Raw genomic sequence first — 72,089 nt, forward strand, 5'->3', positions numbered from 1 at the left:
AAAACTACTTATGCACTTGGACACTTTATTAGCAAAGTAATTTTTACATCTATCCCCAAAATGGATCACAGAATGAGTCAATATTTTTCATTTGATTTATAAAAAGTATTTTAAAAATAGTGCACCACAACAAGGCAACTTCTGATTATTTTTTGGGAATGTTGCTTTTGGTTGCTGGTGGTATCATCCACTAAAATTAATTTATTAAACACTTATATTACAGTGTTTCCCACAGCAGTGGGAATGATAGCACTCTCCAGACTTGTTATAGCAATATCAAAAAACACATTTAATGAACAGAAAAAGGAAAAATGCATCTCACAGTTCCAAGATGTGTATGAGGTTTCACCGACGTTTCGGTCCAAAACCAGGACCTTTTTCAAGGCACAGCAACACAGTCACAGCATCAGTGGAGTCATATATGTGACTGCACTGATGCTGTGACTGTGTTGCTGTGCCTTGAAAAAGGTCCTGGTTTTAGACCGAAACGTCGGTGAAACCTCATTCACATCTTGGAATTGTGAGATGCATTTTTTCTTTTTCTGTTCATTAAACGTATTTTTGATATTGCTATAACACGTCTGGAGAGTGCTATCATTCCCACTGCTGTGGGAAACACTGTAATATATATATATATATATATATATGTTGCAGACGGTCCGGCACTCCAATAACATGTACAGTGGTCCCTGGTGCCCTCACTTTCCAAATGGCAGATAGGATCAAAACAATGTGCGGCACTCAGGATTGCAGAAGTAAATGATCACCACCAACTGTCCATCAACGTTTCAATTTTACTTGAAAATTGTCATCAGGATCCTGATGACAATTTTCAAGTAAAATTGAAACGTTGATGGACAGTTGGTGGCGATCATTTACTTCTGCAATCCTGAGTGCCGCACATTGTTTTGATCCTATATATATATATATATATATATAGAAATGTATGGAGCCCAGCAGCGGCGGCACTCAAGGGTCTGGTTTCAGTCAATAAAGTGCATAAATAAAGTGCGTTTAATTAATCACTTACATTCCAACGTTTCGGGGCTACAACGCCCCTTTTTCAAGGGCGTTGTAGCCCCGAAACGTTGGAATGTAAGTGATGAATTAAACGCACTTTATTTATGCACTTTATAGACTGAAACCAGACCCTTGAGTACCGCCGCTGCTGGGCTCCATACATTTAAAGGATTATTCCGGATGGCACCAGGGCAACATATTCACATTGGAGTGAGTGCCGATTCAATTGTGTATGTATATATATATATATATATATATATAAATTATTTCAAAATGTAGAAATTAGATAAAGAAGATAAAGACTTATGATTTAAAATACTTTTGCACTGTATTCTGTTATTGACTTTAAGGCAAAATTGCTTAGATAGATAGATAGATAGATAGATAGATAGATAGATAGATAGATAGATAGATAGATAGAGTATAAGGTATTATAAGCATTGAAATTTAACAAATAAGAACAGGAAACTTATTGGAATATAAAAAAATACCTGTCCAAATCTATCTTACCTTTTCCCTTTTTTTCTTGCTGTGAATCCATAATCCTATATCTCATGTAGAACTGGTTTATATATATTCAGCATTATGTACCATCTTGTGACAATTATCAATTTGCTAGAATTCAGAGATATTGAAATATTTTACATTGTGCTTAATATCAGCATAGAGTTTAGTGCAAACAATCTGTGTAATCTGCCTCTTCACACATCATGGTGAGTCCCACAGAGATCCTCTCTCTACATAGCAAATATTCCTCTGTCAGTCATAATCTTATCTTTTATGAAATGGTTTATAAACTCCTGATACTTTTATAATCACACGTTTAAATATGATAGCAGTAAGCCTTTTGTATAAGGGAGTCTATATGTAATGTACATGGCCATACAATAGGTGTAGATAAAATGTTTTGCTCAACCTTAAAAGAAGCATCAATGAGAGAAATAATGTAAGAAAATGTTATACAAAATTATCCTCAATACCAGAACCATCACAGATATAGATCAGGTACTTTGCATTGTATATTATAATGTAGTAGATGGATCATAACTCACCTGCAGATTGCCATAAAGAGAGAACACAGGGAAGGAAAGACTCTTATTTATACAGTGTGGAACCATAATGAATGTGTAATTAATTAAGATGTTAAAATGTAGTAGGAAAGTTAGTAAATTGCATCACCCATACATTTTGCCTTTGGGGATTAGTTACAAAGTTTTTAGAAATAAACAAGCAAAACATTTCTTTTATCTCTACTTCTTAACTTTAATTTACATTTTAGTTTTATTATACAGTGACATTGTGACATTAATTGTAAGTGTCAAAGTACTGCAACATATTTACACAATTCAAACTGTACAGTATGTCCCATATTATGTGTGTTTATATAATTGTGTCATTTTTGACAATATTTATGATAACATCAAGTTTAAAAAATAGATTCATAAGTATGTTTAAAATATTTACTACTAATCTGTATCAGAATATATTTATGAGCAAGGGTTACAATTTTAAGGGTTGTCCACTGTTTATGAGTGCTTTGTATAGATCCAACCCAGGTAAGGGTTGGAGTTTTGGGCATGAGTTGCTTGTTTATAATAGTGATTTACTGAATGGGAGATATCTTACATCTTTGGAAGATCCCAGTCTCCCACCCACTTATTGTTATTGTCAGCTTTATTGTTTTGCAGGAACTAATGATAACAGGACTGTTTTGTTGAAGGTCTTGAGGTACTTTCCCTGCCAAACCCTCCCTTGGTTTTATTCTGATTCTACCCTATTGGACTTAGTGACAAAAGTTGTCCAAGTGGACCTTTTTCTGTGTCATTGGCAGGGAAGTGGAGATGTTGGAATTGGGTTAGCAGCTGTCCTCCTTCTAAGCCTTGAAATGGTGGTGATCGGTTGGTAGTTCACCCCATCTAAGACTTGAGTTGTTGGTGATGGTCTGACAGCTAGCCCCTATCTAAGACTTCAGTTGGTAATGGGCTGTCAGTTAGTCCCCATATAAATCTTGAGTAGTTGGTGATGGCCTGACATTTGCCCCATTTACACATTTTATTGGATGATTTGGTAAAATGGCATGAGATCATGTGTGTAGGCCCATTCTTTCTTTACCACCATACTTTTTTATTATTTCAATAAATATTTATTTAAATAAAGCTGACCCTTTTGCCTGTAAATATGTTTACATGTCTTCACTGTAGATACAGTATGTTTTACCTCAATTCACCTGGTTTAGGAGATATCAGAGTATAGAAAGTCTAATACTGTATGTTTTAATACTTCGGGAAAGTTTTAAATTTTAAAGTGCCGATCAGTGGGGATGTAAGCTTATTTGAAAGGTTATACAGCATTTAATTCTGACCTTTTGTTTTGTTGGTAATTACCTGGACCGATTCTACCAATGGAACCTAAGGATGCACTTATTAAGTTCTGACATTACATGATTACTCCGTCTTGGCATATCTATAATTTACAAGAAGGCAATAAATGCAGCTGATTTGTACAGAAGTCACCATATTTAGATGGGAATCTTCAGTTCTTACTATAAAAGACTCAACGTGTGACCATCTTTATGCAGATTCATGTACTTACTGTAATAATGGTTGCATTTGCACAGAAATACAGTATCGGATGTCACACAACATCATCAGCGCAATGTTCGGAGTCTGAGATCACCTGAGGTGCAGAATGATGGGCAATCTTTTTTTAAAGGGGATATCACTTTCAAGCCAAAACCATGCCTTGTAAGTGAGTGTCCCTTTAAAAAACATCCAAGATTGGCTGGCATCCTGCACCTCTGGTGATCTGGGACTCCATTTCATCCCACTGCATATGTGACTCATGGAAGCAGTATTGTAGATTTACAATAGACAAATGTTTATTTATATTACTCTGTATTTTGTCTTTATTTAACTGTTATTATTCTTGGACTTTCTATGCAAGAATCATGAAAGAGAAGGAGTCCAGGAATCACAGAGAGACATGGAAGAGTATCTTGAAGATGAAACGAAATGAGATAATTAACTTTAGTTTAATATTCAATTGGTCTAATGCAACTTGATTGAAGTGAGATAATTCACAGTAGTTTATGTACAATTGGACAATAGAGAAGACTTAGTGATGTGGTGATGATATTTGTAATCCAAATGATATGATGCTACTTAGTCGCAGTAAGGAAATTTACTGCAGATGTGCGACTTGGTTGCGATGTAGTTATCACGGCTGAAGTACCCCTCAACACTCTGAGCGTGAAGGAATGGTAACTGCCGGGGAGTGGCGGTTTAGAGGGTAATACCGCAGTAGATAGAGCAATAGTACTGGAAGTAGAGGCAACATGACAAGGCACTCAATACGATTGCACCGGATACACAGCAAGATTCTCCAGACAAAGCATGACCCAGCAATTTCACACTAGGCATATATATAACCATTACTTTGGAGCTGGTCAGATGAGCTTATAAATGAGAGTCCACCAATCAAACAGTATCAAGCAGGAAGAGTTTCCGATTGAAACATCTAGAAGCAGTTGTAATGCTGCACGAGTTTCCTGACAGCCTGGAAGATTCCCAACAACCCCTGCGGCAGTCTGCTGGCAACCAGAGATGCAGTTGCCCTGGTGTCCTGTTTGCCAAGGAACAATAGCCGATTGCCATCCGGAAACTAGCATCTCCTGGCAACCACACGGAGCGAGCCAAAGTGGCTTATGAAAATAATCTTATTAGGAAAACAATTCATACTGTAGTTTCAGTTTATGGGTCTGAATTGTACACTATTACAGTAATACTTATTGCTGACATTTTTTAATAGCTGTTACTTACAGTTTATGGGCCAATCTTAGAATTCTAAATATGCACATAGATGAAAATGCACTGGTTTAAGCATGAGGGCTTCTCAGTTGTTTAAAAATTGATGTGGCATTGGCATAATGATGAAGATGTGACTACTGTATGTCAGTAAATACTGTTGCCAACACGTCTGCATCCATCTTTAAATTAGGCCTAATTTCTTCTTTTATGACAATGGGCCTAATTCACATCTGATGGCAGCAGCAAATTTGTTAGCAAATGGGCAAAACCATGAGCACTGCAGGGGGGGGGCAGATATAACATGTGCAGAGAGAGTTAGATTTGGGTGGCTTATATTGTTTCTGTGCAGGGTAAATACTGGCTGATTTATTTTTACACTGCAGTTTAGATTTCAGTTTGAACACACCCCTCCAAACGTTTTTCTTGTTGCATCCTAGAAGAATTACTCCATCCCTAACTGTTTTTTTCCGGGAGCAGTGTGGTGAGAAGGTTTTTCTCCTTAAAACTTTCCATATATGCATTGGGGTTTAAAGTGGAACAATCCAACTTTTCAGCCAGATCAGGAAACATTATAATTTTTTACATTTTTGTGTATTTGTAAAGATTCCTAATTGGATCTCTTTTTGTGGAAAAAAAGCAATTGTGAAGAAACAGAAATGTCCTGTATTTAGATAAGCACAAACAGAACAAAAATGGACAAAGCATTTACAAACATGTCTTCCTCTAAGCTGAGAGGTTCAGACTACTATGGAACATGAAAGTTCACTATGGAGATGCAGCATGAAAAGCTGAGGAAAGTGATACAGAAGACAATTCAAATCCTGATGAAGTGGATAGGGACATGAGTACAATAGGACAAGCTGTAAAGCAGCATGTGCATTCCATAATTTAGGGGAAAGTGCCTGCACATGAAATGTGGAATCAAGGGGCTCATGAAAAGAATGAATATGAGGCAAACTTTTTATTCCGGATATTGCAACCTTCTTACATTATATTATTTACAAATTTACAAATAATTAAAATAAAAAATGAACAACATTTTCAACCCTTCAAATTTTAAACACTTTCTTTTCCCTTTGACATATAATTTGGTTCTGCCTGTACCTTTAGTTTATAACTTTAGTCCTAACAAATTCCTTAAGGATACTCTTCCAAACCTAACCTCCTCATCCGCTACCATACTCCCCCCTCTCCTGTTCTTGAGCCCATGCATACATCTAACACATCCCTTTTCATTCTTTATTCCCCACCACCTCCACTCACTCTCCTCTCATACCAACCACACACTCACCTTTCACACCATTCACTCTACTTTCACCCTAGACAAATCCAACATTAACATGAGAAGCGAATAACAACTTAGGTAGCCCTTTCAGTTTATGCAACCATTTACAAAAAATAAACCTAACCTGAAAATCAATTCAGCTAAAAAGTGAGATAGTTAGAATCAGAATCAGCTTTATTGGCCAGGTGTACTTGCTTATACTAGGAATTTGTCTTCAGTTTGCTATACAACAGCCAAGTACTGTAGGTAACAGATAAGCAGGTGGGGGAGAAGGGGGGACCAATGAAAAGTCACACAGATAGGTATACTGTAAGGACACAAGTTAGTTACATGTACATCTAGTCAGTCAATGTTCAGGAGTACAGCAGGCGGACTGCTTGGGAAATAAACTTTTGAGGCTTCTGGTGGACCTGGCGTGGATGGCCCTGTAATGCCTGCCTGAAGGAAGCAAGTTAAACATGCTGTGGCCGGGGTGTAGCTGGTATTTTAATATCTTCATTGCCCGCTTTTTAGCTCTGGACAGGTTCAAGTCCTGGACTGAGGGAAGGTCGGCCCCAATGATCTTCTCTGTGGTTCTGACCACCTTTTGGAGCCTGCATCTGTCCTTTGCGCTGGCAGAGCTGTACCATACGAGTATCGAGGAGCACAGTACCAACTCCACAATCGCGGAGTAGAAGAGGAGCAGAAGCTTCTGTGGGATTTTGAACTTCCTTAGTTGCCTGAGGAAGAATAACCTCTGCTGAGCTTTCCCAACAGTGGTGTCAGCGTTGGACCCCCATTTAAGGTCCCGGGAGATTATGGTCCCTAGAAACTTGAAGGAGTCTACTAGCGATACCACACTGTCAGCAATCGTTAGCGGGGGTGCACTAGATGACTTCTTCCTGAAGTCCACTATCATCTTGACAGTTTTGAGGGGGTTGAGCTCAAGGTTGTTGTGGATGCACCACTGGGCCAACCGGTCTACTTCCCGTCTTTAGGCCGATTCGTCCCCGTCCTTGATGAGGTGGTGTCATCTGCGAATTTGATGATCTTTACTGATTGCGCCTCTGAGGTACATTCATTTGTGTACAGGGAGAAGAGCAGGGGTGAGAGGACACAGCCCTGAGGGGCCCCTGTACTAATGGACCGCGCTTGAGAGGTGAATTCCCCCGCTTTCACCACCTGTGTCCTATCTGTCAGGAAGTCTACTATCCAGGAACAGGTAGCTTCTGGGACCCCTAGGTGAAGTAATTTGGGGCGGAGGATGCTGGGGACGAGTTACGCACACCAGTGCTAACAGGAGTATACCGGTGTATGAACAGAGAGGGATGTGAAGCAAACGAACTCACAGACAGAATAACACAACATACACAGGAGGTGATGGAATAACTAATAAACACAAAGTGAACGGGGAAGCCCAAAGGCTCAGGAATTGGGTGTCTCCCTAGTGTCAGGAATGCTCAGATGGAATAGAGCGGACAATGAAGCGAGATGTGGTGATTTAACATGTGGAGCACCCGAAATGATGTTGCTAAGAGCAACAGAAAAAACCCCAAAGGGTTACCAACGGGTGTGGGAATAAACTCCTTGGTCAGAGATAGAAATATAGACACAAGAAGAGTATCCACAATCCTAACCCCCACTTGCAGGGCACAGGTTCAGCTTACTGCCACTAAACTGACACCTGGACGCCCTGCACAGTGAGGGAGGATTAAGCAAGCAGGTCTGAGAGTACAGCCGCAAACCTGCTGGGTTCACAGAATAGCAAAAGAACCCCAGCAGGTTAAACAACTGACTCCAGTCTTACTGCTAGGTCCGGATTGGCAGAATGAAGTACCGAATCCCAAGGCCTATTCGCAGTAAGCACCAAGTAAATACAAAGTCACACAATAGTAGCTAACTATCTGGAACTGACTAACAAACAAAGATTCAGCAGCATTTGCCTAGCCTGAGAGGATGGTTTATATAGCAGGTGCTGTCCATTCCCCACTCAGACCTCACAGACTGTGAGCACAAAACCAGCGCCGGATTCCCTGCCGTGCACAGAGCCTGTAACCACTACCCAGTAAAAACCCGGACCGGAGTATCAGCTGCGCTCAGGTTACTTCGCTAACACTTGCCTCCCGGTTGCCATGGCGACGTGGCAGCACAGAACAGGAGATCCTAACAGGACGATTGTGTTGAAGGTCGAGCTGAAATCGACAAACAGGACCCTCGAGTAGGTACTGGGAATATCTAGGTGCTATAGAATGTAGTGCAGGCCCAGGTTGACTGCATCTTCGACACATCGATTCTATCAATAGGTGAACTGCAGGGGGTCCAGTTGGGGGCCAGTCACAGATTTCAGGTGATTCAAAACCAGACACTGGAACTTTTTCATGACCACAGACGTCAGTGCTATCGGCCTGTAGTTGTTCAGGTTCGTGACAGAGGGTTTCTTTTTGGACCGGGATGATAGTAGACCTTTTGAGGCAGGAAGGTACTTTCTGTAGCTCCAGCGATTTGTTGAAGATCTTGGTGAATATGGGGGCGAGCTGACCCGCACTTTCTCTTAGGGCAGATGGTGACACTGCGTCAGGACCTGGAGCTTTCCTGGGTTTGGCCCTTTTGAACAATGCCTCCACCTCTTCTTGGGCGACTTGCAGTGCCTGGGTTTGGCTGTCGGTGTTTGGGGCATCGTAGAGGTGATTGTTTGGGTTGCAGGGGACTTCTTTTGCGAACCTGCAATAAAAGTGGTTCAGTTCATCTGCTAGGTCTTGGTGCATGGTGGTGAACTTCGATGTTTTCCTATAGTTGGTTATGGTTTGCATTCCTTTCCATACAGATACAGGGTCATTGGTGGAGAGATCGTTTGTCAGCTTGTCCGAGAACCGCTTTTTTGCTAGCCTGATTGCTTTAGTCAGAGAGTTCCTAGTACGGTTGTATAGTGCTCTGTCACTGCTGCTTTAGGCCTCCTCTTTGGCTCGACGAAGTTACCTGAGCTGGCCATTGAACCAGAGCTTGTTGTTGTTGTAAATGCGGTAAGTCTTGGTAGGTACACACATGTCCTCACAGTAGCTGATGTAGGATGTGACAGTGTCTGTCAGGTCATTCAGGTCAGTTGCCGAGGCTTCGAAGACCCCCCCATTCCGTGCAGTCAAAGCAGGCCTGGAGCTTCATCTTGGCCTCATTGGTCAATTTCTTAACAGTCTTGAGGACAGACTTAACTGCTCTCAGCTTCTGTGTATAGGTAGGGAGTAGGTGGATGAGGTAGTGGCCAGATAGGCCGAGTGCAGCACGCGGGATAGACCGGAAGGCAGACTTGAGGGTAGTGTAGCAGTGATCAAGGGTGCACCCTTCTCTAGTGGGACACGTGACTTGTTGTTTGTACTTAGGTAGCTCCTTGCTCAGGTTAGTTCTGTTGAAGTCACCCAGTATTATAAGCAGAGAGTCTGGGTGTTTTTGTTCTATGTCGGATATGCATACGGCCAGGTGGTGCAGGGCTTCGTTCGCGCAGGCGAGGGGGGGGGTTTAAAATCCCACAAGGACAAATGAGGCAAATTCCCGGGGGGGGGATACAAGGGGTTGCAGTTGATACTCAGCATCTCCAGGTGAGGGCTACATGATTTGCCTATGATCGTGACATTGGTGCACCATCCGTCGTTGATGTAGAAGCAGATGCCACCAAAATTCGTTTTTCCTGAGAGAACCTTGGAGTGATCGGCCCTGAAGAGACTGAAGCCCTGCAGAGACAGCAGGTTGTCCGCAATATGGTCGTCCAGCCACGTCTCCCTAAAGCAGAGGAAGGATGACCTTGTAATGCCTGATCTTGCTCTGCCCAGAAGGAGGGACAATTCGTCTAACTTGTTTGCCAGTGAGCGCACATTCAAAAGCAGGATCGCGGAAGTGCAGACCGGTGCCCCTCACCATCGCCTCCTCACTAGGGCACCTGTGAGACAGCCTCTCCTCTGAGCCCAGGCCCTTCTACTAGGGCCGACATGAGGGCCTCTGTCATTCTCTTTCCAGGGCCGGCAATCCACCCGCCAGTTGCCACCCGGGCTGCAGGGGGGCGCGGCCGCTCAGTCATCCACTTCAGTGTCCACGACGTCTGCATCCTTGCCACACAGGGCAGAAAGGGCAGCGAGGGCTGCAAGGGCCGCTGGTTCGCCCGCTGACAGGCCCGAACGTGTGGTAAGCACCTCGGGAGCGCTCCAACTTAGGAGGGCTTCCCTGCTGTATTTTGTCACTGGTGGGGTAGACAAGGGCAGGGGAAAACAAGGGGAAACAAGTATTTTGGCTGAGATGCATAGCTCCGAGGCAGCCATCTGCAGCGCCATCTTAGATTGTAATCGCTATAATCGTTGTTGCTGTAACCTATTGCTGCTCCTTAATACAATGGGTATATTTGAAGGGTGATACTGTAAATAAAATAACTGCTTTTTCTTTTGCTGATTTAGTCAAAAGCAGGCTTGTGGAAAGGTGTTAGAATTCAAATCCTGTTGTGTAGGTGTGAAGATCTCAGTGTGAGAGGCCTTTGAAGTAGATTTCTTGTGGGGGTAGTGATAACATGTGTCCTGTGGAATGGCTCCTGCAATTTGAAGTGATAGTAAAGCCATACCAGTACTTTGAAGGACTAGAGATCTTCGGCAACCCGCTAAGAGGGCTTCAGCTGACGCCACAAAAGAGACCAGCTGTTGACGTTCAATCTCTCTTCCTCCACTTCCATCATCCATTTCACCTCGTGTAGTATTAACCTCTCCATCTCTTCACAGGGAAGGACTTTATTCCTCAATGAAACCTGACACCATGCATTCCATAAGTGATACCTAAATGCTAAACTTATCATAAAAATTGTGCATAAATCAAAATCCTCATACCTTTTGAGTGCCCCATATGCCTATCCCTGGTAATCCAAACCAGAGTACATGACACTCTATTGTAAATATCTATATTAAAGGGACACTAAAGCAAGAAGTGGTCCATACTCTCCTCCTGACCTTGGACCTCCTCCCATGGGCAATCACAATCATCGGGTCTTCTACACTTCAGGTTCCCCCTAATGTAAAGCTTCCCTTGGAATGAGAGCCAGGCGATGTCCCTAAATTTTAACAGTATCCTCTGAGAATTTAACAGAGAAATCCCTTCTGAACACACAGTACCTGGGCAATCCTTCAGGGCCAATGGGACATGGAAGTGAGTTTGCAAGACCCTCTTCCCCAACTCCTTCCTACTGAGATCTCTTAACTCCCCCACTTCCAAGCCCCATCGCCCAATCACTCTCAAACACTGACTCACGTAGATCGGGAGGTAGCCTCTCCTGGGCCGAAAACTTTACAAATGACCTCCTCATTACACATGCTGTGAGAAAGGGGGATACCCATTCCCAAAAACCATTTGCCCACGAGGGGGGTCTCTGAAAGCAGACCCCCAAAATTCATTTTTAAAAAAGCTGCTATAAAAAACACCACAAGGTTGACCATATCCAGTCCCCCCTCAGTCCTCGGTTTGTATGCAATGCCTCTTTTGACCATGTTCATTTTGTTTCCCCACAACAGCAGGAAAAACAAAGAGAAAATTTTAGACCACATGGTTGTGGCAAAAAACATACAAAACTGACATATAAAAACAATGGGATCAAATAGGTTTTGCACAAGTCAACCCTTTCCCTCAGAGAGAATTTCCATCATTTCCAGCTCTTTACTTTCCGGGTCGCCTCTTCCAGTTTCTGTTCCCAATTTGTTTTGGCATAATTGCCTTGATCAAATCTTACACCTAGAATCTTAATTTGCTGACTGTCCACGGGGAGGCTGACCGGAAGGTTAAATGCTTTACTTTCCTCCCCCATCCAGAAAAGTCACACTTGTCCTTATTTATCATGGAGCCCGAGGCTCCAGAGCATTCGCCTATCAGTTGGTCCACATCACAAGCCTCCGTCAGCATAGGCAGTTACCCTTAGTGGCTCACCCTGGCCCAGCTGCTCCCCTCCCACCATGGTGTTCTCAATCCTCTAAATGAAAGGATCGATTGTGAACACGTAAAGAAGAGGGCTCAGGGGGCAACCCTGATGGACTCCAGAGTTTACCACAAAGGTAGGCCCTACCTAACCATTAACAAGCAGGAAGCTCTCTGCCTTGCTATATAATATACGTAGCCAATTTACTAACTTAACCGGAATGCCATACCTTTCCAGCAAAGTCCGTAGGTACTCATGGTTGACTCAATCACAGGCCTTGGACTGATCCAATGCCAGTAAGTATTTCCCCCACTTCTCAACCTTGCACTGCTCAATGGCCTCCCGGACACCAAGGACAGCACTAAATGTGCTTCGACCATTCACCGTACAATGCTGAAAAGTAGAAAGCAATTGCCCAGAAAATTCCATCAGCCTATTGAATATGATTTTTGCCAACACCTTTCTGTCTGTATTGAGAAGTGCTATGGGGCGCCAGTTCGGACCGGGTCCTTACCTTTAGAAAGCAAGATAAGTGCAGAAAGTCTCATGGAGGGAGGGAGTTCACCCTCTGTCAGACCACTGTTAAAAACCTCCACAAGACGGCGTGCCAGGATGTATGAAAATTCTTTGTAAAACTCGGCCATTAAGCCATCTGGCCCATGTGTCTTTTTTGGTGTTAATCCTCCAATTGCTTCTCTGACCTCCTCCACAGATATCTGACTCACTAAACAATCAATTGAGGCATCCGGTTCCACAAGACCTGGTATCCTCCCAAGAAATTCCTGCATCTTTTCTCTGCTAAGTGCCTTCTCGGACAGGAGATCAGTGTAATAGGTTCTGATGACTTCCAGGATGCCCTTTCTCTCCTCCTGTACGACACCCTTTCCATCAATCAGCCCTCTGATTTCCTTTATCTCAATCCTTCGCCTACAATTCTGGTAGGGATCCGGGGAGTAGTACATGCCATAATCCCTTTCCCGAATAAAAGAAGAAAGACGACTATACTGCAACTGCCGCATCCGAGATTTCACCCGGGAGATTTCCCCATCATCTCCTCTTTCAGAGATCAAGAAATCTAATTTCCACCTCAAAGCACAGTAGGCACTTTTCTTTATAAAGTTTTTCTTTGCTACCAGCCATTTAAAAAAACTCCAGGTCCTCTCTTTGACCTCCTCCCACCACTCCAATCTACTCCATCCTGCCTCCAACAGTGATTCCTGTGCTTGGAAGTATTCCCTAAAGGATTGTCTTACCCTCTCTTCCTTTAGGAGCTCTGAGTTCAGCCTCCATAGGCCCCTCCCTTTTGAAATGGACTGTGAGGCATTCAATGAAAAAGTCAAGAACCCGTGATCCAAAAATTCCACCAACCTTACCTGTGAAGGCAAAGTCTTAGAAGTTTCTTTAATGAAAAACCTATCTATTCTAGACCTACTCAGACCACAAAAGTAAGTGTAACCCATGAGGTCTGGATGATGCCGAATATGGACATCAACCAACCCAGCCTGTCTAACCATTGAAACTAAATAGTTTCAGACGTGGGCAGCAATGGAAGAGAAAGAGGCAGGGTTGGTCATCCGCCCAAAAATCCGAAATATCAGAGAGCCTAATTGTTAATCTTTCCAGTTATGAACTGAGTCAAACTGGAAAGGATGTTTTGGTATGGGACCTTTCTTTTATACCCATGTGTCGACAGGATTCATTGCAGTGGAAGGCATATACATTGGACCAATAGGACTGCCTTCTGTCATGATGGAAGGCATATAAATACCACTTGCATCGACAGCCTAAATTGAAGTAACATTTTGCCAAAAGCACTAGGTCCTTGACTGAGGATAAGGAGATTCCTCCTAAGCTTAAGAAGATCATGCCTCACTCCACGTTTGAACCTCAGATACACAATGCGTCTATACAAACATTTATGCGTCTTTTGAATAATGATGCTGACCAGTTTTTATCTACAATGCCAGTCTGTAGGAGTAATTTGTTTAGGTTAGAAAGAGAAGCTTTTGAGAAATTATCATCATATTCTGAGCTTGTATTTAGGCCTGCAGATAAGGGTGGCGTCCTGGTGATACAGAACCTTGGTGATTACAAAACTGAGATAGTAAGGCAATTATAAGATTCTAATATGTATAGTATTCTTTCAGTGGACCCTACTGTACGATTTAAAAATGAGCTTTGTAGGAAATTAGATGTGGCTGTTAGTTCTGGTGCTATATCTAGTACAATACGTGATGCATTGATAACTAAACACACGATAATGCCTGTAGTGTACATAACACCTAAGATTCAAAAAAGTTTAGTGAATCCGCCAGGCAGGCCCATAATTTCTGCTACTAACTCATTGTTTCAGCCCATAGCACTTTATTTGGATTCCTTGCTCCAGCCTTGTATCCAAATCCACCCACGTTTTTGTTAGATACCATTACGTTGTTGTGCAGACTTGAGGCATTGCCAAGATTTGAATGTGATGTGACCCTCTGTAGTATTGATGTCCAGAGCCTGTACACAGTCATACCACATGGACTAGGACTTAGTGTCGTACCTCAGTACCTAGATGGACACCCAGATTTCAAGGGCCCTAATCTACATTTCTGTTTGGAGTTATTACAGATGATCTTGAATAAGAATTTCTTTTTAAATGATGGGCAAGTCTATATGCAACGTATCGGTTGTGTGATGGGGTCATCTGTGGCCCCATCGTACTCCAACATCTTTATGTTTCAGGTTGAACAGTCCATATTTTTTGATGATCCTAGCATAGCAGAAGACATATTACTATACTGTTGTTATATTGACGACCTCCTTGTCTTTTGGAAAGGTACCCAACAATGGTTGGGGCAAATCATTAATGATCATAATGACTGTAAGCATCCAGTCAAACTTACTTATTCCATGAGCAAGGTGGCCATCAACTATTTGGATGTGCAACTAACTTTAGTCCATGGTTCTGTACAGATGTCATTATTCAGTAAACCTACAGACCGTAATAACCTGCTACACTTTGACAGTTTCCATCCAGCTGCCCTCAAATTGGGATTTCTCTATTCTCAATTTATTAGAAGAAGGAGAATTACTTCAGATCCGGATGTACTGTAGCTGAGTTCCAGATGAATGAGATGAAAGAGAGGTTTCAGGTACGAGGATACCCTTTACATGTGCTTGAGCAAGCGAAATACTAGGCTATGTCAGTAGATCGAGCACAGTTGTTACATGGAACACCTAAGAGTAAAGTCCAGTCTTCTATGATTCCTTGGGTAGGACATTTTAGTCCGGCTAGTCCTGGCATTAATAATAATGATGGCACATTGTGCAATTAGACAAGGAATTAAATTTGAGTCAGACTAGGTTACTGTTGGGCTACACTAGGCAGAAAAACCTCTGGGACTATCTGGTTAAACCAGATATTACCAGAAATGTGTCTTTGCTTAGCAATATTGTACCTAAGGCTTGTGTTAGGTGCACTTGTACCACCTGTCAGTATCTTATTAGTGGCAATACATTTCAACATCTGCTGACAAGACGCATTTTTCACATTAACTTTACCCTTAATTGTAGCTCACAGTACTATTGATGTGCCCCGGTGGGTTGTCATATATTGGGAAAACGGAACGAATGTTCAAGGAGTGTATGGCAGCCAATAGCTCGGCAACAAAATCAGCGATTAGTAAGGGTTCCGGTGACCAGCCGGTGGCTAGACATTTCAGCTAGGCGCGACATCCATTGGTATAATTACAATATCGGATGATCGACCACGTGCCGGCAACATTGCATGGTGGCGATCGTGGGCATAAGTTGCTCCAACTTGAAACTAGGTGGATCCACTGCTTGGGTACTCTACAGTCCAAGGGTCTCAATGAACAGCTAGGTTTGAGCAGTTTTATTTAATCTAGGAGTTGTACTGCACTAGTGTTTCTGACTCAGTGTCAGCACTGTTTGGTTTTAGTGAGTATTTACATAATCTGTAGTTACTTATGGTAGCGCTGAGGGTTGGACCTATGGTTTAAACAATATAGGGTCATCAACATGCAATAATGATACTGTTTTTTAACCCTAACTTGCTTGATAATACATTGTATTGTTTCTATGTAGGTTGCCAGGGTTACGGACACAGGGGGATGACATCAGGTATATGGATGTCATGGGTATGTGCCTATGGAGTCGGGCGGGTGATCCGATTTCCGGGAAGCACAGGTGCATGGAGATTGACTGGTTAAACAGGTGAGTGTGTTTAATGTTTTTTGTGACCTGATGAAAATGCTAGAGTAAACTGCATTGAAACATTGTCTCTCAATTGATCAAGTATCATCTCTGATTTTCCGCTTGGAGTGCCGCACCTTCCATTGTGTACGCTACCTTTTCCGTCTAGGCACTCGCTGCAGTTTATACATATATTGTGGAGAACCGGACTCTTTGATGTTTATATATATATATATATATATATATATATATATATGTCTGTCCATTCAGGGGTCTGCCCCAGTGCTAAAAAATAAAACTAATAGTTTATATATATAATATATATTTTTTTTTTTTTTTTTTCCAAACTGATTTCTATTATGTTTTGCAGAAGAAAAACAACAGACAGTATGTAATGTACTGGTAATCAATGCAGGTCATGCAGAATGAAAAGAGATTACATAATAAGTGGGATAAATAAATTCAGACCAAATAGTAAAATACATAAAATCTGTCAGAATGTGGGAAATTAAAATGGGGGGGGGGGGGGGTACTATCAGTATTCGAGAGAGCGGGTAAACACTAGACAAGGGGGAGGGGAGAAGGCAGAGGGAGAGTAAGTGGGGGTATAAGCACTTCTATAATGACTTAATAGAATAACAGTAGCAGTGATGATGAAATCAATACATAAACTCTAACAGTGCACTGGAAGCCTTACAATAATATCACATTGAAATACAATCAAACATAGTGATTATGAGGAAAGAATGAAAGTATGAATTATGGAAAAGTTGAAAAGAAAAGGATAGAGGAGGAGAGAAGAGAAGTAAAATAAAGGAAGGAGAAGAGATATAAATTATATATACTGTAAGTCACTTGACCATCCTCCAAGAGGAATTTTCAAAGGCCAAGGTTATCTGATATTGAGAAGCGTGATCCAACATAGACATACAGTATAAGGGCTCCATTTTTTTATAGAAACTGGCAAGGCTGGAGTAACCAGTGAGAACGGTTAATCTATGGTCAAAATATAAGTATTGTAACATAACCTTTAAGACTTCGGACAAAGAAGGGGCAGTCCTGGCAATCCAATGATTCAAGAATGCCTTTTTTGAAATAGTGAAAAGCATAGTTAGCATGGGGGAAAACAATTTAACACCTTTAACATTTTCCCATACAGAAAAATGTATACATAAGCATGCCAAGGGGTCAGGTCGAAGAGAAACAGATAAATGCTTATTGATAAACAGAAAAAGTTTGTTCCAAAAACACCTAATCTTGGTACAATTCCAGAAACAGTGGTAGAACGTGGCTCTAGCCCCTCTACATTTGGGGCATCTATCGGAAACTGTAGGGTTGATAAATGCTTGGATACAAGGAGATAGATAAGCTCTGCGAATAGATTTGATGTGAACTTCTGGCAGGTAAGCTGAGCTCAAAGTAGTCATGGTGTGATGGTAATGCCGTAATAGGGAGTCATAGGAAACAATACCATAGATATCCAATTGCCATGAGGCAACTCATTTATGTAGACAGGGATTAGAGGGTAAATTCACTATAAGAATATACATTTGTTTCATTTTATAGGGGTGGGATTCCCAGTTTTTAAGGACCTTTGCTAGAGGTGAGAAGGGATTAGGGAGATAGGATTCAAGTTTAAGCAAGGATAAATAGTGTCTAGTTTGGAGGAAAACAAAGAAGTGGGAGAAAGGAAGGAAATACCTGTCTCTCAGCGTAGCAAACTGGGTAATATGGCCTCCCGGATCAAAGACCTGGGTTATAACCCCCTCTCCCACCACTGCAGGAACACAGCATTATGAAGAGAAGGAGTGAAAGACGGGTTCCCCCATAAAGATACATATGGGGAAGCAGTGTGATCACTCCTTAATTTTTTATGTAATTTGAACCAGCTTAAGTAAGTATCCCGAAACAGAGGGTGTTCAAGGATAGAGGGAGGGATAGAAGACTAGAGATGAGCGGGTTCGGTTTCTCTGAATCCGAACCCGCACGAACTTCATGTTTTTTTCACGGGTCCGAGCAGACTCGGATCCTCCCGCCTTGCTCGGTTAACCCGAGCGCGCCCGAACGTCATCATGACGCTGTCGGATTCTCGCGAGACTCGGATTCTATATAAGGAGCCGCGCGTCGCCGCCATTTTCACACGTGCATTGAGATTGATAGGGAGAGGACGTGGCTGGCGTCCTCTCCATTTAGATTAGGGTTGAGAGAGAGAGAGAGAGAGATTGACCTGAGGCTGTGATACTGTAGAAGAGAGTGCAGAGTTTAGTGACTGACGACCACAGTGACCACCAGACAGTGCAGTTGTTTGTTTTATTTAATATATCCGTTCTCTGCCTGAAAAAAACGATACACACAGTGACTCAGTCACATACCATATCTGTGTGCACTGCTCAGCCCAGTGTGCTGCATCAATGTATATATATATCTGACTGTGCTCAGCTCACACAGCTTATAATTGTGGGGGAGACTGGGGAGCACTGCAGTGCCAGTTATAGGTTATAGCAGGAGCCAGGAGTACATAATATTATATTAAAATTAAACAGTGCACACTTTTGCTGCAGGAGTGCCACTGCCAGTGTGACTAGTGACCAGTGACCTGACCACCAGTATATATATAATTAGTAGTATACTATCTCTTTATCAACCAGTCTATATTAGCAGCAGACACAGTACAGTGCGGTAGTTCACGGCTGTGGCTACCTCTGTGTCGGCACTCGGCAGCCCGTCCATAATTGTATATACCACCTAACCGTGGTTTTTTTTTCTTTCTTTATAGTCATACTAGTTACGAGTATACTATCTCTTTATCAACCAGTCTATATTAGCAGCAGACACAGTACAGTGCGGTAGTTCACGGCTGTGGCTACCTCTGTGTCGGCACTCGGCAGCCCGTCCATAATTGTATATACCACCTAACCGTGGTTTTTTTTTCTTTCTTTATACATACATACTAGTTACGAGTATACTATCTCTTTATCAACCAGTCTATATATTAGCAGCAGACACAGTACAGTGCGGTAGTTCACGGCTGTGGCTACCTCTGTGTCGGCACTCGGCAGCCCGTCCATAATTGTATATACCACCTAACCGTGGTTTTTTTTTCTTTCTTTATACATACATACTAGTTACGAGTATACTATCTCTTTATCAACCAGTCTATATATTAGCAGCAGACACAGTACAGTGCGGTAGTTCACGGCTGTGGCTACCTCTGTGTCGGCACTCGGCAGCCCGTCCATAATTGTATATACCACCTAACCGTGGTTTTTTTTTCTTTCTTTATACATACATACTAGTTACGAGTATACTATCTCTTTATCAACCAGTCTATATATTAGCAGCAGACACAGTACAGTGCGGTAGTTCACGGCTGTGGCTACCTCTGTGTCGGCACTCGGCAGCCCGTCCATAATTGTATATACCACCTAACCGTGGTTTTTTTTTCTTTCTTTATACATACATACTAGTTACGAGTATACTATCTCTTTATCAACCAGTCTATATTAGCAGCAGACACAGTACAGTGCGGTAGTTCACGGCTGTGGCTACCTCTGTGTCGGCACTCGGCAGCCCGTCCATAATTGTATATACCACCTAACCGTGGTTTTTTTTTTTTCTTTATACATACATACTAGTTACGAGTATACTATCTCTTTATCAACCAGTCTATATTAGCAGCAGACACAGTACAGTGCGGTAGTTCACGGCTGTGGCTACCTCTGTGTCGGCACTCGGCAGCCCGTCCATAATTGTATATACCACCTAACCGTGGTTTTTTTTTCTTTCTTTATACATACATACTAGTTACGAGTATACTATCTCTTTATCAACCAGTCTATATATTAGCAGCAGACACAGTACAGTGCGGTAGTTCACGGCTGTGGCTACCTCTGTGTCGGCACTCGGCAGCCCGTCCATAATTGTATATACCACCTAACCGTGGTTTTTTTTTCTTTCTTTATACATACATACTAGTTACGAGTATACTATCTCTTTATCAACCAGTCTATATATTAGCAGCAGACACAGTACAGTGCGGTAGTTCACGGCTGTGGCTACCTCTGTGTCGGCACTCGGCAGCCCGTCCATAATTGTATATACCACCTAACCGTGGTTTTTTTTTCTTTCTTTATAGTCATACTAGTTACGAGTATACTATCTCTTTATCAACCAGTCTATATTAGCAGCAGACACAGTACAGTGCGGTAGTTCACGGCTGTGGCTACCTCTGTGTCGGCACTCGGCAGCCCGTCCATAATTGTATATACCACCTAACCGTGTTTTTTTTTTCTTTCTTTATACATACATACTAGTTACGAGTATACTATCTCTTTATCAACCAGTCTATATATTAGCAGCAGACACAGTACAGTGCGGTAGTTCACGGCTGTGGCTACCTCTGTGTCGGCACTCGGCAGCCCGTCCATAATTGTATACTAGTATCCAATCCATCCATCTCCATTGTTTACCTGAGGTGCCTTTTAGTTGTGCCTATTAAAATATGGAGAACAAAAATGTTGAGGTTCCAAAATTAGGGAAAGATCAAGATCCACTTCCACCTCGAGCTGAAGCTGCTGCCACTAGTCATGGCCGAGACGATGAAATGCCAGCAACGTCGTCTGCCAAGGCCGATGCCCAATGTCATAGTACAGAGCATGTCAAATCCAAAACACCAAATATCAGTAAAAAAAGGACTCCAAAACCTAAAATAAAATTGTCGGAGGAGAAGCGTAAACTTGCCAATATGCCATTTACCACACGGAGTGGCAAGGAACGGCTGAGGCCCTGGCCTATGTTCATGGCTAGTGGTTCAGCTTCACATGAGGATGGAAGCACTCAGCCTCTCGCTAGAAAAATGAAAAGACTAAAGCTGGCAAAAGCAGTAGCACCGCAAAGAACTGTGCGTTCTTCGAAATCCCAAATCCACAAGGAGAGTCCGACTCCAATTGTGTCGGTTGCGATGCCTGACCTTCCCAACACTGGACGTGAAGAGCATGCGCCTTCCACCATTTGCACGCCCCCTGCAAGTGATGGAAGGAGCACCCGCAGTCCAGTTCCTGATAGTCAGATTGAAGATGTCAGTGTTGAAGTACACCAGGATGAGGAGGATATGGGTGTTGCTGGCGCTGGGGAGGAAATTGACCAGGAGGATTCTGATGGTGAGGTGGTTTGTTTAAGTCAGGCACCCGGGGAGACACCTGTTGTCCGTGGTAGGAATATGGCCGTTGACATGCCTGGTGAAAATACCAAAAAAATCAGCTCTTCGGTGTGGAAGTATTTCACCAGAAATGCGGACAACAGGTGTCAAGCCGTGTGTTCCCTTTGTCAAGCTGTAATAAGTAGGGGTAAGGACGTTAACCACCTCGGAACATCCTCCCTTATACGTCACCTGCAGCGCATTCATAATAAGTCAGTGACAAGTTCAAAAACTTGGGCTGACAGCGGAAGCAGTCCACTGACCAGTAAATCCCTTCCTCTTGTAACCAAGCTCACGCAAACCACCCCACCAACTCCCTCAGTGTCAATTTCCTCCTTCCCCAGGAATGCCAATAGTCCTGCAGGCCATGTCACTGGCAATTCTGACGATTCCTCTCCTGCCTGGGATTCCTCCGATGCATCCTTGCGAGTAACGCCTACTGCTGCTGGCGCTGCTGTTGTTGCTGCTGGGAGTCGATGGTCATCCCAGAGGGGAAGTCGTAAGACCACTTTTACTACTTCCACCAAGCAATTGACTGTCCAACAGTCCTTTGCGAGGAAGATGAAATATCACAGCAGTCATCCTACTGCAAAGCGGATAACTGAGGCCTTGACATCCTGGGTGGTGAGAAACGTGGTTCCGGTATCCATCATTACTGCAGAGCCAACTAGAGACTTGTTGGAGGTACTGTGTCCCCGGTACCAAATACCATCTAGGTTCCATTTCTCTAGGCAGGCGATACCGAAAATGTACACAGACCTCAGAAAAAGAGTCACCAGTGTCCTAAAAAATGCAGCTGTACCCAATGTCCACTTAACCACGGACATGTGGACAAGTGGAGCAGGGCAGGGTCAGGACTATATGACTGTGACAGCCCACTGGGTAGATGTATGGACTCCCGCCGCAAGAACAGCAGCGGCGGCACCAGTAGCAGCATCTCGCAAACGCCAACTCTTTCCTAGGCAGGCTACGCTTTGTATCACCGGTTTCCAGAATACGCACACAGCTGAAAACCTCTTACGGCAACTGAGGAAGATCATCGCGGAATGGCTTACCCCAATTGGACTCTCCTGTGGATTTGTGGCATCGGACAACGCCAGCAATATTGTGTGTGCATTAAATCTGGGCCAATTCCAGCACGTCCCATGTTTTGCACATACCTTGAATTTGGTGGTGCAGAATTTTTTAAAAAACGACAGGGGCGTGCAAGAGATGCTGTCGGTGGCCAGAAGAATTGCGGGACACTTTCGGCGTACAGGCACCACGTACAGAAAACTGGAGCACCACCAAAAACTACTGAACCTGCCCTGCCATCATCTGAAGCAAGAAGTGGTAACGAGGTGGAATTCAACCCTGTATATGCTTCAGAGGTTGGAGGAGCAGCAAAAGGCCATTCAAGCCTATACAATTGAGCACGATATAGGAGGTGGGATGCACCTGTCTCAAGCGCAGTGGAGAATGATTTCAACGTTGTGCAAGGTTCTGATGCCCTTTGAACTTGCCACACGTGAAGTCAGTTCAGACACTGCCAGCCTGAGTCAGGTCATTCCCCTCATCAGGCTTTTGCAGAAGAAGCTGGAGACATTGAAGGAGGAGCTAACACGGAGCGATTCCGCTAGGCATGTGGGACTTGTGGATGGAGCCCTTAATTCGCTTAGCAAGGATTCACGGGTGGTCAATCTGTTGAAATCAGAGCACTACATTTTGGCCACCGTGCTCGATCCTAGATTTAAAGCCTACCTTGGATCTCTCTTTCCGGCAGACACAAGTCTGCTGGGGTTCAAACACCTGCTGGTGAGTAAATTGTCAAGTCAAGCGGAACGCGACCTGTCAACAACATCTCCTCCTTCACATTCTCCGGCAACTGGGGGTGCGAGGAAAAGGCTCAGAATTCCGAGCCCACCCGCTGGCGGTGATGCAGGGCAGTCTGGAGCGACTGCTGATGCTGACATCTGGTCCGGACTGAAGGACCTGACAACGATTACGGACATGTCGTCTACTGTCACTGCATATGATTCTCTCCCCATTGAAAGAATGGTGGAGGATTATATGAGTGACCGCATCCAAGTAGGCACGTCACACAGTCCGTACTTATACTGGCAGGAAAAAGAGGCAATTTGGAGGCCCTTGCACAAACTGGCTTTATTCTACCTAAGTTGCCCTCCCACAAGTGTGTACTCCGAAAGAGTGTTTAGTGCCGCCGCTCACCTTGTCAGCAATCGGCGTACGAGGTTACATCCAGAAAATGTGGAGAAGATGATGTTCATTAAAATGAATTATAATCAATTCCTCCGTGGAGACATTGACCAGCAGCAATTGCCTCCACAAAGTACACAGGGAGCTGAGATGGTGGATTCCAGTGGGGACGAATTGATAATCTGTGAGGAGGGGGATGTACACGGTGATATATCGGAGGATGATGATGAGGTGGACATCTTGCCTCTGTAGAGCCAGTTTGTGCAAGGAGAGATTAATTGCTTCTTTTTTGGTGGGGGTCCAAACCAACCCGTCATATCAGTCACAGTCGTGTGGCAGACCCTGTCACTGAAATGATGGGTTGGTTAAAGTGTGCATGTCCTGTTTATACAACATAAGGGTGGGTGGGAGGGCCCAAGGACAATTCCATCTTGCACCTCTTTTTTCTTTTCTTTTTCTTTGCGTCATGTGCTGTTTGGGGAGGGTTTTTTGGAAGGGACATCCTGCGTGACACTGCAGTGCCACTCCTAGATGGGCCCGGTGTTTGTGTCGGCCACTAGGGTCGCTTATCTTACTCACACAGCTACCTCATTGCGCCTCTTTTTTTCTTTGCGTCATGTGCTGTTTGGGGAGGGTTTTTTGGAAGGGACATCCTGCGTGACACTGCAGTGACACTCCTAGATGGGCCCGGTGTTTGTGTCGGCCACTAGGGTCGCTTATCTTACTCACACAGCTACCTCATTGCGCCTCTTTTTTTCTTTGCGTCATGTGCTGTTTGGGGAGGGTTTTTTGGAAGGGACATCCTGCGTGACACTGCAGTGCCACTCCTAGATGGGCCCGGTGTTTGTGTCGGCCACTAGGGTCGCTAATCTTACTCACACAGCTACCTCATTGCGCCTCTTTTTTTCTTTGTGTCATGTGCTGTTTGGGGAGGGTTTTTTGGAAGGGCCATCCTGCGTGACACTGCAGTGCCACTCCTAGATGGGCCCGGTGTTTGTGTCGGCCACTAGGGTCGCTTATCTTACTCACACAGCGACCTCGGTGCAAATTTTAGGACTAAAAATAATATTGTGAGGTGTGAGGTATTCAGAATAGACTGAAAATGAGTGGAAATTATGGTTTTTGAGGTTAATAATACTTTGGGATCAAAATGACCGCCAAATTCTATGATTTAAGCTGTTTTTTAGGTTTTTTGGAAAAAAACACCCGAATCCAAAACACACCCGAATCCGACAAAAAAAAATCGGTGAGGTTTTGCCAAAACGCGGTCGAACCCAAAACACGGCCGCGGAACCGAACCCAAAACCAAAACACAAAACCCGAAAAATTTCCGGCGCTCATCTCTATTAAGAAGACGTCTTTGTATGTAAAAGAGCACTGGGGCGAAAGGGTCAAAAAACATTAATATCCAAGGCCAAATCAGGATAAGTACTTTTGCCCAGAAGCCAGCCAGCAGCATAGCGAAGGAAGACCGTGAGGGAGTAGGAGAGAAAGTCAGGGACACCAGCACCACCAACAGATTTATCCATCTCAAGCTTCACATAGGCAATTTTTGGTTTCATCCCTTGCCACAGAAAGTGCGTCATTGCTCTATGTAGTCGGCGTTCATCTGCATCATGGAGGCGAATTGGGAGTGATTGCATAATGTAGAATATTTTAGGAAAAATCACAGATTTAAGGACAGCAATCCTGCCTAGCAAAGAAAGTGGAAGGGTAGCCCATCCTTCTAACCTGGCAATCATAGAAGAAATAACAAGGGAAAAGTTGAAATTATAAATATGCAACATATCTCGGGAAATAATAACCCCTAAATATTTAAAATGTGACTGAGTAATCATGAAAGGGGAGGTGAGTGTGAGGGAGGAGAGTGGAGGAGGGGGAATATGTACAGGCAATAATTCAGATTAGGTGACATTGATCCTATAGCCCGCTGTCTTCCCAAAATCTGAAATCAGACACAAAATTTCCGGGACTGAAGAAATCGGGTCAGAGGCAAATAGAAACATGTCATCTGTGAACAGAGCAACCTTAAGCTCAATGTCACCAATATGAATACCCGTATATTCTGTAGATAACCTAAGGGTCATAGCTAAGGGTTCCAAGGCAATGGCAAAGAGGAGTGGGTACAGTGGGCAGCCCTGACGTGTTTCTTTTTCTATGATGAAAGGATCAGAAAGAAAGCCATTACAGGAGATCTGAGTTGCGGGGAATGAGTTTAAAGCTTGGATGATATGGATAAAGGCATCTGTGAAATGAAAGCGATGTAAAGTGGCATATAGATGTGGCCAATCAACAAGGTCAAAGGCTTTCTCTGCACCTAGGAAGAGGATAGCATTACCAGCGGTTGTAGACAGAATGTTCGCAGGGCCACATTTACCTTCCTAACATTGACCACCGAGTGCCTGCTGGATATAAAGCCAACTTGGTCAGGGTGAACAATGTGTGGAAGTATGATCTTAAGGCGATCTGCTAGAATCTTAGCTTGTAATTTATAGTTAATATTTAACAAATATATCAGATGGTAGGAGACGGGGAGGGATAAATCCCTGCCAGGTTTGGGAAGCAATTTGAGAAAAGCTATGTTAAAATGGGTGGGTGGGCATCAGCTGACAATAAAGAATTGACTACGGCAGTGAGAATAACACCAATTTTAGAAAGGAGGAGTTTATAGAATTTGCTGCTGTATCCATCAGGGCATGGTGCCTTGTTGGGATTCAACTGCTTAATTGACAGCTGTACCTCATCTAAGGTGATCGAGGCTTGGAGTAGAGAGGTCATGTCATCTAAAAGAGAAGGGAAGGCAAAGCGTCCCAGAAAGGAGGAAGACTGAAGAGTGCCAAAGTATGATCAGAAGAAGGGGAAGAAGGAGGGGGAGATGTGTGAGCCAGGGAAGGAGGCAGATCAGAAGAGGCATGTGAAGCATTGTCGGGTACCACTGAGGAATAAAGATGTTTGTAATAAAGCTGCATAATTTGAGCAATTTGTTTGTCCGTAGAGGTCAGTATGCCTTGCTGTGTACGGAGGGGGTGAACAACTGCAGGGGAGAAGGTGCCTCGCAGCAGGTTATAAAGTAAACATCCGGACTTGTTGCCAAATCTGTGGAACCTGTAATGCAGGGTTTTTCAACCAGTGTGTGCCGCGACCAGTTGCAAGGTGTGCTGCGGAGCCAGAGCAGCTTCCCGCACCTTCAGAGTGAACTGTTGGCCCGGGCTTTTCTTAGAGGATCATTCATGCTCCGGCTGTGACCTGTGCCTTGATGATGTGGTGGTGTGATATCATGGGTCACGGCCAGGGGCGTATCTACCCATTGGCCGGGATGGCACTCGCCAGGGGCGCCAGCCAAGGAGGGGCGCCGCCCAGCTGTGCCATCCACGGCCATTGGGTAGATTCACTGTGCAGAGGCTGCGGGATCACCTGCCTGCTGCCGCGCCCCCCCCCCCCCCCTTCCGCTCTCCATCCTCTCCTCACCCGCAGTGAAGTAAGTGACCACGGCAGCGGCAGCCACTGTTCTTGATGCTGGTGTCCGTCACTTGCACCGCACTACAATCAAGAATATGTGTAGAAACTACAGCTCCCAGCAGCCCTTATTGCTGAGAGCTCCCGGCCGCAAAGGCTGCTGGGAGCTGTAGTTTTTGCAGAGTTTTTTTATTGTAGTGCGGGGCAGTGTTGGACGGACTCCGGCATCAGGAACATTTGATGCCGCCGCTGCTGCTGCCTGCTGTGCATCACTGTAGATGAGCAACTGCCTGGAGGGGGGGAAGACAGGAGAGAAAAAATAATAAAAAAAACAACAACAAATATATATATATATATGTATATATTATATATGTATACATATGTAGATATATATATATATATATATATGTATACATATACGTATGTATGTATATATATATATATATATATTTATTATATATGTATGTATATGTACATATATATATATATATATATTATATATGTATATATATATAATATATATATATATATATATGTACAGTGGTCGAAGTGGGGCGGTATACGGTGGTATGGTATACCACCACTTCTTCCACTGACCCGGAAATGAAAGTGCAGCAGGAGGCTAGGGAAGTGGCCATCCTGCTGCACATGGTACTCCCGTCCCTGTCGGTGGCTGTGTAGAGCGCTTTACTAGCTCACAGCCGCTCACCGGTGCCAGCCGCTCACCACTGCCCACCGCTCACCACCACCAGCCACCTGCTGCCACCTGCATCAAATGGTGGTCAGAGGGACTTCACCGCCGCTGCCCATGGGTGCCTCCGTCGACCACAGTCAGGTAATGGTCCCCTGCTGTCACCCTCTCTCCCTGTCGTTACTGTCCCTGTCCCCACTGTCACTCTCGCTCTCCCTGCTGTCACTGTCGTCACTCTCTCTCTCTCCCTGCTGTCACTCTCGTCACTCTCTCCCTGCTGTCACTGTCGTCACTCTCTCTCTCCCTGCTGTCACTGTCATCGCTCTCTCTCTCCCTGTCATCACTCTCTCTCTCTCCCTGTCATCACTCTCTCTCCCTGTTCCTGCTGTCACTCTGGCTATCCCTGCTGTCACAATTTCGGCTCATTCAGTGTGCTACAATGTGAATTTTGTCTCATTCAGTGTGCTATAATGTGCATTTCGGCTCATTCAGTGTGCTATAATGTGCATTTCGGCTCATTCAGTGTGCTACAATGTGAATTTTGTCCCATTCAGTGTGCTACAATGTGAATGTCGGCTCATTCAGTGTGCTACAATGTGAATTTCAGCTCATTCAGCGTGCTACAATGTGAATGTCGGCTCATTCAGTGTGCTACAATGTGCATGTCGGCTCATTCAGTGTGCTACAATGTGAAGTTCGGCTCATTCAGTGTGCCACAATGTGAGTTTTGGCTCATTCAGTGTGCTACAATGTGAGTTTCGACTCATTCACTGTGCTACAATGTGAATTTCGGCTCATTCAGTGTGCTATAATGTGAATTTCGGCTCATTCAGTGTGCTACAATGTGAATTTCGGCTCATTCATTGTGCTACAATGTGAGTTTCGGCTCATTCAGTGTGCTACAATGTGAATTTTGGCTCATTCAGTGTGCTACAATGTGAATTTTGGCTCATTCAGTGTGCTACAATGTGAATTTCGTCTCATTCAGTTTGCTATAATGTGCATTTCGGCTCATTCAGTGTGCTACAATGTGAATTTCAGCTCGTACCGTGTGCTATAAGGTGAAAGGGGCACCAGTACTAGATAGTATAAGGGGTTCTACTACACTGGACACGCCCTCTTTTGGGTGACACGTCCCTGACTTTTCCATACCCCCACTTCAAAATTTCCACTTCGACCACTGTGTGTATATATATATATATATATATATATACGTGATTGCAAGAGAATGCCGCGCCACTTGTGGTACCACTAATTCCCAAATAAAAAACACTCCCAGTTATTTGGGCGTCAGCTGCCCCCTAAGAAAACGGCAATGGTAGGTTGCCGCAAAAGAGAATAGGGATACCGGATAGGGGTTTTAAGCGACCTGAGGTGTTTATATGTGGCCGATTATGATAAATATATAAAAAATATATATACAAAATATATATGTATAATAAAATATAAATTTATTTCACAACACTAAAAGTAGACTAAAATACAGTACCACAGAGAATATAAAAGATCCTTTACATAAAATATAGTTCTTTAAAATATTTTTTGAAAAACTACTTTTTTTTAAAAATAACTATTTCCCAAAAAAACGGATACATGCAAGAATCCTCAATAAAGTGCGAATTGCCTGTGCTAGTGCGCTACTTAAATGTAGGAAAAATATAGAGAGTCTTAACTGATGTAGCAGGAGGTCTCTGGGTGAAGGCCCAACGCGTTTCGTCTCTAGGACTTCTTCATGGGGTAAGTGACAGGTTGTAATAGAGCTCCTATATATACCCCCCTTAATTGGGAGTTAGATGATGACATCATATCCTGTCTATGTTCATACATATTCATTAGAGGGGTTACTCATGGCAGGAGCACATGTTTAATATTTATTAGTGGCCGCCATTACTGTGTGCAGCATGAAATAAGCAGTGTGGATTACTTAAAAACCAGGTTTGAGCGTTAAAACAGATGAGTCTGGAGATGTGCGGTACTTCCGCCACATTTCCGGTGTAGGAAAAGTTCATGTGCGCATGCGCGCCGTTCCCCGCTTCCGGTTGCGAGTGTGTGGCGCCGTGGTGACGTCTTCGTCGGTTCTGTCTCTGTGTATTTCCGCCTCTATCTTACTGATTGGTTGCGTCACATGGTCGCCTTGTCCCGGAACTGACGTGTTGTGGAACGCATGGGTGAGCCGCATCACGTGACCCGGAGTCCCCGGCTTTGCTTTGTAGTCATGGAAACGTTCTTCCCGTTCTCTCATGGTGTTTTATATATATATTACCCGGACGTGGTCACCAAAAAAATAAATAAAATAAAGATATGTTTAGAAGGTTTTTATGTTGCAGCGTTTTATACTTGAGAGACAAGGATCATATATTTATGGAAATCATATATTTGTGTTTATGATCGGCATTACACACACCTATATATATTACGCTATATGATGTATATAATATACCAAATCCTATGATGGAATATATATCGGTTATGGGGATAGAGACTAATGGAATCATTTATATGAGGATAGAAAGTCTTTCTCATAAATCTTTCTCATATATAAAACAAAACACAAACATATATATCTGTGTATACATACACATACACATACATATAAATACACATGCATATATACACACACATACATACATGCAGCAATGAGGGGGAATATAGAATATTTTCCCGTGAATGTGAACAAATATAATATCATATTATGGTGGTTGTACCATGCTGTGTCTAACATTTACTCTCTTAGTTGAAGGTGCCAATTAATTATACACTATTGATCTCATGAATAAAGTGATGTGAACCTTAATTTTAATTTTAATATTGATACAGTGTTCTACTACCTAGGTTATACATGCATATATCTAGTTAAAGTGATCATATGTGTTTATTCATATGCGTTTTATAATACTTTAAGGCCTGCGTTTAAGTGATCATGTGATCTATGGATATCTAGCGTGATTGGACATTGTTAATGTTGCTTTAACTTTCAGTACAGTACCTAATATTCCCAATGGGTCGCCCCTTTTGGTACTAGTCAGGCCCAACACTGCTTCGCTTCCAAGTTCGGTTGAGATTGGGCCTTTCCAGTGTGGTTTGACTGTATTTATTTCGCGTGCAACAAAGAATGCCAAGATGATAAATTGTGAAAAGTTTTAATATATTTTAGTGCAGTGCTACATATACTATTAACATACATGTGAAGGTGAAAATTCTGAATGTTTTCTGATAATTTTTTACGACACCTTTACAGAAATGGAGCGATCTCATAATTCTCATTCAAGCCGAGTGGATGCATGGTTTTTAGCTGAAAGATCCAGAACATCTCTCGTTGTGATAGTTTGATTGCCAAGTCCCCTCCTCTCTCTCCAAGTTTGACCAGTTCTATTGCTTTAAATGTTAGTTCTTCCGGAGAGAGAGGAGGGGACTTGGCTCGCTCCATTTCTGTAAAGGTGTCGTAAAAAATTATCAGAAAACATTCAGAATTTTCACCTTCACATGTATGTTAATAGTATATGTAGCACTGCACTAAAATATATTAAAACTTTTCACAATTTATCATCTTGGCATTCTTTGTTGCACGCGAAATAAATACAGTCAAACCACACTGGAAAGGCCCAATCTCAACCGAACTTGGAAGCGAAGCAGTGTTGGGCCTGACTAGTACCAAAAGGGGCGACCCATTGGGAATATTAGGTACTGTACTGAAAGTTAAAGCAACATTAACAATGTCCAATCACGCTAGATATCCATAGATCACATGATCACTTAAACGCAGGCCTTAAAGTATTATAAAACGCATATGAATAAACACATATGATCACTTTAACTAGATATATGCATGTATAACCTAGGTAGTAGAACACTGTATCAATATTAAAATTAAAATTAAGGTTCACATCACTTTATTCATGAGATCAATAGTGTATAATTAATTGGCACCTTCAACTAAGAGAGTAAATGTTAGACACAGCATGGTACAACCACCATAATATGATATTATATTTGTTCACATTCACGGGAAAATATTCTATATTCCCCCTCATTGCTGCATGTATGTATGTGTGTGTATATATGCATGTGTATTTATATGTATGTGTATGTGTATGTATACACAGATATATATGTTTGTGTTTTGTTTTATATATGAGAAAGATTTATGAGAAAGACTTTCTATCCTCATATAAATGATTCCATTAGTCTCTATCCCCATAACCGATATATATTCCATCATAGGATTTGGTATATTATATACATCATATAGCGTAATATATATAGGTGTGTGTAATGCCGATCATAAACACAAATATATGATTTCCATAAATATATGATCCTTGTCTCTCAAGTATAAAACGCTGCAACATAAAAACCTTCTAAACATATCTTTATTTTATTTATTTTTTTGGTGACCACGTCCGGGTAATATATATATAAAACACCATGAGAGAACGGGAAGAACGTTTCCATGACTACAAAGCAAAGCCGGGGACTCCGGGTCACGTGATGCGGCTCACCCGTGCGTTCCACAACACGTCAGTTCCGGGACAAGGCGACCATGTGACGCAACCAATCAGTAAGATAGAGGCGGAAATACACAGAGACAGAACCGACGAAGACGTCACCACGGCGCCACACACTCGCAACCGGAAGCGGGGAACGGCGCGCATGCGCACATGAACTTTTCCTACACCGGAAATGTGGCGGAAGTACCGCACATCTCCAGACTCATCTGTTTTAACGCTCAAACCTGGTTTTTAAGTAATCCACACTGCTTATTTCATGCTGCACACAGTAATGGCGGCCACTAATAAATATTAAACATGTGCTCCTGCCATGAGTAACCCCTCTAATGAATATGTATGAACATAGACAGGATATGATGTCATCATCTAACTCCCAATTAAGGGGGGTATATATAGGAGCTCTATTACAACCTGTCACTTACCCCATGAAGAAGTCCTAGAGACGAAACGCGTTGGGCCTTCACCCAGAGACCTCCTGCTACATCAGTTAAGACTCTCTATATTTTTCCTACATTTAAGTAGCGCACTAGCACAGGCAATTCGCACTTTATTGAGGATTCTTGCATGTATCCGTTTTTTGGGGAAATAGTTATTTTTAAAAAAAAGTAGTTTTTCAAAAAATATTTTAAAGAACTATATTTTATGTAAAGATCTTTTATATTCTCTGTGGTACTGTATTTTAGTCTACTTTTAGTGTTGTGAAATAAATTTATATTTTATTATACATATATATTTTGTATATATATTTTTTATATATTTATTATAATCGGCCACATATAAACACCTCAGGTCGCTTAAAACCCCTATCCGGTATCCCTATATATATATATACAATTAAAAAAAAATTGTGGATGTTCTGTACTAAGCGAAAATATGATTAACTTCCGGTGCCAGGGTGCCCTCCTTGCATAATGATATAGCCTGGTATGGGGTGCTGTGTGAGGTTTGCACCTACCTGACACACAAAAAGACACAGATGGAATTCGACAGACTTATATATAAATATATTAGTGCCAATACAGCATCAAGGATCCAAACGTTTCAACACCACGCAGGGTGTTTGTTTCAACCACATTGTTTACTTAAAAAAAAAAAAAAAAACACCCTGCATGGTGTTGAAACGTTGGAATCCATGATGCTGTATTTGCACTAATAAATATATATATATATATATATATATACATATATAAGTCTGTCGAATTCCGCCTGTGTCTTTTTGTGTGTCAGGAAGGTGCACATGTAACACAGGGGACCAAACGCGGTTTATACATTGAAACATTGCCATCAGCAAAGTTGCAATGTATTAATTTTCGGCGTGCCGACATTTGGGACTGGTGCATGACAAGTATTGCCTTTGGCAGCACGTATTGGAGGGCACCCGACACAGCAATTTTTGTGAGCATTTGAGTGCCAGAGCTGGGGGAATTATATATATATATCTATATATCTATATGCAATGGTGTACAGGTGTGCTGGTACATCAAAATGACAGCATCCAGTCCACAGGTTTAAACTCCGGGCTGTAGCACAGGTAGTCTTAATTACCGCAGCTACTCTCCCAATAAGTAGCTCCGAAATCCTGGAGCAAATGGATTTCTAAACACAAAGGTGAAAGGAGAATGCGCTCATAGTGCAGATTCTTTTTATTATTATAAAAATAATATTTCAGGACAGGCCAACAGTATTAGTAAGCCTCGTCGTACCATAAATACCCACACTGTGGGCTGGTTTACCACATGAAAAAATCTTGCCTTTTGTATTGTATTTTATCATGTGGTAACCAGCCCACAGTGTGGGTATTCATGGTACGAGACTTACTAATACTGTTGGCCTGTCCTGAAATATTGTAATATTGCTTTTATAATAATAAAAATAATCTCCACTATGAGCGCATTCTCCTTTCATCTTTGTCTTTAGAAATATATATCTGACGACAGTAAGTATTGCGTGGCTACGCCCCTATTTCATAAATGTGTGTGTGTGTGGGAGGGGGGGGAGCTCAGGTGCCCTACTTTGCCAGGGGTGCTCAGACCCCTAGATACACCCCTGGTCACGGCCACTGCATCTCACCACTCAGTCAACCCACCCGCCTGCATACACATCTTCCAGTTACCGCTTGCATCCACAGCTTTCCTTGCCCACCCACATCCACACCTGCCCGACCGCCCGCTGCTCAGTCTTTGCAGCAATCCACTATGAACAACCCCCGCCACTGAGGGACAGGGAGGAGGACAGCTGACCGGTAGGGGCTAATATGTTATCTCTCCTGTGGGGAGCATTAGTATTTATGGATTTATAGGGGGAACAATGTGAATAATACATGTGGGGAGCAATGTGATTGGTTTATGTGGGGAGCAATAGGATTTATGTAAGGAGCAACATGATTTATTTGGGGAACACTGTGATTGTTTTTTCTGTGTGGGCCGATGTATGTGTGGATTTTTTATTACTGTTAAGGCCAATGTGTGTGTTTTTTGTTTTTACTGTGGGGAACGGATGGTGTGCCTTGGCAATTTTAAAATAGTGTTCGGTGTGCCATGAGAAAAAAAGGTTGAAAATCACTGCTGTAATGGATCGAAAAGAGGTATCTATCACCCATCTCAGTCAAGAGCTCATAGAAATGAGTCTTGGATTGAAGGTATGCTTGTTTCGTGGTGGGGGAGGGGCCATTTTCTATAGCTGAAAGGCTTTGGACAGAGAGTCTTGGAGCGATAGGTACAGTATTGTGCAGAGTATTTCTTATTGGAAGCTGCATTGAACAAAATAATTGTTCCTCTGAGTGCAGCTTTTACCGACTTCCAAAACAAAGAAGGGTCTGACTGTAAATGCTAAGAGTTAGTTATGCAAAAATCATCCCATGCAGCATCCAAGAAGGATTTAAATGTAGAAGATCGACAGTCTGGAGGGGAAATTCCCCAATTTAGATGAGCCCTGTTCATTGTGGAAATGAATAGTAGAGGAAACAAGGTCAGAGAGAGATATAGGGGCAGTATTACAATCAGTGACTTGAGGGAACAGAGCATGAGAGACAAAATGGTAGTCTATGCGGGAGAGGGAGCCATGCGCCACTGAGAGACAGGTATAATCCCTATCAGTCGGGTGTAAAGCACGCCATAAATCTAGAACCTGTAGCGTTTTGAAAAAAGGGGAATACCCACCTTGGGGAGGGAGGGGGAGTTCCACGCACCATTGATTTATCTAATAACTGAGTGGAAACTCAATTGAAATCTTTCCATGGAGTATGGTATGGGTATATTCATTGAATGTTAAAGGGTTAAATTCTCCCAACAACTGTAGGTTGGCCCTGTCTACTTTTCAAAAACACAGGGCTGATGTCGTAGCCTTGCAAGAAACTAATTTTTCTTTATTAGCCCCACCTGCTCTGAAAGATCAGAGATACCCAGTAGGATTTTTTGTGAATGGCCCCTTCAAACGAAACGCCGTGGCCATACTTTTTAGGTGCTCCATTTCTTTTGAACTAATGACCCAATCAGCTGACAAAAATGGCATACAGTATATCTTATTCTAACTGGTAAATTGGAAGATAAGCCGGTCACAATTGTCTCTCTCTATGCCCCAAACTCCTTTTTTGAGAAGGTACGTTATTGGGGTCCTGATTTATTTGGGTGATTTTAACTTAGTGGTGGATCCAAAATAAGATAGATCCACTCAGCCTAACTTACAATCTACTACATCACAGGTTAGTCCATCCTTAGCTTTTCGTAATTTATTGGCAGAGTATGACTTGTCTGATCTATGGAGAATTCAGAATCAATCTGGAATAGATTATTCGTATTTCTTGCTGGTTCATAATTCTTATTCTTGCATAGATATTAATCTCTGTTATAAATGGACTTTACAACATTCGGACCTAGTAGATATTTTGCTTATGACATGGTCAGACCATGCTCCACTCCTGTGGTCATGGAATATCTCTCATCAATTTACCCCTCCGAGGACATGGCGCTTATCTCCACATCTCCTTTCGGACCCTGTTTCTATAGAGGCAATTATTAATTGTATTTCCACTTACATGGTTACTAATTCTCCCTCAGATACCTCTGTCACCACGTTTTGGTGTGCCCTTAAGGCTGTAGTGCAGGGTTCTGCGATTTAAGCAGGTGCCAGACTTAAAAGACAAGCCATTCAACAGCAACAGTATCTAGAGACTAAGCTCAAAGAAGTAGAAGACAAAAATAAAACCACCCCTCTAGATCTCTCTGTAGGAAATGCTAGAAGCCCAAGTAATTACTTTGCCTAAACCGGGTAAAAACCCAGTGCACTGCCAAAATTATAGGCCTATTTCACTCCTGAGTGGAGATGTTAAAAAATTTGCTAAACTGATTGCTACGCCCTTAAATATTTCTCTGCCATCTCTGATCCATCTGGATCAGGTTGTGTTTGTGCCCATTAGACAGTCCTCTGATAATACCTGCAGGGTCTTTGACTTAATTGACAATATTACTCCAAGCAATGGCCTTCTCCTACTCTCTTTTGATGGGGAAAGGTGTTTGATAGGCTAAATTGGTTGTATATGCGCTCGGTTTTGGAAAAATTTGGATTTAATGGCCCAATTCTATCTTCAGTACTGGCTTTATACAGCTCCCCCTCCACCCGAGTGTTTAGCAATGGATTTCTGTCAGATGCTTTTCCTGTTATGAATGGTACACAACTGTGCTTCCCTCTATCCCTCTTAATATTAACCTAGGGCATAGAACATCTAGCCACAAAAATTTGGATGGCTGGGGAATTGCCAGGGATAGTGATTGGCAATAGCAAGCATAAGTTATGTTTGTTGGCTGATGATGTTCTGTTATTTGTCACAAACCCAATATCCTCTATGCCTTGTTTGCATGATATTTTGCAAAGATACAATGAGGGTTCCTACTCTAAGATGAATATGACAAAAACAGATGCTCTCCCTGTCAATATTATGGCACCAATTGTATCCACTCTTCAATCACAATACCCATATAACTGGCGCTCATCTTCACTTCAGTATTTAGGTATCCATATCCCACCCTCCACCCTTTCTGTATTTGAAGTTAATTTACCCCCTTTACTTGACAATTTGCTGGCTCTTACTAACTCATGGATATCTTATGACATTTCATTGTTAGGCCACTTAGCATCTTTCAAAATGACCCTACTACCCAAACTCATGTATCTATATATCCATATTGCACTATCCCCTTTTTATTCCCTAAACATTATGTAGATAGATAAGTGTTTCACTGCATTGTTACGCTATTTGTGGAAATCTTGCCTAGGTTAGCTCAGATAAGACTGATTCTACCACAAAGAAATGGAGGATTGGCTATGCCCGACCTTGTTTTATATCAGGAGGCTTGTGTGTTAGCCTAGCTTAAGTATTGGTTGGGCGGACCCTCTGTCGCCACTTGTGTGTCCATTGAAAGAGCAGCAATTTCCGATTTCCCATTGGAAGACCTCCTTAGACTGCCACCGAGCTTATGACCATCGCCATTGTCCCTTCTTCCATCTGCAAAATTGTCTCTACAGATTTGGGCCAAACTAGTCAGCCATTTACCTGGTCATTTATTTCCCTATTCTGCTGTATCTTTGCGAGCTATTGCACATTTGATCATTAACCTCAACCTTTCTGCTTGGTATGCTTGTAGTTTGCTTAGATTAGGCGATCTTTTAGATGGAAATGATATGCTCCCATTTTCCCTACTTCAGTCTTATTATGACCTTCCCAATAAGGATTTTTTTCATTATCTTCAGGTCCAACATTGGTATAATAGTTTTCCCAGGCCTTTTGGGCCCCAGGGGCCTGTATCCCAGGCTGTTTTAGCACATATAACCTTGTATAATTCGAAGAAAGATATATCTTTTTGGTACAGAACTCTGATAAGTCTCATCCCCACTACAAAAAACAATGCACAGTTGAAATGGGAGACAGATTTAGGACTCCCATTGTCTAATGCTCAGTGGGAACAGATATTTATTTCATCTTATCGTATGTTGAGATGTCTGAATCATACGGAAATGCATATTAAGCTTCTGCATAGACTGTATCTAATGCCTGATAGGTTGCATGTATTCTGGCGATCCTGTTCCAACTATTGCTAGTGAAACTGGTGGGAAGTAGGTAACATCTTCCATATTTTCTGGACATGTTCTTCTCTTCAAAGTTTCTGGTTTGAGATAAAGGTGCCAGCCACCTTTTTTCCTCAGCAAGAGTTCTCTGTAAAGCGTGGAATCCGTTCGGCCAAAAGGTGCTTGAAATTTCAGAAAGGCAAAAAGAGGGTCCAAATATCACCAGCATGCAAGTAGGAGATCTAGATGGCAAGGCACAGTGGTTGGTAGGCTCAAGGTGTTTTGCTGGTATAATGTGACCAGCTTCCTCAGGAGCATATACCAAATGACCACCAAGCTCTCTTTTTATAGGCTATTGGGAGTTCAAATTCATTTCACCTAAGTCAATTTAGTTAATTAAAACATATATACAAACCGTTCCTCAAAACACAAAAAAATCATATCTGAGAGAATCCTATTCAGTCCCAAACTTAGTGTGTTAACAATGAATTCAGAAATGGTCAGTCATTATAATAAAAATTATGATAAACATATTTCAAAATTGTCCAGTGTTCCGATTACGTGACTGGTTAGGTCACATGATCGGAGCTAGGGCTGCATCATACAAAGGGGCAGCCAATCAGAGACATTACAGGCATACAGATCTTCCTATCACACACTAAACATGTGTGATGGTATTGCAAACCATCATGGGAGATGCAGTCCTAACTGATATAATAAGAGAACTAAACATAGGTAATAGTAACATAGTATCTAAGGTTGAAAAAAGACAATTTGTCCCTCAAGTTCAACCTATTTGTGGTCTCCTATTCAGGATTATTTTGGTCTACATTTTGTCTGATGCTGATGTCAGCCGTTGTGTTTTATTCCTATATTCATAGTAACTATACTGCGCAACTACGCTCCATCACCCTGGATATCCTTATCCATTAGGAATTTATCTAACCCCATTCTTAAGGGTCTTGACTGATTCTGCCATTACAACTCCCTCAGGCAGGGAATTCCAAACATGTGAAAAATCTTACTTACTTACTTACTTACTTACTTACTGTGAAAAATCCTTTACGTTGCATTGTGCAGAATCTGCTCTTCTCTGCCCTAAGCAAGTGTCCACGTGTCCTCTGTGCTGATTTTACAAAAAAACAGGTCCAGCACAATCTCTGTGTATTATCCCCTTATATATTTGTAGATGTTGATCATGTCCCCTCTTTGTCTCCTCTTTTCCTGTGTAAACATGCCTAGCCTTGCAAGCCTTTCCTCGTATTCCAGCATCTCCATGCCTTTAATTAGTTTGGTGGCCTGCCTCTGAATCTTTTTTAGCTCCAGGATATCCTTTTTGTACTATGGTGCCCAAAATTGCACACAGTATTCAAGATGTAGCCTCACTATTGATTTATATAATGGGAGTATAACACTCTCGTCCCTTGCATCAATTCCCCATTTTATGCATGCTAATATTTAATTAGCCTTCTTTGCTGCAATCCTACTTTGGGTACTGCTGCTTAGTTTGCTATATATGTGAACACCTAAGTCCTTTTCCAGTACAGAATCCCCTAATGTTACCCCATTTAGTATATAGGTGTAATTTTTGTTGTTGCTACCACAGTATGTTACCTTACACTTGTCTGTATTGAAGCACATTTTCCATTTGGCTGCCCATGCTTCTAATTTAACTAAGTCATTCTGAAGAGACTCAGCATCCTCCTCCATATTTATAACTTTACACAATTTGGTATCGTCTGCAAAAATTGACACAATACTCTCTAGACCTTCTGTTAGGTCGTTAATGAAAATGTTGAACAATACTGGTCCTAGTACAGAACCTTGTGGCACACCACTTAGCACTTCAGTCCAATTTGAAAATGATCCATTAACCACAACGTGCTGTTCTCTGTTGTCTTACCAATTTTTGACCCAAGTGCATATTGTGCTCCCTAGCCCTATTTCTTGTAGCTTATAGATAAGTTGCATGTTTGGTACAGTGTCGAAAGATTTGGCAAAGTCTAAAAAGATTACATCCACCTCCTTACCATGATCAAAGTTTGCACTTACTGTTTCATAAAAGCCAAGTAAGTTGGTTTGACATGATCTGTCCTTCACAAATCCATGTTCATTCCTTTTAATGACCTTATTGAATTCAAGGAACTTCTGCATACTGTCCCTTAGAATACCTTCCAATACTTTCCCCACTATAGATGTAAGACGAATATGTCTATAATTACCCGGTTTAGCTTTACTTCCCTTTTTGAATACTGGCACTACTTCCACTATACGCCAGTCTTTGGGAACCATACCTAATATAACTGAATCTTTAAAGATCAAAAATAGTGGTCTTGCAAGTTCAAAGCGAAGCTCCATTAGAACCCTTGGGTGAATTCCTTTGGGACCAGGTGACTTATTAATCTTTACATTTTTTTAATCAGTCACAGACTACTACCTCCTCACTTAAATAAGTACATATCAGTGGGACATTATCATTATTGAGATTGTGTGTTAGTCCCTAAATGTGGTTCTCTCTTGTAAATACCATTGAAAAAAACTCATTTAGTTTGTCCACTGTGTCATCATCAGTTTTGACTAATACTCCCAACTTGTCTTTTAAAGGGCCTATACACTGTAACATTTCACCAACTAATAATTTGACACTTTGGCCCTCATTCCGAGTTGATCGCTCGCTAGCTACTTTTTACAGCCGTGCAAACGTATAGTTGCCTCCCATATGGGAGTGTATTTTCGCTTTGCAAGTGTGTGAACGCATGTGTAGCCGAGCAGGACGAAAAAGTTTTCTGCATTTTGTGAGTAGCTCTGGACTTACTCAGTCCTTGTGATCACTTCAGTATTTTTGGTCCCGGAATTGATGTCAGACACCCACCCTGCAAAAGCTTGGACATGCCTGCATTTTTCCAAACACTCCCTGAAAACGGTCAGGTGCCACCCACAAATGCCCTCTTCCTGTCAATCGCCTTGCGATCGGCTGTGCTAATGGATTCTTTGTTAAATCCATTGCCAGCAATGATTCGCTTTGTACGCGTATGACGCGCCTGTGCATTGCGGTGCATATGCATGTGCAGTAGTAACCTGTTCTCTGAGCTGCGAAAAATGGCAGCGAGCGATCAACTCGGAATGACCCCCTTTGTTGTGTGTATATTAAAGAATATGAGGGGGAAAAAAACATTATTTCTCTGACATAAATTTTTACTGAAATATGTCAGTTTCTGCAGAAAAGTGCCAAGTTTTTGGACTTGTGTATTGAATACACAACATTTGAACATTAGGTCTTTATCAAAAATTGAACAATAACAAAATTCACAATACAATTACAAAAGAAAATGCTCATTTTGCCCTTCATTACCCCTGCCTGTACCCTGCCCTTTCACTTTAACACCACAAGGGTGAAGGCTATGGCGAGGGGAGTAGTTGGTTACACTGACACAGATAATGTTGGGGAACTACTAATGTTGTTACTTAAAGCTGCCTCAGATCTAAGCCTCTGTGCCACCAATCCAGTGTGTGCATTGACCAGGGCATGAGTTTGGGCCTGAATAGCTTGGGTCAGATACTGTAAATGGACAGTTAGATTTTGGTTAAGGCTCTGTATTTGCAAATCTATTTTACGGCCGACTTACATACTAGTACCCTGGGCTGCTCGAGCAATGATAATTTGCTTCCTCAGTTTGCCTCTGCATGAATTGCAATTGTGAGTTCCTAATAGAGTCCAAGGACAGTGTAAATATCTCCACAGATGGAGTAGGCTGTGGTGTAGGAGTGCCTGGTCCTGCTGTTTGTTGTTAATGTTGGGTATCAACATTACCCACATCTGGGAGGTTAAATGTGTGATAGGAGTAAAAACCAGCACAATGTCAGCAGATGCATCTTCCCGCTCTTCAACCGGTGGTCTGGGTGGTCATCAACCTAATGGCCCTACAACATAAACATTATAGGTAAGTAATCTAAGTTTTCTAAGAATAAAGACACATGAAAATATGTTACACATTAATTTTGTTTCTTTTCTTTAAGTGTTTTGTTAATCAAAAACTATAAACTTTACCTAAGAGCAGAATATTATTATTTATTAATTAACAGTTTCTTATATAGCGCAGCATATTCCATTGCACTTTACAACTAGAATAATTAGAATAATTACCTGTATTACTTAACAACAGTGGGAGGACAAGAGTTTGAGGTACTGTACACTGCACATAAAAAATAAACATTGTTAGATACAACTGCAAAATAGACCAATGTGCACCATCAGTGGTAGGTGCTCTGTGGTCGTTCGCATTACACCCCTATATCATATTAAAAAAAACACTGAAGCAACAGATCTGCAGCTGGGTTTTGATGCGATATAGTTACATAGTAACATAATATCATAGTTAATGAGGTTGAAAAAAGACAAATTGTCCATCAAATTCAACCTGTAGCATAATTTTACACTATTCTGTATGTAAATATAGTGTAACTATAATGACCCGGATGAAGTTGTTTTAGGTCTATCTAACACTATAATTTGTGCCTTTTCTAAAATACATTCATTTTACATGCTACTGTATTTCATTGGATATATTTTTCAGTTAGAAATGTATCTAATCCATTTTTAAACATGTTGACAGAATCCACCATTACTAACTTCTCTGGCAGAGAATTTCATATCCTTACTGCCCTTACTGTAAAGAACACTTTTCTATGTTGGGTATGACAATTTCTCTCCTCTAACCTCAGAGGATACTCGCGTGTCCTATGTAGAGATTTTTCAATAAACAAATCACCTGTCCCTTTATATATTTATAAATATTAATAATGTCTCCTCTTAGATGCCTCTTTTCTAGTGTAAACATATCTAACCTAGTAAGCCTTTCCTCATAATCCAGTGCCTCTAACCCCTTTATCAATTTTGTGGCTTGCATCTGAACCCTTTCAAGTTCCAAAATATCTTTTTTTATAGTGGGGTGCCCAGAATTGTACACAGTATTCAAGGTGTGGTCGCACCAATGCTTTATACAGTGGCAGGATTATACTCTCATCCCTTGTCTCAATTCCCCATTTTATCCATTCTAACACCTTATTTGCCTTCGCTGCTGCACTTTGACATTGGGTGCTGCTACTAAGCCTATTATCAATGAGCACCCCTAATCTCTTTCATCTACCGTTTCCCCTACATTTTCCCCATTTAATTTATAGGCTGTATGTTTGTTTTTAGTACCAAAGTGCATAACTTTACTTTTTCTACAGTATATTAGACCTCATTCTTCATTTATTTGCTCAAACTTCTACTTTAAGTGAGTCTCAACATTCATGTCTGAATTAATTACCCTACACAGTTTAGTATCATCAGCAACAATTGACACTGTGCTTTCCAGACCTGCTTCTAAGTCATTAATAAATAGTTGTGGTCCAAGTATTGACTCTTGCAGTATTCCACTCAGAGGCGTATCTAGGGTAGGGCGAGTGGGGCACGTGCCCTGGGTGCCTTGGCAGGCCCAGTAGAGGGGGGCGCCGCCGCCGGCCAGGGCATCATGCCCCACTCGCCCCCGTCACGCCGAAAGCCGAAATGTGAGGGGGGGAGAGCGCACCGTCTCTCCCTCCCCTCACTGCCACTGAAAGCCATAGCAGCGCTGCCAGCAGCGCTGCTGTGTCCGGCCTCCGGCGGCATTAGCCAATCAGAGCTTGCAGACCGGCTCCTGATTGGCTGCCGGTCCGCGAGCTCTGAATGGCTAGCGCACCGGCGCCACACAGCCGCCGGAGACCTGTCCTGGAGCGGAGAGTGGAAGGAGAGGCGCTCTCCTCCCCTCACATAGAACACGCCGGTGACTCGGTAAGTGACCGGGGGGGGTGAGAGCACAGTGGGGCATGTAACTGGCACAGTGGGGCATGTAAATGGCACAGTGGGGCATGTATCAGGCACAGTATGGGGCATGTATCTGGCACAGTGAGGTATGTAACTGGCAAAGTGAAGCATTGTATCTGGCACTGTGGGACAATGTAACTGGCACTGTGGGCATGTATCTGGCACTGTGGGGCATTGTATCTGGCACTGTGGGGCATTGTATCTGGCACTGTTAGACAATGTAACTGGCTCTGTGGGGCATGTATCTGGCACTGTGGGGCATTGCATCTGGCACTGGGGGGCAATGCAATTGGCACTGTGGGGCATGTATCCGGCACTGTGGGGCAATGTAACTGGCACTGTGGGGCATGTATCCGGCACTGTGGGGCATTGTATCTGGCACTGGGGGGCAATGTAACTGGCACTGTGGGCCATTTTCAGTGGCCACACCCTTTCTGGAGCATGGCCACACCCCTTCTGGAGTGTGACCACGCCCATTTTTTTTCGCCACATGCTTCTTTTGTTACTTTTTTTTTCTTTTTTTGCCCTGGTCTCCAAAAACCCTAGTTATGCCTCTGATTCCACTGAATACTGATGCCCAGTTTGAAAACATCCCATTAACCACTACTCACTATTCCGTTATCCAACAAATTACTTACCCAAGTACAAATAGTGTTTCCTAGTCCAACCTTTCTTAATTGGAAAATCAGCTTCATGTGAGGCACTGTGTGGAGGGCTTTGCAAGTTCTGAGTTAAGCTCCAAAAGGACCCTTTGATGAAGTCAATCCAGACCAGGAGATTTATTTTTCTTAATTTTGCTTAGTCTTAGATATGAAAGCAAAAATCACTTAAGTATTTACTGTGTACTTTTTTTTGCTTTGTGATTCAAAAATACTTTTGTAGTCATTTTTAAAAACACATATACATTATGAGACAATATCAAATTGTTTAAAACGTTTTTTTTTGTAAATACAAAGCAAAATAGGGTAACAAATGTTGTGAGACATTAATACAGATTTTGGAGACCACAAAAACACACATAGGGGTTATTCAGAGTTGTTAAAAAAACAAAAGGTTATCAGCTGGTCAAAACCATGTGGCAGATGTAACATGTGCAGAGAGATTTAGATTTGGGTGGGTTATATTCATACTTGCCTACCTGACCCTCTCCATGAGGGAGAAAATGCTCTGTTCCTGGACTTTCCTGGTAATGTATAATTGCCATCACCTGTGGTGAGCTAGCTAATTGATAAGAAAGGTGTTTCACCACAGGTGATGGCAATCATACATTACCAGGAAAGTCCAGAAACAGAGCATTTTCTCCCTCATGGAGAGGGTCAGGTAGGCAAGTATGGTTATATTGTTTCTGTTCAGGGTAAATACTGGCTGCTATATTTTTACGATGCACTTTAGTTTTCAGTTTGAACACACCTCGTCCAAATCTAACTCTCTCTGCACATGTTACATGTATTGTCATCAATAAAACAATATGCTTCATTTATATGTGCATATTTTAAGCCACAAATAATTTTTGTTAGTAAAAAACATAATTACATGTTGCTAATTAATTTTGTGAACTAGGCCAAAAAAGAGAATTTAACATTTGTAGTGCAGTTCTAATTAATTCCTATACCCTAAATCTACAAGCAATAGCAAAAATGGCGGACTCAAAATGTTGTGCAAAAAATTTAGCAGTACAATATCCCTTATAGAAAGCGAGTGAGACACTATTAGCTGCAATCCGAAGTGCCAAAGGTTTATATATATATATATATATATATATATATATAAAACAATGGTGGTATGGGCGGCACTCATGCAGACACCACAGCATAAGAAAGATAGTTTACTTTATTAGGGCCAACATGTTTCGGGGACCTAACCCCGTCCTCAGGGCAAGACAAGCCACATACAACAAAAACATTACTTATATAGGGAGAACAAGACTAGACATTAATGCAGATCATACTCACCTGCTTCGCGGCGCAGCAGCCCGCCAGACCGTCCGGCCACACTTCCGCGTCGCCCTCCAGAGACGTCACGGCGCACCGCATCGCAGGCGAGTATCCATGGCAACCAAACAAAGCCTCCGCTCAGTCACCTACGGAAATGCAATGGGGGCAAAAAACAATCAGTGGACAAACATACACTAATACAAAAATACAGAAAATTATAAAAACAATGGTGCACATACAGCTAGTGGGAAACTGCAGCAACAACAACATAAGTCTATGTGGGCATAACCACTGTAAATCTAATCATGCAGCATGAAAGCAAGGGTGATATATAATGATATTCTCAAAGGGATAAATGACCGGGCCAATATGTTAATTTAGAGGAAACACTGCAATCCCAGGTTCTCATTGAGCCCCCCGGGTGACAGTGTTCCCCCCGGGTGACAGTGTTCCCAGTTTATAAATCCATCTGGACTCCTTTTGTATTAATGCCCTTTCCCTATTCCCACCCCTTAGTGTGCAGGGAACATGATCTATAAGGATGGCTCTGATGCTAGCTACCCTATGGCCCATTAACATACAGTGCCGTGCAAAGGGTTGATCACTTTCTTTCTTTTCAAAGGCCTTCTTTATGGCACTCCTATGGAGAGCCATTCTCTCACGGAACTGCCTAATGGTCTTGCTGACATATACAAGACCACAGGGGCACGTGAGAAGATACACCACATGAGTCGTGGTACATGTCAGCCGATGTTTGATGGGTAGTTTACAACCCGTGGATGGATGATTAAAGGAAGTTCTTACTATCAAAGTGTTGCATGTCGCACATCCCAAACAACGGTAACATCGATTTTTGTCCCGTAAGAAATGGGATTCCCTATTCTTAGCCATGTCTGTGATGTCTAATTTTACAATACGGTCGCCAATATTCCTCCCTCTGGTATGGCTCGGCAACAAAGCTGTATTCGCCATAGAGGACAGGGCCCCATCTGTCTGTATTATGGGCCACATCTGTTTGGCTTTTTTGACTACTTGTTTACTCATGGTAGTATGTTTGTTGACCCAAGGGAATACTTCCCTATTAAGTTGTTTACGGACATGGCTGGATTCCAAAACCTGTTGGCGGGTCATACCCAAAACACTTCTTTTGGACACCTCAAGGTCCCCTATTGGGTAACCCCTTTCAACAAATTTGTGCTTCATCCTGTCTAATGCCCTGCATGTCTCCTCTGGGTCAGATGTAATCCCCCGTACTCGCAAGAATTGTGAGTATGGTAGTCCCTTAAGTAGAGGGTCTGGATGAAAACTCTGGTACTTTAATACAGTGTTTCTATTGGTTGCTTTAACATCCAAAGAGGTAATCAGCCGGTCCTCCTTGTTAGTTATGGTAACATCAAAGTAATTGATGGTATCTTCATGGAAAGCATACATAAACTGTACTGGATGACAAGTTTTGTTATGGTTATCCAAAAGAGAAATGAGTATGTCCCTAGGGCCCTGCCATAGGATGAGCAAGTCATCAATATAGCGCCTATAGTAGAAGACATGCATAGATACCTCAGGGTCCATGGAAAACATCTGGACTTCTAGCTGGTACATAAAAGCATTCGCATACGATGGGGCCACTGTCGACCCCATCGCACACCCAGCGAGCTGCAACCAAAATTTACCATTAAAGACAAAGTAATTTCTACTGAGTATTTTATCCAACAGGGCCAAAAAAAGCGCAATCTCTGGCCCTTTGTATTCAGGGTTGTTCTCAATTAATAACCTCACTGCCTCCATACCTGTATTGTGCGGAATGCAAGTATAGAGGCTAGTGACATCAGCGCTGCACAGGATCAACCCCTCAGGTAAGGGACCCAAGTCCTGTAGCTGAAGGAACAAGGCCGTTGTATCTTTAAGGTAGGACAGTATTGATTGCACACAGGGGTTAAGGTATGCATCCAAAAAGATGGAAATGGGATGATATAAAGAGCCTCTGGCCGACACAATGGGGTGGCCAGGGGGATCAATCAAGGTTTTATGAAATTTAGGGACCGTGTAAAACAATGGTGCTATGGGGAAATCAACCGTGACAGCTTTGAACGCTTGTGTAGTAATAGTCCCCCGTTCAAAAGCTTCTTTCAACATAGAGTCCAACTCCTTCTTGAACTCCATGGTGGGATCTTTAGTCAACTTCTTATATACAGAAGGATCGTTCAATTGGCGCTCACATTCCTTGACGTAGTCACCCAAGTCCTGCACCACTGTAGCCCCCCCTTTGTCCGCTTTTACGGATCACTATATAAGTCCTGCTGGACAAGTCCTTTAGTGCCATCATCTCTTGTCTAGTCATGTTGGGGTATCCAGGATTAGCTGTGCCACAGTTACCCTCTGTCTCCAACATGCGTGTAAAAAGGTCCTGATGGACGGATTGAGGCTTGGAGGGTCAAAGTGTGACCGAGAGGCAATCGCCTGCAATTGCGCTGGAATGGTGACCGTGGGTGGTCCCGGTATTTTATTATTAAAGAATTCCCTTCGTCTCAGTGATCTGTTAAGACGGAGCATCTCAACTTTCCATTCAAGTGGATCGGGGATATTAGTAGGAATGAAGGATAATTCATTGGCCAAAACTTGATGATCCACGTCAGAAAGAGGAGTGGAAGATAAATTGAAGACAGATTCTCTCATGGCCTCGGTGGCTTTTGCTCTGATGTCCCTTTGGTTCTGCCTCGACCTCCGCGTCCTCTCCCGCATCCGCGTCCTGGCGTTGGCACGCGATTGGAGCAGGTTTGTATGACCTGGGGGCCTTGACCTAAAGGGATCTGGGAATCAGATGAAGGAGTCATCTCAGGAGCATATTCAGAATCACTGGCCGATGTGCTGGCTCTCTGTTGCTGTTCTCTCCGTCGACGTGATTGATGACGGCGGCTAGGATATTGCCGGTCCTGCCCTGGTCTTGTACTTCCTAACCAAGGATAGACCTGCCTTTGCTGGTAGTCCCTCTGGACTTATCCAATAATTCTTATGACCACTCCTTGGTTCCATCAATACAGATATTCTGTACTGGTCAGGGGAAAGGGGGGTAAGACGATCCAATGTCTACAACCATTCCAATCACCAATTGTGATTAAACAGACCAGAACATTTTAAATAATTCTAGTTATCACTTGTTTTTCTATGATATGGATCATGTATATATGGGTAATTTCATTATAAAATGTCAACATTAAAAGTTATGTTTTAAGTATCCTTTTCAATATGTTATAGGAATTTTCCTTTCCTTTCAAGAGTGCGCCCACACAAGAGCCTTCTTTGTCTCCCCCTTTTTTTCAAGTACATGTACTCTCTGGCTCTGGGCGCACCACCAAGCAGGACAACGTTATCTATCGAAGTAAAAAACACATGTTTTTCTTCTTTTTCCTATTTTGGGATGTCTAATTGTCCAAATTTTGGTTCCATAGTATCTATACAGTACTAATCTGACCGGTGCCCGATCGCCCTTTGTCTAGTCTAGTCCCTCTGGACTGTAAGGAGTTTGTCCTTTTTGAAGTGTACTAGTTCCAGCTTGGCTCCAAGCTTGGCAGGCCAATCAGTTTGAGTATCTGATGAAAGACTTGTTTTGTGTTCAGCCTCAAAGGACTTTATCTGTTCCTTGACGATGTTCATTTCCCTTGTGGACTACTCCACAACCAGCAAGATAAGGTCCATGGAGCATTTGTTCAGGATCGCAACCTACCGTCGACAAAATGTGGAGTTGTAACGGCCTATCGTGGGTGAGTTGCGAACCCTGAACCCTCTGGGTATCAAATTGCTCCGATAATAATCGGACAATGTAATTCCATGGTACATGAAATCAACTTCTCTAGGTTTCATTTTTAACCATTTTTTAAATAAGTCCTCGTTAGTGCTCTTTGATGGCTCGTCCTCCAGACGTCAATCAACCAGAATGGCTTTGGTTTCGGCGTCAGAGATGCTGAGGCGCTCCTGTGCATCATGGTGAATCAAATCTAATGCTGCCTCCAGACTTATTGGTAAAGTCCACACTCCAGACTTGATAAGATCAACGATGGGGTGCTCCACAAAGGCCCATAGGCCAGTGTATAGAAATTTGGGTATGCAGGCACTCACCAGTAAATTCAACAGGTATTTATTAATAACTCACAGAGACATAAAGACGGTGTGTCGACGTTTCGGTCATCACGTGACCTTCTTCAGGACATCATACAGGGACATCAGGAAGACAACTGTCCAGTGCATCACCATTCACCATATGTCACCCAGGCTTCCCTTAAATAGCAGAGACAGGCCCAAGCCACATCCAACCAGTAATTGCCACAGGAAGTGCCGCAAAGGGCACTAATTTCTGCACAAAAACAACTATCTTAACAAAGACTAAAAGCCTATATGGGTAATAGTACTGTAATGCGACTCAAATCCTAATATATCTATCTAGAACGTCACAAATAAGTCAAAGACAGGCAAAAAACGGCCACGACCGGAAGTACCATGCGTTCCACTGTCAGTGGGACGCATCATAACCGGAACCGGAAGTGACGGCCGGAACCGGAAGTGGCGTGGTAAAAGTCAGAAAGAGCTTTTCGTAACGTTAAGAGGCAAGTTTGAGGTAGTATACACGTAGTAAGCCACACTCTGCCCCCCTAAATGAACAAATTACCATGGTAACCAGCCACTTCAAGGTATATATATGGAAATAATGAATGCTTAATTATTCTATCACAAAAAAATATATAATAATCAGTCTAGCCAGGCGATTACTGTGGGAGTGTCAAGTGCTGCAGCCTCACCCATAAAAGGGGAAAGCCTGGGGACAAAAACCACATAAAACAAATACTTACAAAAATACCAGGAACTGCTTGTGCGGAGCAGACAAAGTCCGACCCCCATCAAACAGCTCCCAATACAACAAATAAACTATCATAACAAAAATTAATCCTAACGAATTAACTAAAAAATGAATAAAAAATACAATGTACGTCATACATTCCACAAATTGGAATTCCTCGGGTCCCTACCTGCCCCTAACAGAGAAATATATTATATGGATTGTGTTCGTTTAAACCACGAGGGAACAAAGTATCCAATTGGTAAATCCAACGTGATTCACGCTGGCGCAGCAATTTATCACGGTCACCCCCACGTAGAGGCATTGGAATAAAGTCAATCAGCATACACTTCAGGCTTGAAACAGAGTGGCCCATTGTTAGAAAGTGCTTAGCCACTGGCTTATCCGTCTCTTTTGTGGCCAATGCTGTACGGATGGAGTAACGATGATTTGCCATCCTATCCCGAAAGCAACGGGACGTCATACCGACATAATATAGGCCACACGTGCAGATGGTGATATATATTACATAGTCCATTTTGCAATGGAGTCGATGTCGGATGTTGATTCTTTTCCCACTATGTGGATGCGTGAAGTATGTCCCGGTCTGTAAGGATCTGCATTTAGTGCAGTCTGGACACCTGAAGCAACCCTTCCGTCTAGTGGATAGCCAACATGCAAGGGCTCCACTCGGTTGCACAGTGGGTCTCATCAGTAATTGGTTCAAGTTTGGCCCCCGCCGGTAAGCACACATAGGTGGTTGTGCACTTAGAGCCTTAAAAGCAGGATCCGTAGAGATGATCGGCCAATGCCGCCTAATGGTCTTCTCCGAATAGATGGATTTAGTGTTATATGTAGAAGTGAAGATCATTCTACCTGCATTCTTGTTTGTTCGTGAGTTATCAACCTGTTGTGCATATTTGTTTCTAGCCCTGGTGAGGCATCTGCAGATAGTCTTTCGTGAATAGCCTCTTTCAATGAACCTCTTTGTCATAGCCTGAATCTGTACCTCCGTATTGATAGGAGATGTATTGTAGCATAGTATCCGCATAAACTGCGAAATTGGCAAACTGTCTTTAAGTCTATAAGGGTGGTGGCTGCGAGCGTGTAATAATGTATTCTGATCTGTCTCTTTACGATAGAGAGTAGATATCAGCTTGTTATTTTTGACCGAAATAGTTACATCCAGAAAATTGAGTGAAGATTGACTAATCTGGTATGTAAACCGTATCGGGCTAGGTAGTGCATTCATATACTCAACCATTGCCTTGAACCCAGTCTCAGTGTCACTCCAAACAAAAAAAATGTCAATATATCTCCCAAAATATAATATTTTATCCCCATACTTAGGTAGTATGAATGTATTCTCATACTGTTGCATGTAAAGATTTGCGTAGGCGGGCGCCAGGTTAGACCCCATGGCTGTCTCCGCTACTTGCATAAAGTAATCTCTACCATAAAGGAAATAATTGTTGGTCAGGAACAGCCTAGCCAAATCAACCAAAAACTCAGTGGGGAAACCAGTATGTGGACTTGAAGTCAATGCTAACTTCATAGCTTCCAGAACCTCATTGTGAGGTATAACCATATATAATGACTGTACGTCCATAGATGCTAGCCATACATTAGCGGGCAATACACCCAAAGATTTAATCTTGTCCAGAAAATCTGGAGTATCACGTATGTAGCTATGCATCTGCTGGACGTATGACTCTAAGAGCTTGTCCAAGAACACTGCTACTGGCTGAAGAGTCGAACCCCTGGCCGAAATAATAGGGCGGCCAGGTGGGTCAACCAGTGTCTTGTGGATCTTGGGAAGTGAGTATAATATGGGGCAAAAGGTTTATATATATATGTATATATATATATATATATATATACTAGGTGATTCATTGCGCCCTACGGGTGCTCTTCACACCATCATAAGGGGCTATGCCCCCTTAACCTTTGCACACTCTTGTGGCGTGCAATATTTTTATTATATGGAGTATTACATCCAATCATAATAGTGTGATTGGTTAAATATTGCACAGACAAAGGGCGTGCAATGGTTAAGGGGTGAAAACCCCTTGCTACGGCGTGAACAGCGCATGTAGGGCCTGATGAATCACCTAGTAGGTGCTTTGGTTGGGGTAGTAGGGGGAGCAGGGAAGAGGCGGATGGGATCCTGGGGTGCCACGGGAGGGGCGGTCGCAGTGGTGCCACAGGTTGGGGGGGGTGCGTGGGTGCTGCGGTTGGTGGTCCGGAGCTGCTGCGGGTGGGGGAGGAGCAGTTGCAGGGTTGCCCCAGATGGGGAGGGGCGGATGCGGTGGTGCAGTGGGAAGGACGGGTGTGGAGTTCCTGTGGGTGGGGGAGGGGTTTTCGGAGCCACCGCGGGTGGTGGAGGGGGGGTGTGGGGGTGCCGCGGATGGTGCCCGGAGGTACTGTGAGGTACTGTGAGTGGGGAATGGGCGGGTAATGCTTATCCAGCTACTCCTTCTGTCAGCAGCTAAGCTGCTGTCCTCCCTTTGGCAGTGGCTCTCCCAGAGACTCGCACAGCAGCCAGTCACTATTGTTAGCGCCGGTGTCCCAATGCGCCGCATTACAGGGAAGAAGATGTACGCAATAAGCTACAGCTCCCAGCAGACCTAAGGGGCGGGAGCCAAAGTGGGCAGAGCTAGAAGAGCGGAAGGGGTGGAGCTACACAGGACATTGCTGCAGCAGGAGGATGAGCTGCTACAGCTTCGGCCAGCCAGACTTCATTAGATAAGTGTCTGGAAAGAGAGTGAGTGAGTGAGTGTGTGTGTGTGTGTGTGTGTGTGTGTGTATATACAGTGTCTGTGTATACTGTATATATGTGTGACTGTGTATGTGTGTAATGTATGTACAGCATGTATGTGTGTTTGTGTGTGTGTGTTTGTATATATATATATGTATATCTGTTGTGTGTGTGTATGTGTGACTGCTGCATAATGTGTGTAAGCGGTATTGGTACAGGGGGCGTTACGTGTCTAAGCGGCACTGCTACAGGGGGCATTACGTGTGTAAGCCTCACTGCTACAGTGTTACTTGTGTAAGCGTCACTGGTACGGGGGGACGTGACTTGTGTAAGCGTCTCTGGTACAGGGGGCATTATATGTGTAAGCGTCACTGGTACGGGGGGGCGTGACATGTGTAAGCGTCACTGGTACAGGGGGTGTTACTTGAGTAAGCATCACTGGTACGGGGGGGCGTGACATGTGTAAGCGTCTCTGGTACAAAGGGTGTTACTTGTGTAAGCGTCACTGGTACGGGGGGGCGTGACATGTGTAAGCGTCACTGGTACAGGGGGTGTTACTTGAGTAAGCATCACTGGTACGGGGGGGCGTGACATGTGTAAGCATCTCTGGTACAGGGGGTGTTACTTGTGTAAGCGTCACTGGTACGGGGGGGCGTGACATGTGTAAGCGTCACTGCTACAGGGGGTATTACTTGTATACGTGTCACTGGTATGGGGGGGCGTGACATGTGTAAGCGTCTCTGGTACAGGGGGCATTACATGTGTAAGTGTCTCTACTACAGGAGTCATTATGTGCGCTGTGCGTTTGTAAAGTATGCGAGGGTGCAAATTTATAGTTTGCAGGGGGGCGCGGAACACTCTAGCACCGGGCCAGACTGCACACCCCTGCACTGCACAGCACTGTCACCTTTTACATTGATTCAGCGTCCAGACATTACCCTCAGCGATATCACCCTCTCTATCAGCTACATTAACCATCTCGGGGCTCCCAGGCCGGCAGGCCAGGTGCTGTGTTGCGGAGTCAGGGCCTCTGGGAATCTGGGTGCGGCTGTGGTGGGGAGGCACTTCTGTGACATCAGACGCAGAACAGGCTCCGGGGCTCAGAGAGTATGTGGTGCAGGGAGGCCTATGAAAGTCTTCTGCTGTGCCGCTTTCATATACATCTATGCCGGTGGCCGCAGCAGCTTTTGTTCCACCTGTGGCGTGGCTAGGGAGTTGGGATAGTTGATGCCGGAGGGGGCAGGTGGACTGGCAGCAAGACATTGGTGGTCATTCCGAGTTGATCGCTCGCTAGCAGTTTTTAGCAGCCATGCAAACGCTAAGCAGAAGTGCGAATGGAGGGATTGGAGAGCGGGTACAAAAATATTTTGTGCAGTTTCAGAGTAGCTTCAGACCTACTCCACACTTGCGATCACTTCTGACCGTTCAGTTCCTGATTTGACATCATGAACACGCCCTGCGCTCGCACAGCCACGCCTGTGTTTTTCCGAACACTGCCTGAAAACGGTCAGATGACACCCAGAAACGCCCTCTTCCTGTCAATCACTCTGCGGCTGCCTGTGCGACTGAAAAGCATAGATAGACGCTGTGTAAAACGACATCGTTCGTTGTAATAGTATGCCGCACGTGCGCATTGCGCTGCATACGCATGCGCAGAAGTGCAGAGTTTTTGCCTGATCGCTGCACAGCGACCGAATACAGCTAGCGATCAACTTGGAATGACCCCCATAGGACGCTGCGGTAAAAGGATGTTTTTTCCCTCTCCACAGCGCAGAGACTTGCTGCAGATACAGTGGCACACCCTCCAGCTGCACCTTTCTGGCAGGTACAGTCCCTTTTTTTTATGGTCTGTACCGTTTTTTGACTCTCCAAGCTTTCATTGAAAGTATAGTAAAAGGGGCGTGGCAACGATGCTGTACCCGTGACCACGCCCCATTTTCGAATGTGCATCAGTGTTTATGTGTAAAGTGTTGGAGGGTGTGTTGCTGCAGATGCAGGGGGACTATTTTGGGGTGTGGGGTTGGAGCTGCAGCTCCATCAGTCCCATTGCTAATCCTGCTCTGTGAAAACACAGCAGGCAAAGGGCAGAGCCTCCCATTGGATGTAACCTGTGTTGGAGGGCGTTTCTCGCCCAATCAGCTGTGGACTGGGTGTGATAGACCTGCCACTAACCCAATGAGAGCTCCTAGCCACGCCCAGCGTTAGAGGGCCAGGCACAGAATCACAGGGCTATTATATAGGATATATAAATATATATATATATATATTATAGGTATGACAGCATTACAGGTATACAGATTATACAATAAGATATTAATGGGAAAAGTTACAGTCAGTATACATACATGCGTATGCGCTCCCTGGATCCAGAGCTCAGTTGTCAATCAGATACCCTGTGGAGATGAGAAATCAGAGTTCTCTTATGCTCTCTAGATTCAGGGCATATATATACATTAAAACAGTTGGAGTTAACAGTTGTAGGTTCGGTCTCCTTCCATTGGTCCAGCGGTGGGATGTTTTCAATTCACAGTGGATCATTGGTCAGTTCAAACATTAGGAGATGTTTAATCTTGGGATTCTGTTACAGATGTTAGCCACTGGTTTCTGGCCGAAATGCTTTTGCTGGAAGATCTTTGTTCATATCGATGTGACTTTATAATCGAACATTGGTGGTCATTCCGAGTTGTTTGCTCGCAAGCTGCTTTTAGCAGCATTGCACACGCTAAGCCGCCGCCTACTGGGAGTGAATCTTAGCATAGTAAAATTGCGAACGAAAGATTCGCAATATTGCGATAAGACATCTCTGTGCAGTTTCTGAGTAGCTCGACACTTACTCGGCATCTGCGATCAGTTCAGTGCTTGTCGTTCCAGGTTTGACGTCACAAACACACCCAGTGTTCGCCCAGACACTCCTCCGTTTCTCCAGCCACTCCCGCGTTTTTCCCAGAAACGGTAGGGTTTTTTCCCGCACCCCCATAAAACGGCCAGTTTCCGCCCAGAAACACCCACTTCCTGTCAATCACACTCCGATCGCCTGAGCGAAGAAAACGCCGTGAGTAAAAATCCTAACTTCTTAGCAAATTTACTTGGCGCAGTCGCAGTGCGGACATTGCGCATGCGCACTAAGCGGAAAATCGCTGCGATGCAATGAAATTTACCGAGCGAACAACTCGGAATGACCACCAATGATCATAACTAATTGTCACAATGTGTGATAATTTACCCACAGCTATCGGATTATTATGCACAGTCTTCTGACCATTTTCACCCCACACATGATATTGTCAACTTGTCCCTTTCCGCACATATGACTTTTTCCTGCTTTATAGTACCTTCTTTATATAATTTAAAACATACGTTTGATGTGTTATAAATGTAAGTTTGTATGTGTCTTTCCACAATAAGCTTCTAAGTCTGCAATGTATTCATTTAGTCCTTCTCACTCCGTATTATGGGTCTGTAGATGTTTCAAACAAACATACCAAGCTTTTTACAAGAGGGCTATTCTCAGTGATTGCGCCTTTTATTGTATATACGCTCACCATGTGGCAACACGCACACCGTGCAATTCTGTGTACAGCACCTTCATACATCACTTGCGTTTTTACGCCACCACCTAGAAATGCCACTATGTGCGTAGTTTGTATGTGAAATTGTTCTGACTTCGACACATAACATAATAGGTTTTCCATTAGGAATAAGACATTTTTACAGAAGGAGCCAAGATAGTGGTGGCTCTCCGTCTGTGCCTGGGCGCGCCCAGGCCGCACGGGAGTGCATGCGGCCACCAGAATGGGAGAGCATCTTTGTTGCATGCCTGCTGGACAGAGACGCTCTGAATGTGAGCGTCTCTGTTCACTCCCGGCAGGCAAAACCATGTTACACTGCGGGTGGGGCAGATGAAACATGTGCAGAGAAATTTAGATTTGGGTGGGTTAAATTGTTTATGTGCATGGTAAATACTGTTTTCTTTTTACCCTGCAATTTAGATTTCAGTTTGAACACACCTCACACAAATCTAAGGGTGTGTACACATGGTGAGATCCTTGCTATGTCCTATTTTTACTTGCGATTTCCCTTGAACTCCCCGGAGACCAGATAGGACAGATTTTGACTAACTTTTCTTGAGATATGGACTATGTGTGCTTACGATTTTGGCTTATGTGAGATGTCATTGACATGTGAGATGAACTAGATAGTACACCGATCTAGCAAGGATTGACTTGCCTGCACAGTCTATCTTTTCTTGCGATGCCGACCTAGCGGGACCTCGCATCGGGATCGCAAGGTGACTTTCACCTTGCGATCTGCACTAACTTTTCTTACGATTTTGACTATATAGTCAAAATCTTAAGAAAAAATCTCACCGTGTGTACACACCCTCTCTTTGCACATGTTACATCTGCCCCACCTGCAGTGCAACATGGTTTGGCCTAATTGCTAACGTTATTGGTTTGCTAAAAAAAACTCTGAATAACCCCATAATAAATACAGTCATATTTTTTATTCTCCCTTAGGACTTACCATCAAGATGGCATAAAGATTTCTTTTTAGCAGGTGCCTTCAACTTGACTGCTGGAGCTGCATTGTTGTAAGAAAAAAATACTTTAATATTTAAATTTAATGCACAATATTTAATGTATTGACAACAATACACTTCATTTATATGTGCATATTTTAAGCAACAACAATGTTTGTCAGTAAAAAAAATACACAATTACGTTATTAATTCATTTTGTGGCCTAGGCCAAAAAAGAGAATATACTGTAACATTTGGACCATACCATAATTGGTTTTCCGTTAAGGAATGAAAAATGTACATACTGTACACATTTAAATTTACACAAGAAACAATAATTACTAGGCATTGTGGGACAACAGCTCCGAGAATAAAATTAAATTGCAAAAGTAACAGATTTGCATTAACAAAATCAAATTCCCATATAGAGTGAAAAGGAAGAAGAAACCAGGTATGAATTAGATGCACTCAACCCAATTATCAATCGCTTATTGTAGTCATCATGAACAGAGATGTATTTCCACAGCAATGTACTAAATAAAGGCTTAAATGCCCATAACCTAAATTACTATTGAAAAAGTGTTATTGTTATCATGGGACTTAAACACGTAATTTATTAATTTTTGAGTGAAGTATTAAAATCCAAAAGGAACTAAATGTGATGAAGAATAAAGAATAAACTAATTGTGAATAAAGATTTAAAAACAAAACACATGTATCAGTCCCTTAATATATTTTTGATAATTGATATAGATGTACATTGACATGCAAATATAAGTATACTGCACTGTATCAATGCTAATATATTGTGAGACCAGAAAAAAAAGATAGATTTATTCTTTGTGTCAGCTGAAGCTATATGCCGTATATCACAGAGGGGAAAAAATCTTGGCTTATAGATAGGTCACAAAACTGCTTATATGAAGTTATTTCTCAGTAATTAATTGTGGTAACAAAAAGTCTCTACAACAACCCTTTAGGCTATGGATGTATAGAGTTCTGTGTGGTATAATACGTTACCACCTAAATTAAACAGTGTTGCTAATTATGTAACTGTTGCATTGTATAAAGGAACACCTGGCTATGTAGCCTAATTACCAATGTTCCATACGTTGCCTAGATACAGAGAGAACTAGTGAGGCCATGAAAACACCTCAAAGATATAATGTGCAGATAATTCACCATTATATAAATATATAGATTAATGTGCTGCGTGAGATTATATCTATTGAATGTCTTGCGGCAGATCTGGTATATCTGCCCGCGTTGGAAATATTTATTTCCTAGTATAGGTAGATGCTAAATATATGTGCAGCAAGAGTATATATATTTTGTTGCCGCAAAATTATATGCTACACTAGTATCTCATACGTAGTACCATTTCCTGGTGGATGATGTGGTAACAAAATATTCACTACATCAGCCCTAAACTGCTACAGGCTGGGAATGTGGAGTGTATTATGTGGTATAATGCGTTACCACATAAGCATTGCGTTACCACAAGGCATTGCAAAAACTATAATCCATGCTCTCATTATCTCCCGCAATGATTTTTTGCAATAACCTTCTTACTGGTCTTACCAAAAAGAGGTTCTCACCACTACAATCCATCCTGAATGCCGCTGCAAGGCTGATCTTCTCTGCTAAACATTTATTGGCTGCGGATCCACTCTGTCAGTCCCTCCATTGGTAACCATTATTCTACAATATTCAATGTAAAAAACTTTTATTCACACACATAACCATTAGCAAAATTACCTCAATGAACATCTCTTCGTTTATCTCAAAATACCTCCCAACCCAATCTCTCCACTCTTCACAAGATCTGCGTCTCTCAACCACACTCATTATCTGCTCCCATTCACGATTGCAAGACTTTCTTTGGGCTACACCCCTCCCATGCACAATAAGACTCTCTCCTAGTCTACCCTAGTCTCCCCTAGTCTCCAAACCTTCAAGCATTTCCTGAAAACTCACCACTTCAGGCTAGCTTATCACATTCCAGAACCTCTCACTTAACCTTCATAGGCTTTCCTATCCAGTTACATCCCCTCTGTACAGTCCACACACATCCTCATGTATTTTCTTTCTTCACATTCTAATCCTCCTGACCCAAGGCCAACATCACTGTGTCACCTTATCATGCAGCCTGTTAGAAATGTCTATGTTCGTGTTGCCTTGCATTGTCTCATTCCTACCTCTAGAGGTCTCACTTGCTGCCTCAGGTCTGAATGGCAGTTGCACACTCTGTCTCTGCAGGTTGATTGCCTGATTGTGAGCAGCTGGGACCAACACCTTGTGCTGCTATTTAGCTCCAGCTCACCAGCATCTAGGTGCAGATCATTGTTGTTCCGTCTGGAGTGCGACTAGGCTCTCTCCAGTAATCCTGTCCTGATTCTGCCATCCCAACATCTTGGAGTCATTTCCTGCAGTTTGCCGTTACTTATGCCTTGCTACAAAACTTCTAACCCTGCTGGATCAACATCTGCATCCCTGAACTATTATTTGCAGTCTGTTTCCACCCCTGCCTGACTACCACGTTCTCGTATGTTATTTTTCCCCTGCTTGGTTTCAACCCGGATATCTTCTTGTTTATTTCCCCTCAGTAATTAACCTGGACTATACCAATACTCAAGCATAACCTTCCTCCCTGTTTCTTTTACAAGCCATTACAATTATCTGGAAATGTTGTGTTCTATTCCATGTTAATCAAGGATCCAGTTTCTGTATGCTTATATTCTGCTGGTTCTTTTCTACAATAAACCTTATTTAATTTTAACCTGGCTTCAGTTGACCTCATTTCAGCTATGCACACACTGAGAAACCTGTTAATCCTTACAGAATGATCTGCCAAATAAACGTGTGCAGGAGTTTGAGGTACAGCTGAATTTCGTAAAATGGTTTCATTTCAGAAAAATTCCATGCCTCTCGAGTTTATTCCGTTTGTGGGTTCTACATTGCTTGTGGATTTCAGAGAGAAACTGGAGAATATTCAAACCCTGTCTTCAGAGATACTGTCTGCTCTGCCTGAATATTCAATAAGATTACCAGTTCCCTTTAAGGAGACGCAGGAAAAAAGGGGAAGAGATGAGTCTGGTGCTCTCAATTCTGCCCGCTGTTTTCCAATCTCAAGCAAAGGCAAGTTCTGGAGCTTTCCATGACCTCAGTCTCTCTGAGGAAGAAAAAAGACATAGAAGGGATAAGAAGCTTCGTTTTTATTGCAGCAGGTCTGGACATTTTATTAAATTATGTCCTGCTCGCAAACCTAAAAAGAGCTTTCCTCATTTTGCCATAGTGCCTGATTCTGCTAAATTATGCCACTGTGGTGCTCAAATTTCAAAAGGAGTGGTGTCCGGCCAAGCGACCCCAGTAGAGGTGTCCGGCCAAGCGACCCCAGGAGGGGTGTCCGGCCAAGCGACCCCAGGAGGGGTGTCCGGCCAAGCGACCCCAGGAGGGGTGTCCGGCCAAGCGACCCCAGGAGTGGTGTCCGGCCAAGCGACCCCAGGAGGGGTGTCCTGCCCAGCGACCCCAGGAGGGGTGTCCTGCTGCCCTTGCCTTTTGGCATGAGGTCCCTGCTGCCCTTGCCTTTGGGCATGCGGTCCCTGCTGCCCTTGCCTTTGGGCATGAGGTCCCTGCTGCCCTTGCCTTTGTGCATGAGATCCCTTCTGCCCTTGCCTTTGGGCATGAGGTCCCTGCTGCCCTTGCCTTTGGGCATGAGGTCTCTGCTGCCCTTGCCTTATGGCATGAGGTCCCTGTTGCCCTTGCCTCACGGCATGAGGTCCCTGTTGCCCTTGCCTCACGGCATGAGGTCCCTGTTGCCCTTGCCTCAGGGCATGAGGTCCATGTTGCCCTTGCCTCACGGCATGAGGTCTCTGTTGCCCTTGCCTCATGGCATGAGGTCTCTGTTGCCCTTGCCTCACGGCATGAGGTCTCTGTTGCCCTTGCCTCATGGCATGAGGACGCTGTTTTTCCGTCTATTGGGCAAATAAGGACTGCCGTGTCAATGGTCAGTCCAAATGTTATTTTATCCTTCAGGGTCTCTCAGTCATCCAAGTCTGCCTTTCCAGAGGTCCGAGAGGTGTCTGCCTTGCCAGAGGTCCTGCGAAGGCTTGTCCAGCCCCAGGAGGGGGCTCTGCCTGCACAGCCCCAGGAGGGTGCTCTGCCTGTCCAGATTCCAGAAAGTATAGTTGATGGCCTGGCACCAAAAGGGTCATCAAACCCTGAAGTTCCAAGCGGGGTTCCACCTTTTATGCCCAATTCTGAAGTCCCTGGGGGGGCATCTGATCTTGCAACCCTAGAAAGGGCATCTGGTGCAAGTACCAGTACCAAGAAAGATCTCCAATTAAAAACTCCATGCAGTATTGTCTTTGAAGGATATCTTGCTCAATTCCGTGCCCTGGCTCATCAGTACCTCATATACGTCGAATCGGATCCATCAATCAACATCACTCCAGTCAATGCAGTTAATTTTTTCATCAGATCCTTCAGAGGGGAAGCTTTGGACTGGGTTTGGCCCTTCATCAAGTCCAAAGATCCATTGCTCCCTGATCTTCCAGCCTTCATAAAAGCAGTATGACAAAGATTCTCCCCAAAATCAGACTGTCCAAAGTCATCAAAAGATTCAAACATTATCATATCTATGTCCAGTCAAAGTCTGTCGGTTCAAGTCCATAAAGTTTAACTAACGGGTTCTGTTAATAAGTCTTCATGTCTTGCCGATCCTGAAAATAAGGCCTCTGCCCCAGTGCCCGAGATCCAAGATTTGCCTGAGGTGTCTGCCCAGCTGGGGCCATCTGAGACTTCCCTGTCTAAGGTCCAAGAAGAGTCCATCTTGTCTGAGAGGCCACAGTTGTCTATCATGCCTGATGTAACCTCTGATTTGGAAAGCCAAGTCGTTGAGGAACTGTCTTACTTTGATGGAGATATCTCTCAGTGTATGGCTCTCTTCAAGTACTATCTGAGTTTTGATGACTTTTCCCCTATTGATATCATTGATAAAATATGTATGAGGTTCAGAGGGAGTGCCTTGAAGTGGGTAAATGGTCTTATAGATGCAGAAGATCCAGTTTTACAAGATTTGCCCACTTTCCTCAAGGCAGTGTCCGAAAGATTCAGTCCACCAACTGTCCTCGCTCTCCTAGATGAATCTATTAAAGTGTGCCCGTCTGAGAACCTGCCTTTGCAGTCTGGGCAGCACCCTCAGTTTTTCAGATGTGGGCATGTATCTTTAGGTGTTCACGCAGATTGCTCGGCAAGTTTGGCTTCTACAAATTTACCATCCGCTCTTGATACCATCCAAGAAATTAAGAGGTCAGTTCTGCCGTTGGGTTGTGGCTCCGATTCTGAGAGCGAACTTCTGGAGGATCCTAGACTCATAATTGATGGACCTGTATTGCCAAATAGTGTCTTTGTGACACCTTCAAATAGGTCTAGGCAACCCAAAAAGAGGAGAGGAAAAAAGAAGAGAAGGTGAACTTTTAGGCATCTGGAATCCGCCTGTTTAAGGGGGGGATAATATTATGAATGTCTATGTTTGGGTTGCCTTGCATTGTCTCATTCCAACCTCTAGAGGTCTCACTTGCTGCCTCAGGTCTGAATGGCAGTTGCACACTCTGTCTCTGCAGGTTGATTGCCTGATTGTGAGCAGCTGGGGCCAACACCTTGTGCTGCTATTTAGCTCCAGCTCACCAGCATCTACGTGCAGATCATTGTGGGTCCGTCTGGAGTGCGACTAGGCTCTCTCCAGTAATCCTGTCCTGATTCTGCCATCCCAACATCTTGGAGTCATTTCCTGCAGTCTGCCGTTACTTATGCCTTGCTACAAAACTTCTAACCCTGCTTGATCAACATCTGCATCCCTGAACTATTATTTGCAGTCTGTTTTCACCCCTGCCTGACTACGACATTCTCGTATGTTATTTTTCCCCTGCTTGGTTTCAACCTGGATATCTTCTTGTTTATTTCCCCTCTGTAACTAACCAGGACTATACCAATACTCAAGCATAACCTTCCTCCCTGTTTCTTTTACAAGCCATTACAATTATCTGGAAATGTGTTCTATTCCATGTTAATCAAGGATCCAGTTTCTGTATGCTTATATTCTGCTGGTTCTTTTCTACAATAAACCTTATTTAATTTTCACCTGGCTTCAGTTGACCTCATTTAATCTATGCACACACTGAGAAACCTGGTAATCCTTACACAGCCCACCAAGAACCTTTGCAATCTGTTGGACAATTATGCAATAGGTATCACCTATCCTTGTGTATCAATGCCTACTTCCCTTTAGATTGTAAGCTTGTGAGCAGGGCATTCCTACCTCTATGACTGTTTGTTATTACCCAGTTTTGTTCTATTACTGTTGTTGCAATTGTAAAGCGCAACAGAATATTCTGCGCTATATAAGAAACTGTTAATAAATAAAATGAATAATATGAATACCTCTCAAATTTGGGCTTGATGATAAAAACAATTAAAATGCTGCAGCAGTGAGAACAAAGAAAATAAGAAAAAATGTAGAGACTGAAATGATTAATAAGAGCAAATTCAAAGACTTATAATTTAGTTCATAATCATTAACGTCAAATACTAACATTATTAATCAAATGGGAGTTTTAAAAAAAATTGTACATTCTACTTCGCTGTTCAATACTTTATTTTCGCCAGCAGTCTCAGCAGGGCACTTTTCACATCTTTATTCCGCAGACTGTAGATCAGAGGGTTTATCATGGGAGTTACAACAGAGTACAGTACAATAAACACTGGTTCTAGGACATCGGTGTATTCTGATGGTGGCACCAAGTACACAGACAAAACCGTCATAAAGAACATATTGACAACGGTGAGGTGAGATGAGCAGGTGGAGAAGGCTTTCTTTCTGCCGTCCTTAGATTTCATTTGCAGGATGACCTTGATAATTTTTATATAAGATGTCAAACAGAAAATAACTGGTAAAACTCCATATACCAAAACTTCCATATAGATTACAATATAAAAGTCATCAGCACCAGCACAGGAGATTTTAATCAGAGCTTTAGCATCACAGAAAAACTGATGTATAGTGCGAGACTGACAGAAGGACATGTGTGATGCTGGGATTGTAATCACAAATGAATTTAAGCATCCTGATATCCAAGTGCCAGATGCCAATACAAGACAGTGTGTCCTTCTTAAAATAGTGTGATAGTGTAAAGGATCACATATAGCAACATATCTGTCATATGCCATAATGAATATTATATACACCTCTGATGAAGAAATTAAAAAAAAAAAGTACAACTGGGTGAAGCATTGTATGAAGGACACTGTATTATCTCCATATAGTAACATGTACAGCAGGTTAGGGACAGTAGTGGTTGTATAACAGATATCGACTAAGGCCAGGTTACAGAGGAATAGATACATGGGGGTGTGTAATTGAGCATCATTATATATCACTGTTATTATAATAGCATTGTTGATCAATCCAAATACATATAGGAGGAAAAATACACATATAGCTGTCAATATATAATTTGATTTAGCATAAAATGGTAACAAGAGGAATCCATTCATATAAGTCTGGTTCTCCATGTCACACCCAGGTTACTCTGTAAGGAAACATACATATTACTGGAACCTACTCTATTTGCATGGCTGTGGGGTTACAGAATTCTCAGTAGGACAATTACATAGGTGTAGCTCTGTCTCTTGAATTGCAGAGTATGTAGGTCAATGTTAGGCAAGAAATACATTGGGGATAAACCCCTGGTGTCCCCCAGCACACCGAGCAGTACCTGTACCAAGACATGAAAGACTATATATATACATATAATAGAAATTCAGAGGTCTTAGTTACATACAGTTTGCAAACGTATGATAAGCCACCAGGCCCCTGAAAAGGCTCCTCTGATGCTGGTGGTCCCTAACTCTAGGTCTGGGCCCGGGGTGCAGGACCCCCCAAATCGGCAAAGGCCAGCTACTCCAGGGCAGAACAACGCGAGAAGGTAAAGTGTTAGTATGTGTTAATAAAAGGAAAACAAATTCTATATACAAAATTAATATACTAGTGAGAGTGTAAATAAAAGACCAAAAGGATTAATAAATGTGTTAAGGTGGTGCTAAATAGGATCTCGCAGTGTGCTACCCCAGAGCAGCCCAGCCCCACCAATCCAGGGGGAACCGCACCCCAGACCAATGTTAGGCAGCCAGAAGTCTCCGCACATATAGGTGTGATGAAGATGTAACACGGGTGAGACAGATGACATGATGTACAGACACAACAGATGGGTATAATGGTGGCATGCTAACTTCACTGTGAAGACAATTTTCTTATGCTCTGTGACTTTGGTGTGATGACTATCACTTCTGTACTTGCAATGCATCTCTCACTCATGTCTCTTGTTATACTCAAAATGCCAGCAGCTGAAATGCCAACCCACATGGTCTATTCCCACTCGTGGGTGTCAACTCACCCACCCACCCACCAACATTATGCTGCTGGGATGCCGCTGTCAGTATGGTGACCGAATGTCTCCCGAAAGCTGGCAATGAGGACCCAACCAATCTGTATCACGTGATGCCTGGATTGAGTGAGCTGCCAGGTCCAGTGCAACTCTGCTAATGGTGGGCACCTTTTCTTGCCACAAATGCAGCTTAGCTGCAACAATATGTGACTAGGACACATGAGGAGACTGTGCTGGTTAATTTGCTATATGACACTTGAACATTGTGAGTGTGACTGAGTCTGTATAGGGAGCACAATGAAACTTGTATTGGAAAAAGCTGTGGCTTCTACATTGTAGTACTGAGTCAGAGACTCAGTCGCACACAGATATACAAGTGTCATATATCACATTAACCACTTAACTTGCATGGTCAAATCACATGTGACCACGCCTCCCCACTGTGTCCCCCAAGTTTATGATGAGACGATCTTTTCTCCAGATTTGCATAATATAATATTTAAATATTGAAAAAAAATAGACTATACACTATATTAAATACACCTAAAAATAAAGACAATGCTATAAAATGGTTTTCAAGGGAAAAATCGTCAGTTAAGTGGTGAATGTGTCTTCACATTGTGTCTAAGATGCATTTTCTGAAAAAGACTGTTAGTGATTAACTGTGTTTTTAAATGTCACTATAATAAGGAATATCCTTAAACTAATGGAAGTGGTAAATATCCCCATTTGCAAAATCCAAAATCATGTTTATTCAGGAATAAGTTTATGAAAACTGTATCACACTTATCATACTAGCTAGTCAGCTCTCTAACTGCTTCTGAAATGTAGGCATTCCTATTTATGTTTCGCTAAATTTTGTTTGTTTTGCTTTAGGAAATTATTGAATGCATTTTGAAAGTTAAATTTTTCAGAAACAAATATGGAAATATATTGAATTTATAAAAAAAAAAAGTAATTTCCTCATCCATTGTTCCTCGTGTTTTAGCAAAAACTTGGGATTTATTTCCTGAGAGGAATAAGGAAAAAAGGAGAGAACGGCTGCGCAATGTGTTAGGGCAATATAAAAATAAGAGCTGACGTGTAAACAATAAAAATAATTTATTATACTAATGACAGTAAGTTATCACATTGAAAGTCAATTATATATTTCCGAAAAATAAAAATTATACCAAAGTTTGGATGTTATAACAACTTGATATTGAAGGTATATGAGCTGGAGATTAACACCTTCAGTGATGATGAGACAATGGGGTAAATTTACTAACATTCGTAATTTTCGGAAAAAGGTCAAAGTTCAATCACAAATGACATTGAAAGTGTAAAATTGCAACTTTTTGAATTTATTACGACTAATTTACTAAGCTGTCGTATTCTGCATTTTCATTTGTTCCGATGTCGATGTCATTCGTGTTTTTTTTACCTTTTTTACGGCAGTGATTAGCAAAACACTGCCGACTTTTTCAAAATGAATCTCGGCCGGATCTGTGTGATCCGTGCTGGGTTTTTTTTTTTTTTAAATAAACACTGTAAAACGGAGAAAAAAAATGCGTGGGGTCCCCCCTCCTAAGCATAACCAGCCTCGGGCTCTTTATGCCGTCCCTGGTTACATAAATATGGCAAAAAAAATAACAGGGGTTCCCCCATATTTAAGCAACCAGCATCGGGCTCTGCGCCTGGTCCTGGTTCCAAAAATACGGGGGACAAAAAGAGTAGGGGTCCACCGTATTTCTAAAACCAGCACCGGGCTCCACTAGCTGGACAGATAATGCCACAGCCGGGGGTCACTTTTATATAGTGCCCTGCGGCCGTGGCATCAAAAATCCAACTAGTCACCCCTGGCCGGGGTACCCTGGGGGAGTGGGGACCCCTTCAATCAAGGGGTCCCCCCCCCAGCCACCCACGGGCCAGGGGTGAAGCCCGAGGCTGTCCCCCCCATCCAATTGGCTGCGGATGGGTGGCTGATAGCCTTTTGTGAAAATGAAAAGATATTGTTTTTAGTAGCAGTACTACAAGGACCAGCAAGCCTCCCCCGCATGCTGGTACTTGGAGAACCACAAGTACCAGCATGCGGCGGAAAAACGGGCCCGCTGGTATCTGTAGTACTACTATTAAAAAAATACCCCAAAAAAGACAAGACACACACACCTTGAAAGTAAAGATTTATTACATACATCCACACAAACATACATACATACTTACCTATGGCCCCACGCAGGTCGGTCCTCTTCTCCAGTAGAATCCAAGGGGTACCTGTTGAATAAATTATACTCACCAGATCCAGGGTCCCAGGCTCCTCGTAGAATCCATTTGTAATCCAGGTACTTGATTAAAATAAAAAAACGGACACCCGAGCCACGCACTGAAAGGGGACCCATGTTTGCACATGGGTCCCCTTTCCCCGACTGCCAGAAACCCACTCTGACTTCTGTCTAAGTGGGTTTCTTCAGCCAATCAGGGAGCGCCACGTTGTAGCACCCTCCTGATCGGCTGTGTGCTCCTGTACTGACTGACAGGTAGCACGCGGCAGTGTTACAATGTAGCGCCTATGCGCTACATTGTAACCAATGGTGGGAACTTTGTGCTCAGCGGTGAGGTCACTTTCGGTCAACCGCAGGGCAGAAAGTTCCCACCATTGGTTACAATGTAGCGCATAGGCGCTACATTGTAACACTGCCGCGTGCTGCCTGTCAGTCAGTACAGGAGCACACAGCCGATCAGGAGGGTGCTACAACGTGGCGCTCCCTGATTGGCTGAAGAAACCCACTTAGACAGAAGTCAGAGTGGGTTTCTGGCAGTCGGGGAAAGGGGACCCATGTGAAAACATGGGTCCCCTTTTCAGTGCGTGGCTCGGGTGTCCGTTTTTTTATTTTATTCAAGTACGTGGATTACAAATGGATGCTACGAGGAGCCTGGGACCCTGGATCTGGTGAGTATAATTTATTCAACAGGTACCCCTTGTATTCTACTGGAGAAGAGGACCGACCTGCGTGGGGCCATAGGTAAGTATGTATGTATGTTTGTGTGGATGTATGTAATAAATCTTTACTTTCAAGGTGTGTGTGTCTTGTCTTTTTTTGGGTATTTTTTTAGTAGTAGTACTACAGGTACCAGCGGGCCCGTTTTTCCGCCGCATGCTGATACTTGTGGTTCTCCAAGTACCAGCATGTGGGGAGGCTTGCTGGAACTTGTAGTACTGCTACTAAAAACAATATCTTTTCATTTTCACAAAAGGCTATCAGCCCCCCATCCGCAGCCCATTGGATGGGGGGGACAGCCTCGGGCTTCACCCCTGGCCCTTGGGTGGCTGGGGGGGGACCCCTTGATTGAAGGGGTCCCCTGTCCCCCAGGGTACCCCAGCCAGGGGTGACTAGTTGGATATTTGATGCCACGGCCGCAGGGCACTATATAAAAGTGACCCCCGGCTGTGGCATTATCTGTCCAGCTAGTGGAGCCCGGTGCTGGTTTTAAAAATATGGGGGACCCCTACTCTTTTTGTCCCCCGTATTTTTGGAACCAGGACCAGGCGCAGAGCCCGATGCTGGTTGCTTAAATATGGGGGAACCCCTGTCAATTTTTTCCCCATATTTCTGCAACCAGTATCGGCTCAAAGAGCCCGAGGCTGGTTATGCTTAGGAGAGGGGACCCCACGCAATTTTTTTTGAGAAAATAATCACTTTCCCACCCCTTCCCACTGATATACATGCACGGATCTCATGGATCCGTGCATGCCTATCCAATCACGGATAAAAAAAGCAGGTCTGGTTTTTTTAGCACTTTTTTACGAGTTATAATTTTTCACGGCAGTGTTTTTTTTTTTTGCTTTGCACTTCTTAGTAAATGACCGAGATTCATACTTAAACAGCTGCGTTTTGACCGATGGTGTATTCATTCGTAATTTTTTTCTTGGACTTCCAAAAAAATACGAATGCCCTCATCACTGCCGTGATTTGAGTTTAGTAAATTACCGAGATGACACTTTGAAGAAAAAACGGCATCTCGGTCAAAATCGGGACCTTAGTAAATATACCCCAATGTGTCCATTTTCAATCTCCATAAAATGTGTCCACAGTCAAATAAATGGGCGATCAGCTAATGGCTGATATAGGAGTGCCATAATTAACAGTCTCAATATGGCAAATGGAAAGCTGTTGGCTGACACATAAATGTGTACCTCTCCGTGGGCTGGTCCCAACCGAGCGTCCTCGGTTGTGTGGTCCTGCAATGCCCACTACTTGCTATCCAGCGGAGAGGTGATCGTGCTGTCGTCGGGCGGGTATATTAAGTTGTCAGCAGCGTGCTGGGAAGAGCTGCCGGCGGCAGTGAAGTGAAGCCAGAATGTGGAGCCAATGTGGAGATAGCTCAATTAGCAACTTGCTACCTTTACGGATACCAAGATCAAGGTGTACAAGGTGGCGGGGGCCTGATGCGTTTCATCACATACCAAGTGACTTTATCAAAGGTGTATCCCAGCCTCTAGATCTGTCAGTCTTTAAAGCGTAAATGCTGTACGAAACATGTGAATAATTGACTAATTAAGCAATCAGTTTAAAAACATGATACACTTCAGCTCTAGGGACATTGAATCACTAATAATACACGTCCCTAAAGTAATTAATTAGAATATAAAACTAAAACAAAGAATAAATCTAAAAATAAATATAAATTAATAAATCTAATTATATCATAAAAATAACAATATGCAGTTTATCTGAGTGTAATCATTTAGAAATAGGACACAATAAAAACGCGTTATATAATACATCTCATAGTAGAAAAGCATAATAACAGTATACATAACTATAGACATAAAGCAACTTATATACAGATATCATCATCAGAGAGATGAAATTTAATAATATTTCACAGAATGATGAATGAAGGAATTGTCAAAACATATTATAAGTACAATTGAGAAGAGGAGACAGCAAATATGAGAAAAATAAAATGATATATAAAAATGGGAGAATAAGAATCGAACACCCGATAGACCGGGGAAACGCCAGGATCCTTATTCAGAACGGGTTAGTTGTCAGACCAAGTGCACCACAGGCCTCGCTGACGGATTTCATGAGAAATAGAGACATCTATGACAAATATATAACTTGTATGTATAACAAATGTGCCCCACATTCAAACCAATACTCGCAAGATGTCTGCTTGACCAGATGGACATATATTCAATTTATATAGGACAGGAAATATACAGAACTTCTAGCTATAGTCTATATGTTAGTTTGTAAAATAACTGTATTAGAGCTTTCAAAAATAGCAAGATAACAGAAACTTTGGGAATAAAAAAATATGTAAAAAGTTGAGATTGTCATTTAATGTGTTATATTAAATTTATATAGACAGAACCAGTTCACCGATTGAACAGGGACTGTGTTCCTGAGTAAAGAGAGGGTTCAATTAAATAATCAAATAC

At 42.9% G+C, this 72,089-nt stretch overlaps 2 pseudogenes; one reads left to right on the forward strand and one right to left on the reverse strand.

Annotated features, from left to right (window-relative positions):
• Positions 1-30,736: 30,736 nt before the first annotated feature.
• LOC134945975 (5S ribosomal RNA) lies at positions 30,737-30,855 on the reverse strand (annotated as a pseudogene).
• Positions 30,856-31,336: 481 nt separating this feature from the next.
• LOC134945976 (5S ribosomal RNA) lies at positions 31,337-31,455 on the forward strand (annotated as a pseudogene).
• Positions 31,456-72,089: the final 40,634 nt, after the last annotated feature.

Source organism: Pseudophryne corroboree, chromosome 7 (assembly GCF_028390025.1).
Source record: "Pseudophryne corroboree isolate aPseCor3 chromosome 7, aPseCor3.hap2, whole genome shotgun sequence".
NCBI classification, from domain to species: domain Eukaryota; kingdom Metazoa; phylum Chordata; class Amphibia; order Anura; family Myobatrachidae; genus Pseudophryne; species Pseudophryne corroboree.